This window comes from Indicator indicator, chromosome 3 (assembly GCF_027791375.1).
Source record: "Indicator indicator isolate 239-I01 chromosome 3, UM_Iind_1.1, whole genome shotgun sequence".
NCBI lineage: Eukaryota > Metazoa > Chordata > Aves > Piciformes > Indicatoridae > Indicator > Indicator indicator.
In genome coordinates this window covers 679,058-748,782 of record NC_072012.1, presented here as the reverse complement: position 1 = coordinate 748,782, position 69,725 = coordinate 679,058, and the positions used below count along the sequence as shown (strand labels likewise).

General features: G+C 46.7%; 5 protein-coding genes across 8 annotated transcripts in view; 3 read left to right on the top strand and 2 right to left on the bottom strand.

The window, feature by feature from the left end:
* The window catches only part of ACSS3 (acyl-CoA synthetase short chain family member 3), an 87,806-nt gene extending 85,737 nt beyond the window's left edge, over nucleotides 1-2,069 (top strand). The window contains exons 15-16 of the mRNA XM_054399711.1: nucleotides 887-1,062; nucleotides 1,995-2,069. Of these exons, the coding sequence (XP_054255686.1) occupies nucleotides 887-1,062; nucleotides 1,995-2,069 (251 nt within the window). The remainder of the gene's footprint in view (nucleotides 1-886; nucleotides 1,063-1,994) is intronic.
* Nucleotides 2,070-14,612: 12,543 nt separating this feature from the next.
* TTC38 (tetratricopeptide repeat domain 38) lies at nucleotides 14,613-29,730 on the bottom strand. Its single transcript, XM_054399652.1, has 14 exons — nucleotides 29,707-29,730; nucleotides 28,644-28,721; nucleotides 28,100-28,181; nucleotides 26,891-27,062; nucleotides 25,418-25,591; nucleotides 22,944-23,019; nucleotides 21,725-21,844; nucleotides 20,975-21,034; nucleotides 19,979-20,017; nucleotides 18,993-19,074; nucleotides 17,599-17,764; nucleotides 16,235-16,394; nucleotides 15,876-15,949; nucleotides 14,613-14,706 (listed from the first exon to the last, which is right to left on the bottom strand). The coding sequence occupies exons 1-14, from the start codon at nucleotides 29,728-29,730 to the stop codon at nucleotides 14,613-14,615; spliced, it is 1,401 nt and encodes a 466-aa protein (XP_054255627.1).
* A 451-nt stretch (nucleotides 29,731-30,181) lies between these two features.
* On the top strand, nucleotides 30,182-37,613 carry PKDREJ (polycystin family receptor for egg jelly). The gene is made up of 2 exons (XM_054399710.1): nucleotides 30,182-30,246; nucleotides 30,707-37,613. The coding sequence occupies exons 1-2, from the start codon at nucleotides 30,182-30,184 to the stop codon at nucleotides 37,611-37,613; spliced, it is 6,972 nt and encodes a 2,323-aa protein (XP_054255685.1).
* Nucleotides 37,614-41,269: 3,656 nt separating this feature from the next.
* On the top strand, nucleotides 41,270-60,583 carry CDPF1 (cysteine rich DPF motif domain containing 1). The gene is made up of 4 exons (XM_054399891.1): nucleotides 41,270-41,286; nucleotides 50,490-50,608; nucleotides 53,903-54,014; nucleotides 60,434-60,583. Exons 2-4 carry the CDS (start codon nucleotides 50,496-50,498, stop codon nucleotides 60,581-60,583), a joined length of 375 nt encoding a protein of 124 aa, XP_054255866.1. The 5' UTR covers nucleotides 41,270-41,286; nucleotides 50,490-50,495.
* An 8,621-nt stretch (nucleotides 60,584-69,204) lies between these two features.
* The window catches only part of PPARA (peroxisome proliferator activated receptor alpha), a 16,467-nt gene continuing 15,946 nt past the window's right edge, over nucleotides 69,205-69,725 (bottom strand). For all 4 annotated transcript variants that reach the window (XM_054399915.1, XM_054399914.1, XM_054399917.1 and 1 more), the window contains one exon: nucleotides 69,205-69,639. In XM_054399915.1, the coding sequence (XP_054255890.1) occupies nucleotides 69,392-69,639 (248 nt within the window). In that variant the 3' untranslated portion in view covers nucleotides 69,205-69,391. The remainder of the gene's footprint in view (nucleotides 69,640-69,725) is intronic.

Sequence of the window (69,725 nt, the reverse complement as noted above, 5' to 3'; positions counted from 1 at the left end):
GCTGAAGGGACTGGAGCCCTGCCTGGGGAGGAGAGGCTGAGAGCCCTGGGGCTGTTTAGTCTGGAGAGGAGAAGACTGAGAGGGGATTTCAGAAATGTTTATCCATATCTGAAGGCTGGGGGTCAAGAGGGAGGGGACAGGCTGTGCTCACTTTCACCCTGGGATAGGACAAGGGGCAGTGGATAGAAACTGCAGCACAGGAGGTTCCACCTCAACATGAGGAGGAACTTCTTCACTGGGAGGGTCCCAGAGCACTGGAGCAGGCTGCCCAGAGAGGTTGTGGAGTCTCCTTCTCTGGAGCCTTTCCAGCCCTATCTGGATGTGATCCTGTGTGATCTGTGCTGGATTCTCTGGTCCTGCTCTGGCAGGGGGTTGGACTTGATGATCTCTGGAGGTCCCTTCCAACCCCTAACATCCTGTGATGGTATCACCTTCTGACAACACAGGGAAGTTTGTCATCATCCTTTGACGAGACTGAGGAAAGGAGAAACAATTCCCATATTTGGTCCCCCTCAAACATTTGATCATTGGCAAGATCAACCAGAATGTTCTTTTGCAAGTTGTTGACAAAAAATAACTTGTTGATGCAAGAGTGGATTTAGAAAGAAATTCTTTACAATAGATTCAGATTGGATGTTAGAAAGAAATTTCTCACCATGAGGGTGCTGAGACACTGCAACAGGTTGTCCAGGGAGGTCATGATGCCACCTCCCTGGAGGTGTTCAGGTTGGATGAGGCCTTGAGCAACCTGGTTTAGCAGAAGGTGCCCTTGCCTAAGGCAGGGGGTTTGGAACTAGATGATCATTAAGGTCCCTTCCAATCCAAACCATTCTATGAAACTTGGAAAAGTCCCAGAACAGGTAAAGGAAATTAACTTCTTCACTAGGTGTAAAGACAGAAGAGAGGAAGATTCTGGCAGAGATTGTTGAGCAAGTTCGAGCTAACATTGGCCCAGTAGCAGCTTTGCAGAAGGGGATGGTTGTGAAGCAGCTCCCAAAGACACGCTCAGGCAAGGTCCCACGCTCAGCTCTCTCTGCCCTTGTCAGTGGGAAGCCTTACAAGGTAAGACTTGAATGAACTAGACACATCCAAGGATACCATATCATGGTTTTGATGCTCCAAACCATTCTGAAACTGTCCATGACTCCAGATAGCACACTGCAGTTTGACCAAAAGATGTTCATGTTCCAGAGACTTCCAGGGGATGCTGGGTCTTTTCTTGATTGGTTTTGAAAACTGAATGTAGAAGATTCTGTCAATGAAATTGGTGGATACCAAGTTCTGCATGGGACAGCAATGTGCCCTGGTGGCCAAGAAGGCCAGTGGGGTCCTGGGGGGCATTCAGAGGAGTGTGTCCAGCAGAGCCAGGGAGGTTCTCCTCCCCCTCTACTCTGAGACCCCATCTGGGATATTGCATCCAGTGCTGGGATGCCCAGTTCAGGAGGGACAGGGAATCTGCTGGAGAGAGTCCAAGGGAGGGCTAGGAGGATGCTGAAGGGACTGGAGCCCTGCCTGGTGAGGAGAGGCTGAGAGCCCTGGGGCTGTTTGGTCTGGAGAGAAGACTGAGAGGGGATCTGATCAATGTTTATCAATATCTGAGGGCTGGGGGTCAAGAGGGAGGGGACAGGCTCTGCTCAGTTGCACACTGGGATAGGCCAAGGGGCAATGGGTAGAAACTGCAGCACAGGAGGTTCCTCCTCAACATGAGGAGGAATTTCTTCACTGGGAGGGTGACAGAGCACTGGAACAGGCTGCCCAGAGAGGTTGTGGAGTCTCCTTCTCTGGAGCCTTTCCAGCCCCATCTGGATGTGTTCCTGTGTGACCTGTGCTGGATTCTATGATCTGCTCTGGCAGGGGGCTTGGACTGGATGATCTTTTTGGGTCCCTCCCAACCCCTAACATCCTGTGAGCCTGTGTGATCCTGTGTGATCCTGGATTCCTGTTGCAGGACTACATTCTGCTGCCACATGCTTCTGTCTCTTCTTCCTTTTCAGATCACACCAACCATTGAAGATGCCAGTGTCTTCAAACACATTGAAGAAGCATTAAAGAAAAATCAAATGGGATAATGCATTGGCAATAACAAAGGTGTCAGAGTTCCTTCAGTACACACAGAGACTTCCTGCTAGGAAATGCCACATTTTACAAAACTAGTGAATCTTTTTTTCTCTTTTTTTCTTTTCTTTTTTTTATTTACTTCTGGAATGTTCTTTATCACATTGTCACAGCATAATGAAACCTCTGCACATTGCCATTATGTGCTGGTTATTAGCACTGCTAAGAAGTGCAAATAGAATTCATACATTTCTGTGGCCTTAAAGGGAAGGAGTCCCTGGATGATCTCTCTCCCTGAGGTCTTTTAGCTGTACATTTCAGTCCGTTACTATGGAATGTGCTGCCCAGGGAGGTGGTTAGTTTGGAACAGAGGAGGCTGAGGGGAGACCTCATTGCTGTCTACAACTACCTGAAAGGACCTTGTGGAGAGGCTGCTGCTGGTCTCTTCTCACAGGGAATTAGTGACAGAACAAGAGGGAATGGCCTCAAGCTGTGACTGGGTAGGTTTAGACTGGACAGTAGGAAGAATTTTTTCCCATCAAGAGTGGTCAGGGATTGGAATGTGCCGCCCAGGGAGTCCCCAAACTTGGATGTGTTTCAAGGTGGTTTGGATGTGGTGCTTGGGGCTATGGTTTAGGGGTGACCCTTTGCTTAATTGGGGTTAAATTAACGAGGTGGGAATTACAAACATCTAGTTAGCTTTAGTTTCCTGAACCACCCTCCCCCCCCCCAAATTACCTACAAAAGTGGATTTAAATCATTCACAGGTTCTGTTTGGTCACAAATTCTACCAGGATGATCCTGAGCACTTTTAGTACAATTTGCAGCATTCAGAAAATGGAAAAGGCTAAGCCACAAATAGCTTCACCCCCACCTAGGAATCAAAGGCCAGCCAGGACTGCAGGGAGAGCTGATAATGCCGGTTTGATTCATGAGAGCAGGAGTTTGTAGGTGGCCCCTAGGTTCCTCTTGCTGGCAGACTCCAGACCTGCAGGTTTTGGGAATCCCAGGGCAGGCAGGAGCGGGGAGAGGCCAGGTCCAAGTGCCAGGTTCTCCAATTTCACCACGAATCCAGAGCAGTCAGCAGGGTCCAAAGTGAGTGCCCAAATGGGAGAGCCAAAACCAGCGGGCCCCAAGAAATGAGCGAGAGCCAAAATGAGAGCCCTGACTGCTTCCTGCTCGCTCTATTTAAGACATTCCTAGACAATGTGTCCAGGCCAGTAAGTGACCACCAGTAAGTTTCCAAACCCCAGCAGACTTCCCCCACAGTAAGCACCCGTGAGGGACCTCTGCCCGGCAGGGAGAACGGACCTGGCCCCAGGGCAGGGGAAGGCAACTTCGTACCTTTGTCTTCCCCCATTCAAACCTCCGCTGATGGAGGTGGGGGAAGGGGGGTTAGAACACCCTGTAACAACCTTGTAGAGTAGGGTTCTGGGTTGGACTTGGTAATCCTGAGGTCTTTTCCAACCTGAATGTTTCTGTGATTCTGAGATGTGAGCAGTGACGTCAGTCTGGGTGAAACAACCTACAGAAGGTAGGTTTTGAACCAAGAACAGCGATGGACAAGAATCATAATGTGAAAATGACTGCAGACACAAACTGCCCTTTTAAGTGATGACCTTTGGTGTCTTCAGTTTTTATAAATTTTCTTCTCAGTGATGCCCAAGGGGCAGTGGTAGAAGTTGAGGCATAGGAAGTTCCATGGAAACAGGAGGAAGAATTTTTTCCATAAGGGTGACAGAACACTGGCAGAGGCTGCCCAGGGGGTTGTGGAGTCTCCCTGTCTGGAGATACTCAAACCTGTCTGGATGTGTTCCTGCGTGATCTGCTCTAGGTGATCTTACTCTGGCAAGGGGGTTTGACTGGATGAGCTTTTGAGGTCCTTTCCAGTCCCTAACATTCTGTGATAAATTTTAAAATTCGTTTTCTTGATTCCACAAGCTTTTAATTTTTTCCTAAGTATTTTTGATACAAATTAGTTCCCTATAATTTTTTTCTTTTTACCTAATAGCTTTTTTTAAAGTCTCTTTTTCGTAGAATGGTAGATAATGGCTGGCTTTCAAAGGTGTGAAGATCTTGATTTGTCCATAGTGATGCTCAATAAAAACCATGTGTTTTAAATCAAGGCAGTTGTTTATCCTCTGCATTTTCTGATTATTTCGTTATTGTTTGTATCACTTATAATTTGAAAAAAAAGAATGCGCTTCAGGTGAGGTCTCCCTCTGCTCTGCCCACACCTGCAATCCTGTGTCCAGTGTGGGGCTCCCCAGGTCAAGAGAGACAGAGACCTGCTGGAGAGAGTCCAAGGGAGAGCCAGGAGGATGCTTAGGGGACTTGAGCATCTCCCCTGTGAAGAGAGACTGAGAGCCCTGGGGCTGTTTAGTCTGGAGAAGAGAAAGCTGAGAGGGATCTGATCAATGTCTCTCAGTATCTGAGGGGTGGGTGTCAAGTGGACGGGGCCAGGCTCTTTTGGATGGTGCACAGGAATAAGCCAAGGAACAATGGAGACAAACTTGAACAGAGAAGGTTTCAGCTCAACATGAGGAGAAACTTCTTTAGAGTGAGGGTGACAGAGCCCTGGAGCAGGCTGCCCAGAGCGGTTGTGGAGTCTCCTGCTCTGGACACATTCTAAATCCACCTGGATGCATTCCTGTGCAGACTCCCCTGGGTGATCCTGCTTTGGCAGAGTGGTTGGACCTGATGATCTCTGGAGGTCCCTTCCAACCTCTAATGTACTGTGATACTGTGATGCAGCTCATACGGAGGACACAGGGATGCGCTAGGAAGTTTTATATAGCCTTAGATCAAGACCTCGGTCAGAATAATACTCTTTGTAAAAAGATTTTTTTTTCCTGGTCTGTATTCTTCCACTGGGAAATAAATTGGGAGCAGGTACTCCTGGGGCAGGATGCTTGCAAAAGTTTTGCTTTTCCCCAACACACAACTCCATGCTGCTCCCCGAATCTGAGCATGAGCTGTGACAGTGAGGGCAGAAAAAGAAATCCTGTGAACTAGGAGCTGGCTTTTGACAAGGGAAGTGTATTCCAATGATACCGTAACCAATCAAAATACTGTTTGCATTTCTGAGCTAAAATAATCCACAAGGAGCCTGAGGAAGGAGGAGGAACATCAGTGACAATGTCAGTTCAGCCCCCGAGGAAGTGGAGATGAAAAAGTCACCACCACCACGTCTCTGGGGGGGTTGTGTGCTAACCCAAGCCATCACCTTGCCCACCAGCAAGTTCTGTGCTCCCTCTCGTGGCAGATCCTGACCAGAATAAATCCGTAGTAACTCACACCTGCTAGTGGCACAAACCTGCTCCTGCTAAGCTAGGAGAAGGATCTGGCATCCAAACGATCTCAGTGTTACTATGTACCAAGCTTAATAGACTTATAAACACAGATCTCAGTGTTACTATAGACCAAGCTTAATAGACTTATAAACACAGATCTCAGTGTTACTATGGACCAAGCTTAATAGAATTATAAACACAGATAGCACTGAATTCTTTCCTTTTTTTTTTTTTACTTGACGGGGAGGAAAAAAAATCACCAATTGACTGAAGTTTGCTGTTCTACCTGCTTTGGGGGTCATTGGGTGAGGAATGAAGGCGGGAACCCTGCTGCTGTATAGCAATGAGATTCCAGAAATGCACAGAGCAGAGAATCTCAGAAGGCCTCTCAGAAGTCCTTTACTGCTGCTGTGCTGGTTTGAGGCCAGCCAGAACATCTCTTGCCCCGAAAGGGACAAAAGAATGACACACGCAAACGGATTGGAGAGTGATGGAAAGTTTAAATGGAAAAGCAATTGGTGAAGCTACAGAAAAACTACACAGCATAGTGGCAAAGAATATCCCAAAGCATACACAGTCCCTTACATAGTACCCAGAGGCTTCCAATCCTTCCCTCCTCCCACCTGAGGGTCTACCCAAACCCTCAGGGCTCTTTCTTCCCCCTCCCACTGCTAGGCAAGTCTCAGGCTGGCCAGGTCTGAGACTGCCCCCCCTCCATTCTCCTCCTGGCATTAGGCCTAGTCAGGCCTAAGGGGCCTGAGATACTCCCCCACCATTACCTGATAAGAGAGGACATCTCCCATGGGAGCAGAGAGGGAAGAAAGAGGAAGAGAATGACTTTGCAGATGGACTTATAGGGCGCAGGATTTATGGGTAGAAATACGCCATGTTGTGTGTCCACCCCTATTGGGTGGGCAGCCAGGACACCAGAGGTGTATCTCATGCAGCAGTGGCAGGGGGCACCCAGCCCAAACTGCCACAGCTGCATTGTAGAATCCCCAACATGACAGAGTCTCAGAGTGTTCTTAACAGTCCTGAAAGTCCTGAACAGAGGAAGCAGCTAACAGAAGTCCTGAGCAGATCCCTAGCAGCATCCCTGCACCAAAGCCCTAGCCAGAAGTAGCTCACTGACAGAAGCAGAAGTCCCTAGCAGCCCTAACCCCCCAAGCTGTTCCTAACCTAAGTCCCTAACCAAAGGGTAACTCTTGCTCAGAGTGGCTGTTTCTATTCTCTTTGTTATCAATCCCTTAACCACATCTATAAGCTACAATCTTCCCAATGAGAGTTGCCAGCATGTCAAGGAGGTGGCTTCTGCAGCATGTTCCAATCCCAGGGTGCCAACCTGAGGCTGGTGCTCTTGGCACCCATGGAATGTGATTGTTTTGCTCTAGGCAGCTAAGGAATTGGTGAGCTGAGGAATTGGTCCAGCAGGAGTAGGGAAGTGATTGTCTCCTGGTACTCAGCTCTGGGGAGGCCACACCTCCAGTGTTGTGTCCAGTTTGGGGCACCTCAATCCAAGAGAGATGTGGAGGTGCTGGAGGCAGGGCAGAGGAGGGCAAGGAAGCTGGGAAGGGCCTGGAGAAGAAATCTGATGAAGAGCAACTGAAGGAGCTGGGGATGGTTAGTGTGAAACAGAGGAGGCTGAGGGAAGACCTCATTGCTGTTGTTACAGTGTGGGGAGCTGGAATCCCCTTCCCACACCGACAATAACCAGGCTAGCTCAGTCTGGAAGCAAATGAAGCTGTATTTACAGGCAAAGCTACAATCTATGATGGAATGCAATGAATGTGTACAAGTATACACTATTCACAACAGTTACAAATAGGTACAATCAACAGAAAAACACAACCAAGCTCCCTGGCCCCAGAGGGGACCTGCCCCCCCCCCCCCCCCCTGCTTCCCAGAGCTAGTATGCAAAGGGGAAGAAAGCCAAGAAGCAGAGGGGTTGTTAAATTTAGCTTGTCAATGTTCCTATGCAGGTGTGTGTGTTATCTCCCAAAGCCAGCAGACTGCCCAGCAGAGAAACCCCAGACAGAGACACACTGCCCCTACCTTATTTTGAGTACTTGCTCTTAAACATTTCTCTCTCTCCAATGGAAGTCTTTACAATAATCAATATTTTGCTTTCTTACACCCAGTTGAGACTTGTTTACATTCTTTCACCTTTCTGCTTGAACTCTGTGAGGAAAAATTAAAGACATAGTCTTAAAACCACCACAGCTGTCTTCAACTACCTGAAGACCTTGTGGAGAGGCTGCTGCTGGTCTCTTCTCACAGGGAATTAGTGAGTAATTAGGAATGGCCTCAAGCTGTGACTGGGTAGGTTTAGACTGGACATTAGGAAGAATTTTTTCCCAGCAAGAGTGGTCAGGGATTGGAATGTGCTGCCCAGGGAGGTGGTGGAGTCCCCAAGCTTGGATGTGTTTCAAGGTGGTTTGGATGTGGTGCTTGGGGCTATGGTTTAGGGGTGAGCCTTGCACAGCCACGGTCTGGAATGGACTTGGTGATCCTGAGGGTCTTTTCCAACCTGAACATTTCTGTGACTGTGTGAATCCTGCACTCTGCACACACCCAGCAGCTGCCCTCAGACACAGTGACTGCAACAGTTTGCCAAATGAAAAACAGACCAAACAAGTGTTGCTGTAGGTGCAAACATCACAGATCAAACTGCTGGAAAGAAAGAACTGAAAGACAGGCCTGGGGCTAAGATCAAGCAGCAGAAAAAATAGCAAGTAGGTAAAATGACTATTAAGTAGGTCTTACTTTGAAACTTCCCATTTCAATGAAGACCAAACCACACTACCACCACCAAATAAAGCCACAGCAGGTAGCAGTTGCTCCTCTAAACTTTATACACCACCATCTATATTAATCACTCTGTCTTTCAGCTCTTTCCTCTGATAAAACTGACTTCTGTGAAGTCTCAGCAAGGCCATCTTGGCTAAAAAGCATAACATGAGACAGCAGCCTGTTACAATGAAGAAAGGGAGGGGAAGGGGGTGTTTGCTTCTTTTTTTTCTGTGTTGAATACATCTGGAAATAAGGATCTGATTCTGTGCAAATATCACAGAATCACAGAACTGTCAGGGTTGGAAGGGACCTCAAAGATCATGCAGTTCCAACCCCCCTGCCATGGGCAGGGACACCTCACACTACAGCAGGTTGCTCACAGCCACATCCAGCCTGGCTGCAAAAACCTCCAGGGATGAGGCTTCCACCACCTCCCTGGGCAACCTGTGCCAGTGTCTCACCACCCTCAATACTGCTTCTCAGTGCAGCTCAGCATTGAGCCTTGCCTCAGCCTTGTGGAGCCCAGAGATCTCTGGACCTCAGTGCTCTGTGGCTCCCACAAAGGCAATTTGCTCTCTGAGGAGATCCAGGCCTTGCAGTTCCTCCCTAAAGCACCATCCTCAGCTGGAGTGTGGATGCAGCTGGAAAGGGAAATACTGAGCTCCCAGGAGCCTGAAACCCAGGGCTCAAGGCCTTGATGCCATGGGGGCTTTACTGGCCTCAACCATGGCAAAGCACCAAGAGCCCTTGAGGCCACACTTTAGTGTCACCCTCGGTCAGGGATCTTCCCTGAACTGCATCTTTCCAACCAGCCTCTGCTTCTGCTGCTCCTCCTCATTACCAGAAGCCTTCCACCAGACGTGGGCTACTACCCACTGCCATTGTGGGTGAGCAGAGTGCTGCAGGTGCACAGGCACAGGTAAGTCTCCTCCTTTGCCAAGGAGCTCCTGTCCAGCCTGATGTTCACACCCACGCTGTGGTGGGTTGAAAATTCTGCCCAACAGCAAATGGCCAGACCAGCTCAGTCGGAAGCAAATGAAGCTGTATTTACCAGCAAAACTACAATCTAGAGATGAAATGCAATGAATATGTACCAAATATACAATATTTGCAGGTACTCACAATTTATAAACAGCACAAGACACCCCACCCCCCCCAGACAAACAGGGGATTATTAATAGCTTCCTCTTGCCTGCTCCCTTCCATACCCCCTGTACACATGGGACAAGAGAAAGAGCAGAGAGTTGTTTGTTAATACTCAGCCACACCAAAGCAATGCAGCCAAGGTCAGCAAAGGCAGCAGAAGCCAGAGCTGGTATCTGCCAGAGCAAAGGAAGCAAAAAGAGAGCAAGTTAGTGTACAAATCTCATTTTTATGTTTGTTATCTGTCCAATGGGATTATTTAGAACTTATCCTTATTTTCCTTTTTACATCCAAGGGTAATTTATTTACATTCTACTACTTTATGTTCAAGATCTGTGGAAAATTTTCAAGGCACAGCCTAAAACTACCACAAGAGCTGTTCCACCAAGGCTGCTGTGAATGAATGCCTTCTCCTGGAATGAAGCAAAGGGGAGTCTTTGCTCATCTCACTTGCAAGATAGAGGAGTGTTTGGATCCTTTCTACAAACTCCAGACAACTTCCCCACTCACTGCAGGGCTGAAACATGATGGCAGCATCCAGAGAGGACATCAGGCTTCCCAGGAGCCAGGGTCAGGAACAGGGACAAACCAAAGCTCTGCTTCAGGCAGAGAAAACACACACCGAGGGCATCCATGAGAAAGGGTCCGCTTCAGCATCACATCTGCTGAACCAAGGCTGCCAGAAGCATTTGGAGGTCACACCTTTGCTCCCCACTTACTCCTCAAGGGACTGATGAGGCTGACACTTCTCCTGGGGCCTGATCTTGGCTTCTTATAGCCCAGGATAAATTTGACACCTATCCAAGGAGGCAGTGAGCACTTCCTGCCCAATCCCAAGAGCCTTTTAGTCCTGAAGCTGTGAGGTGTGGGATGGAGAGGGGGAGAGGACAATACAGAAACAAGGGTCTGAGGCAAGCCAAGGGATAAACAGAGCAGGGGACAAAGGAGTGCAAGAGACTGCAGGCACCGCAGAGTCTGCCAGAGCCCTGCCCTCCTCCTGTCACACCTCAGACACAGCACTGGCTGGGAACCAAACCTCCCCCACCATGGTGGGGAACTGAGATTCCTCCTGCCTCCACTCAGCGACTCCCAGCTAAACAGGATCCCAAAAATCTCCTTCCTATTGGAGGGAATCCACTTAAAGAGCCTCTGAATATCATCTGCCCTTCACTTTTCTTGGAGGGAAAGCTGGGGCAGAAGAGGTGCACCTGGAGAGGGCATTCGGGTGGTTGGGACAACTGGGAATGATGGGAGATGACCTTCACATCAGGGTGCCAGGTGGAGAACACCCTGCTGACACCAAGGTGCCCCGGGGACAGACTGGCACACAGCCACCCTGCACAGACGGAGCAGGGACAGACTCGGCCTTGGCCCCTCAGCTGCTCGCTTCTGAGCGCTGAAACACAGAGAGGCTTGGAAAGAAAAGGCTCAAGGAGCAGCAGCCAAGGCAGCTGAGGAGGATTCTGCTGTGAGGGACACAGAGCTGCAGCCAGGCAGTGCCCAGCACTGACCTGTGTCGCAGTGCAGGGTCAGGGACCTGCAGGGATCTCTGGTCTGAGGTGGCAGGAATTCCACAGTCACCTGCATGGCATCACTGACCCCCAGAGCTCCCACTGGAGACTCTCCAGTCCCTTCATTATCTTTGTGGCCCTGTACTGGGCTCCAGTATATCCAGGTCTCCCTTGTGCTGGAAAGTCCACTTTTGATACATTTTTTGGAACCTCTTTGTGCAGACCTTCTGTGACCTCCTTTGCTTGGCTTACTGCAAAGGGCCACCCTTGCTTGGAAAACATGATCTTTGAGAAGTCCTTCATGAAAGGAAGGAAAGGAATTCTGCTATGAAGCAGAATTTAGCTCAGCAGCTGTCCTGGTTTGCTGGGACAGGATCTGGCAGCTCTGGGTCAGCCAGCACAGCTGACTGCAGTTGGCTACAGGTGGTGCTCATTGGAGGAAGCTGGCTAGGGAGAGAGGAGTTTCTGCTAGAGCTGCCTGCTGGGGCTCCTGCTCCTGAGGACCACCTGCCCCGATGTTGTACCTCCTGCCCCTTGGCTGCTGTGAGTATTGCTTTCTAGACTTTGTACTGATGTGGGTCTTAATTTGGCTGGTTCATTAAATCCATTGGCACTTCACACTGTGGGTCTTCTCTGCTGGGAAGGAGTCATCAGTTGATAAAGCAGCTGCTCGAGTTTAGCCCCAGATGCAAGCTAAGGGCAGCCAGCAGTTATGAAAGTGCTCTTTTCCTCTGTGTTTTGAGGAACTATCTGCATACTTTGTTTGGTATGTTTCTAGAAACCCAAAGGAAGTGAGCATCCAACTGGCACTGTATTATGGGGACTGGGGCACCCTAAGATGCTCAGTGAAGTAATACTGCTCCTCTTCCCAAAGACAAAATGCACAGCCTGTTTGATTGTCTTAAAAGCATGGACTTAAGGGCTTGGCTCTGTGCTCTTGTTTCTGTCAGATATTGGATATCTTTTTCCCATCTTCAGCCTCTGTATTAAAACCTCTCTTTTTTGGGTGTTTGGGTCTTTGAGTGGCTTAATACAGGAGACAGAGTAAGGATGTCTCATGTGCTTGCTCTGGGTCCCAGCACAGAGTCAAAATGTACTCAGAGGTTGTATGAATAATGATTAATTACTTACCTTCTGCCCCCCTCATTGTGCTGCCTCCTACCTATTGAACTGTAAGTTTCTGTATGTTACAATTTCCCCAGTGAAAAGATGCCTTGATAGGTGCAGTCAAAGCCATCACACTTCAGCTGCAACTAGTTACCTCTCAAAGGTTTGTTTAGGAGAGCTTTATAAACCTGCCTGCCCTACTGTGACTTTTTCATTGCTAGATCCACTTCTCCCCATCAGAGAATGAGATCAAATGAGCAAAGCTTCCACAGAGCAAGCTGTGCTACGTGAGTGGAGCATAGATGAGTTTGGACTGGGAAAACTAGCTGTAGATTTATCCAAATTCAATAGAGCTGGGGGGAGAGACTCAAATGAAACCCAGGATGTAGTGCAAGGATTCAATGTGTTGAAGTGCATTGGAAGCTGAGGAATTTATGGGCACAGTTAAGTACTTCCCTGAATGGTGGCATTGGCCTCCTCAAGTCTGCAGCTGTCGTGATTTAAGCTTTCCCAGACTCCAAAAGCCCAAATGGGACATATTTAGATTGCCTTCCCTCTCCCTTTTTTCTCATCAGGGGAAAGCAAATTAGGCAAGAGGAGAAAAAAAGAGGTAAAATTATGAAACAAACAGTCTTGAATCAATTTGGCAGTAAAAAGGTGAGGTTAACAAAAGGCATCTGAGTAAAAGGAAGGTTACAAAGGGATAAGGAGAAGGGGTAAATAAAAATACAAACAAAACCAGGCACAGCTGGCAAAGGATTCTCTGGATGCAAATGTGGATTCTCTTTAGATGCAGTCCTTAGGAGTCTGGAGCAGCATGATACAGGCCCCCACCACGTGCTTGCAGCAAAGGGTCTGTCAGGCAGGTGAAGGGCAGGAGCAAGAGAGAGGGACAGCTCTGCCTGAGAGTCTTCTCTTCCCTAGGCCAAACACCTCCAGCTCCCTCAGCCTATCCTCATAGCAGAGGTGCTCCAGCCCTTGGATCATCTTTGTGGCCTTCTCTGGACTTGCTGCAACTGTTTGGTAATTTCAGATAAAAATAAGGGGAGATAAAGCAGAAAAGCTGAAGTTTCCATTTCTGGGCAAAATGAGTAGTACTAGTTGAATAAAAAAAAGCTTCCAGTCACATCCAGGGAAGCCAAGAGGCCACACACTGTCACACTTTTAGGGAAATTAAGCTGGGTAACTCATCTGAAAGCTTTATCCATACATGCCAGGAAGTCATATACTTGCTGCTCAGCTGAGCACAGCTTTCAATTTATTGGTGTAAAGCAGAGAAAGTTCTCACAGTCTATGAGAAGTACCACAAATATCATTCCTCAATTTTGGTAGCAGTGGATCACATCAACTACCAGCCAAGTTCTCAGGCTTCTGCTCCCTGAAAAGATTTGTTCTATTCCTTGAATAAAAATGCATCTGATTAGAGGCATTGCTTGAAATGCACTGATTGAAAAATAATAGTCAAAATCTAGTATGAGTTTAGCACAGGAGTGAGCCAATCCCAGCCATGGCTACACAGATGAAACAGGGAACCATGACTGCAGGATTCCAAAGGCTGCACTCAAGGATGCACTACTTGTCTGTGGTTCCCCAAATTATCACTGATTTAAAAATAAGCTCTTTTTCCCTCAGGTCAGGGCTGGGGTGAGAAGGGTGGCAGCAAAGTACTTCCAAGTCTTATTCCTCTATGCAGGAACACCAGGGACAATGCAGGATCAGGTCTGAAAGTCCAGAGGCAGCAGAACTTCAGAGGTGATGTGGTGCATGTGATGCCACATCTGAAGCATCACATGTGCAGAGACAAAGCTTTGTATCAACTCCCCTTAGCTCTCTTCCTATGGCAGAAGCTCCTGTCCAGTTTTTGCCTGCTCTGAGTTACCTTTAGAAAGTGTATGGTTTAACATTGGTTTTAAACTCTGCTTTGCTAATGTGTAGGGACACTGAGATGGCAGCAAAGCCTGACTTTCCCCATGCTCAGGTAAGCACAAAGGCACCAGTCCAAAGTACCAGAGATGGTACTGTTGGAGCTCTGAAATCCAGGCTTTTCCTTGTTTTCTGAAAGACTTCAAAGTGCTAAGGGAGTACCCACGTTAGAATAGCCAGAGTCAACTCTTATCCTTCTTGCCTAGCTTCACTCACATAGCAATTTCAAAAAGCTCTGAGGTGCTACACTGAAAGGAACAAGTTTAATGTTCTATGAGGGGGGTTAAATATATGCACCTGGGAAGAGATCCTGAATGCAGACCATCTGCATTGTCAGAGTCTGACTCATATGTGAGAGGGAATTCAGTTTATGCCTGTATTGGCTTTGACCCCATACTTGCCTGCTAGCTGTGTTTCAAAGGTCCATTTGAATTACCTGAGCACTTGACTGATTATTTAACATATTGACAAAGTAACTAACTGGGCCAATGAGTGACAGAAATTCTGACCCTGTAAGAGGGTCAGAAGGAACCTTCAGGAAATTATAACAGAAAAGCTATGTGCCAGGATGCTTCAGAAAACTGTCCATTATCAGCAGGTTATCTTCTTCTTTGCTCGTGCAATCACCTAAGATATAACCTCCTGAAACTCACCAGTTGTATTTTTTTTTTTTTAAGGCAACTGTCAGATCACTGACTCAGAGGGTACTCTTACCTTACCCCTCCACTCCCTGAACCCAGACTTTGACTGGTAACTTATTGCTAATTCAGCTGAAGCAGAGAGGAAAGCCTTATGCCCTGGAATGAACAGCTGCTGCCTTCCTAATAAGTCGCTCTGTCATGGGTGAATGTGGTCTCACCACATCACGTTCTCTCAGGAGGCACCTAAGAAAGGAGAAGAGATAGGAGAGAAATAGGAAGGTCACTTTTTCTGTAAGATCACCAGCAGTATCCTTGTAAGAGAAGGAAAAGAGTATATCAAAACCTGCTCTTGAGGTGCAGAGTTCCCATACTGGAAATATTTGATCTTGCCAGTAAGTTGTTGTTGTCAGCCCTGACAGACTGATAACAAGCACCCAGAGATCAAAGTGCACAGAAGAATCATTTTGATACTGTGTCTAATTTTTATATTTCAAAGAGATCTCAGGAGGAGAATGGGCAAGTCTTTATTTTATCCTGAGGATCCATTCCTTCAAATGCACAGGTGACCCAGACAACACATTCCACAGAACTCAACATGGGTGAACAAGCAACAGCTTCGATTTCTCAGCTCACAGAATCACAGATTTCTACCAAACAAGGCTCTTGTGATTTGTCCTAAGACAACCTGACAGATCAGGCTCTGCAAATCTCCTCTGCCAGTAAAGCAGATGTCATAATGAGGACAGATTTTCTTTTCACCAGCTCACAGAAGTTTAGCAGCCCATTAAGCACATTGATAAACAGGCAGGAGACCACATTTTCAGACAGAACTATTTGAAAATCAACTGCCCTTGAACATACAGTGATGAGCAGGATGAATTCTCATTATAATCATTATAATGGATTATCAATCATGTTTGTAAAGCAGTGCAGGGAGGATGGAGCCAGGCTCTGCTCAGGGATGTCCAGTGACAGGACAATGGGCAGTGGGGGCAAGCTGGAGCAGGGGAGATGTCACAGGAACAGAAGGAAAAAAAATTTCAGTGTGAGGGTGCCAGAGCCCTGGAACAGACTTCCCAGAGAGGTTGTAGAGCCTCCTTCTCTGGAGACGTTCAAAACCTACCAGGATGAGTTCCTGTGACCTGCTCTGGGTGCTCCTGCCCTGGCAGGGGGGTTGGACTGGGAGATCTTTTGAGGTCCCTTCCAACCCCTTACATTCTGTGATTCATCCAGCTCACAAGAGTGCAGTTTCAAAAGCCTACTCTACTTTTCATCTTAGTTAAATGTTGCTACATTTAACACAAACACTCACATACAATTTTAGCCTTAATTTATTGGTTAGAGGATACTCACTACTACCTACTTTTCATAACAGTATACTGCCTTAAATATTTACCAGGAAAAGTACTCACCTTGCAAGGTTTTGATTGGCTTGTGACTTAGAATTTAAAGCAGCATGAATCAATAACTGGCTGAACACATCTCTCTGAAAAACATCCAGAAAAATATGAAGAAATGAGTAACTTAAAGTACTGCTGGTTCCAATCTTGTCTTTACATCAGTAAAGCCATTGAGGAGGGAAACATCTTAACACCCAAATTAAGCAGCTAGCATTGCTAAGAAGTGTTTGCAAACAGGACTCAGTCACGAGCCAAGTTTAGCTTCACCCTTTCTACAAATGAAGTGTTGTTAATAATCTAAGTGCCTTATGTCAGAGGCTACTGAAAGATGATTAAGTGGCAATAAAATATCTTGTCCTGATCTTCTTTACCTGAGCATTGCTGCCTCCCAGCTGGATTAGTTGGTAACGGATTGGATACAGCAGGTCCACAGCCTTGTCACAATTTCCATTTTCAAACTCCACAAAAGCCTGGCAGAGTGGCAACCCCAGGCTAGGAGCCAGGGAGAGCTCATGGTCTTCACAAGGTGCTCTGTAGAACAAGTGATTAACTCAATTACATATTTCAGTGCCAATCTGTCTCTGCCTACAGTCAAATTCTTTGTACTGTACAAAGCCTGATGTTTCATGGATTTAATTGAGATCTTTTTGGGATGCCTGTGTTACTTTCACCTTTTTGTTACTCATCAGTCAGTTTTCATTCTTCTGAATGTATCTGCAAAAGGCACAAGCTGAACCCCTCCTGAATCACAGAATGTTAGGCGTTGGAGGGGACCTTGAAAGCTCATCCAGTCCAACCCCTGCTGCCAGAGCAGGATCACCCAGAGCAGGTCACACAGGAACACAGCCAGGCAGGTTTTGAGTTTCTCCAGAGGAGACTCCACAATCCCCCTGGGCAGTTTTGGCTAGAAAAGTGAAGAAATTGTAGTTCCAGTTTGCACCAGAACATCCTACTGCTAGTACTGACTGTCCTCATCTCTGTCAGAAGTGGCAATCGCTCCCTTGCAAAGCAGCTCACAGCACCTTGCCCTCTCTCTACCAAACTGTATTCCCAACAACAGCTCTCCAAGTTTGCTCTGTTACTCTAACCATGGCAGACTGCTTTTAGGCCCACTCCAGGCTTCACACTCACAGGCTCTCCTTATGTGGGGGAACTTCAACCACCTTGACAGCTGCTGGAAAAGTACCCCAGCGAGCTTTGGGCAATCAAGGAGACTCATGGAATCATAGAATGGTCCAGGCCAGAAGGGACCTCCAAAGTTCATCCAGTCTGATCTCCCTGCACTCAGCAGGGACATCCCCAACTGGATCAGACTGCCCAGGGCCTCCTCCAGCATCACCTTCAAACCAGCCTCAATCACCTCCCTGGGCAACCTCTTCCAGTGTTCCACCACCCTCATAGGAAAGAACTTGTTCCTCACATCCAATCTCAATCTGCTCTGCTCTAGTTTGAAGCCATTGTCCCTCATCCTGTCCCTGCAGCCCTTTGCAAACAGTCTCTCTGCAGCCTTCCTGTAGCCCCCTTCAGGTCCTGGCAGGCTGCTCTTAGGTCTCCCTGGAGCCTCCTCTTCTGCAGGCTGAACACTCCCAGCTCCCTCAGCCTGTCCTCATAGCAGAGCTGCTCTAACCCCCTGATCATTTTCATGGCCCTCCTCTGGACCCTCTCCATCAGCTCCATGTCCTTCCTATACTGAGGGCTCCAGACCTGTACTGAACACAATAATTCACTTGCTTACGTAGCAAGTTCCTGAAGAGTTGTTAAAAGTTCATTCGTTGTTCTGTGGTCTTTGGCTCCAAGTGAGGACATCAAGAAGTGTACATCATTGAACAGAAGAATGTGATCTTTGGTGTGCTTCTTTGTAAGCTCCAGAACATTGTTCCACCTTTCTCCAAGCTTTACACCTAAGAGTAAAAAAAAAGTTTTTCTCCATAAATATACCATGTGTAGAAGTGTGACTTAGCAATCTAACTTCAGTCACTCAGTTGGAACAGCATTCCTGCTGAACTCAAGTGAACATTCCCTGACATGCCAAAATTTATACACTTGTGCTCACCTGCAGCCTACCAGATTTGGGCAGAGTTTTTTGACTGTTAGTAACTCATCACCAATATTCCAGATTGCATTAGGTAAGGTTCTGGCTTTATGGAGATTGATCATGTCTCCTTCCTCAGGTCTAAATCTGAGGGAGAGCAGGGTTAGACTGGATCTTAGGAAGAAGTTCTTCAGTATGAGGGTAGAAAGACTCTGGAATAGGCTGTGTCTGCCTCCTCTCTGGGGGTGTTGAAGGCCAGGCTGGATGAGGCCTCAAGCAGCCAAGTCTAGCTGAGAGGTGTCCCTGCCCAGGGTGTGGAGGTTGGAATAGATGAGCTCTGAGGTCCCTTCCAGCCTAAGCCATTCTAGGATTCTTGGGAGATGATGCTCACAATGACCTGCCTGTATCAATCAAAGAACAGACTGCTAAGATGGATTTCATAAGCAAACCCAATGTACCATCAGTGTTTTAGCAGAATCCTATGAAAATAAGGTCTGTCCTCCATTCCCTCACCTTCATGAGCTCTTGTGTTTAAACAATAGCTTAAAGTTAAGGAGAAATGCCACTGGTTAGGAGAATACACAAAAGCCAGAGACTAATACATGTGCAGGAGCTATTTCACTCAGTATCAAAACAGAAAGTTAAGTACCTAAGTTGAAATTTACTTCAAGGAAGCTCTACACTTTTTAGATGCTTAAGTACTTGATTGTTCAGCCTTACATCTCCAGGGACAATAGAAGTGAATTTGTCAGGAAAGAAATACGTGACCTGTGCTAGCTTGAGCTGATGAAATCCCATACTGGCATGAGAAAAAACACAACAAAGCTCTTGGGAAGAATAAAGGTTATGGACATTACTCTGAATTGCACAATGAATAAAGGTTATGGACATTGTTATGAATTGCACATGGAGGCTTTTCTCAAGAGCAGAATTTTCTTTTGTGACAGAAGGTTTCTACTCTTACATTGGCCAAGCTTGCATTGCAAAGATACATAAATGCTTCTCCAACGTGCAAGCAGAGGAAGGGGGGGAGCAAAAAGAGAGCTGTTTCCCTTTCAAAGCACATTTCAAAGCAGAATGGCAGGTGGATATCCTACCTTCCAGGTGAAGCCTGTACAGCATTGAACAATTATCTACTACATCCAGCATGCTTCCACTTGACAGACAGCGGGGAGCAATCTGTAAGCACAAGGATTGATAAGCTGCCAACTGATTCACAAGTGGGATCAAAACTTATTCTCACAGTACAGAATTTATTTTACCTTTTAATTCATTCAAAAATGCCTGCTTTGCAATAGCCCTAATTGCATCTTTCCTGAAGGCAGTAATTTGCAGTGACAAACACTGCTTCACTTGTGTTGTTATTTTCCTGTTAGGAAGTTAAACTCAGTAAGAATGGAGAGAGTCAGCAACAGATTTTATTTTCACCAAAATGGTGCCATAAATATTACTTCACTTTGCCAAGGCTAATAGACAGGAGTTTTCCCTGCAGCTTTCTTAAAGCTTGCATTATTTTTATAATTCTTACAAAAATATCTCATCCTATCTGACTTGATATTGTTTATTTAAAAGACAGTTTTGAAATCCAGAGAGTAGAGCTATAATAAATTAACTAGGAATGCAAAGACCTGCTTCTGTTGACTTGGGGCCTAACATGCAAAATCAGTTCCTGTATGGGGATGTTGAATGCCAGGCTGGATGAGGCCTTGAGCAGCTGAGTTTAGTTGAGAGGTGTCCCTGTCCATGGTGGAGAAGTTGGAGGTGATGAGCTCTGAGGTCCCTTCCAACCTGAGCCATTGTAGCATTCTATGACTTTACAGGAAAATTATTTTACATCCTTTAAAAAGCATGAATAAGAAACATGGAAACCAGCAGCATGCCATTATAGCTCTCTGAAGCACAAATGCAAGAAACATTTGAACTTTGTAACATTTTACCCCAAACTGCTGAGAAGAAACTGTAAGCACAGATGTGAATTAGATCTATACCCATATGGCACACTGGAAAGGTTTCAATCTCATACAGGAGGAAGATAGAGTTAAGCATGCTCCCAGTGCAGAAAAAAAAAGGAGCCCCTACTCACATGATTGTCATAAATTGTCAAAGCAGCTTCATATTCACCCTGCAAAAGCAAAAGAAGTCTGCATGGTTAACGTTGTCACAGCAAACAAAAGCAACTGGTAGTAGCCAAAGACACTGCAGAGGGACTGTTTGCAAAGGCCTGCAGTGCCAGGATGAGAGGCAATGCTTTGAAATGAGACATTTAGATTGGAGGTGAGGAACAAGTTCTTTAGCATGAGGATGGTGGAACACTGCAACAGGTTGCCCAGAGAGGTAGTCGAGGTCCCATGCCTGAAGATAGTCCAGGTCAGGCTCAACACGGCTCTGAGCAACCTGCTCTAGTGGAGGATGTCCCTGCTGACTGCAGGGGGGTTGAACTAGATGACCTCTGGAGGTCCCTTCCAACCCAATCCATTCTATGAGTCTATTTATAGATGACATAATATTAATCCACAACTCCCTCAGGACTTGATCCAAACAAACCGAGTCAAAGAAATCTTCAAGTATTAAAGGAAATATAAAAGAAAGACATTGAGGTGCTGGAACATGTCCAGAGAATGGCAACAAAGATGGTGAAGGGTCTGGAGAAAGGTTTGGTGAGCAGCAACTGAGGGAACTGGGATTGTTTAGCCAGGAGAAGAGAAGACTCCAGGGGGACCTTAGAGCTGCCTTCCAGTATCTGAAGGGATCCTACAGGAAGGCTGCAGAGGGACTGTTCCTGAGGGTGTCCAGAGATAGGCCAAGGGGGAATGGTTTGAAGTTGAGGGAGAGCAGGGTTAGACTGGAGCTGAGGAAGAAGTTTTTCAGTACAAGGGTGGTGAGACTCTGGCACAGGCTGCCCAGGGAGGCTGTGGCTGCCTCCTGCCTGTGGGTGTTGAAGGCCAGGCTGGATGAGGCCTTGAGCAGCTGAGTCTGGTTGAGAGGTGTCCCTGCCCATGGTGGGGAGGTTGGATGGATGATCTCTGAGATCCCTTCCAACCTGAGTCATTCTAGGATTCTATATGAACATATCTCATACCTTTTCAATAAAGTATAAAGCCCAGTGCCAGTAATTATGGCAAGCAAGCATATCACTGCTCTGGAAAGAAAAGAAAACAAGAAAAAAAGAAAATATTACTTACAAAATCACTTCCCATTTAAACATATCCAGTCAGACTTCTTTCCTTCTTCAGCAAACTGAGTATTTCATGAGACAGAAAAGAACTTCAAATCAGCTAGACAGAGCAACTTCCCATTTGATTCATATGTCCTTGAAACTATTCAAGGAGACCTCTCAACCACAAGGTTTTCTCCCAGCAAAGAACTTCATTGGGATGCCTCAGAATTTACCCTTCTGCAGCACTTCTTTTTTCCCTTAGGAAAAAATACCTCACATCTATAACAAGAGTAAGATTTGCCTCATCTGAAATTTCAAAGACAGTGGACATTCCAGCTTATGAGGGCCATTCATTCCTCCTACCTAGACATCTACCTCAGACAGTGAGACTTCGTGTGCATCCTGGACTACTGATATCTTTGCCATTTGTGTAATCTCAGCTGTTGCAGTAACAACTTCAAGTGGTCAGTGGTGTGTCCTTTTTATTCTAGCTCTTGCTTCAAAAGCAGAACAGATAGTAACAGCACCTCAAAAGCCATAGTTTCTTCTCCTGTGTGAACTTTGCATTGCTTGTAACATGTCTGCAGATAGGAAGGGGCTGTACACAGAGCAATGGCTGGAGGAGATAAAGAACTAGCAGGAGCTGTTCCAGAGATACTACAAAATGTTTACCTTCCAGTTGGCCTCTGTTTCCTTCATAAAAGCTGAGCCTTTCTTCACCTCTGCTTTCATTTCATATATGTGAGCTATAGTGTGAACAGACCACGCATCTGTCGGGTTTATAGCCAGAGCCTGCAAGTGAAAACAGGGCAAACAACAACGTTTATCACTGCTGATGCAGTAACAGAGACTACTTCTTACTTGCTGCATGTTAAGTACATCCTTGTACCATTCCAACTAATCAGAGCTGGGAAGTTTGATTTGGACAGAAAAGGGAAAAAATATTTATTGGCTGACTTCACTTTCAGCTTCTACTGCATACAGATGAACACCTACAAAAGACTTCAAAATGCAGGCTTTGATTTTATTTCACAGACATGCATCATTATCAGCTATGAAAGAACTGCATGTATAGACCCAGTGTATTCCATGCCATAATGGCTTAAAGGTAGTAAGCTCTTCTTCAAGAATATGACCAGCTCTGAGTATTCAGCAATTTCCTCTTTCTTGCTCCAAAAACTCCCACTAGGTTCTAGGCATTTTGCAATCTTAGTCATGAAACTAGGAAATGCTAAATGTTAACATTTAGTCTTTATCACAGCAATCTGATCTAACAGAGGTATGGAAAAACATCCACTAGAGATTAATTACCTAACTGATTAACTGAGACTCCCAAAGGACAGGGAGAATCCTGAGGACTGGAGAAAGTCAAGTATAATAACTACCTTCAGACAAAGGAAATGGGCCAGCTAATATTGAGCCCCAGAAAGATTGTACAGTTAACTGTTCAATAATCCAGGAAGAAGCATCTAGGAAAAAAGGGAGGAGGAACCCAAACAGGATGGATTGCTAACAGCCATTACATCAAACCAATCTAACGTTCTTCAATAGAAGAAAACAGCCAATTATACAGGGGGATACAGCAGATGGGATACATGGATTTTATAGATGTGTTCTGACAAGGTATGCTCATAAGCAAGTGAGGAAATACAGTCAAGATGGAACTGCCATGGTATGCCACAGGTGTGGGAAGCTTTCTAGGGAATACTTACCTCTTATGAAACTCCACAAACATTTCTGTGTTGAGCTTTATCTGTTTGCTACTTCTGCTAACAACTGGGAGAATGGAGAGAGTGAGTTCCTGGCATTCACAGAATGCTAGGGGTTGGAAGGGACCTCCAGCACAAACTGTCACCCACAAGAATTCTAAAACCAACAGCAGGCAGCTTACCTCATGGGCAACCTCCTCAGCACGATCAAACAGGTTTGTTTCCATGAGTCCGAAAGAGTAGTAGCCCTTCACGTAGCTAAGCAAAAAGGGAATAAACAGAACATCACTCATTTACAACTAGACTTAATCTAGGACTGAAAAACGTATCAGCAATAGCATTGAACTCAAAACAGTCCCTGCAGTGCAAGTTACAAGGTGGGCTCAGGCCTGCAGAACACTCAACAACTTGCTAGTTCTCAGGGGAAACAAGAGGCTTGGAGACACCGGCACGGAAATCAGTAAGGAGATGCACATCAGCTCTGTTTAACAAAGATCTGACATTTACAGCTTTGGATAAACTGGAATTAAGAGTTGCACAATGCAGTCTGCTCATCTCCATCTCAAGATGCAGAATTAGAAGGCTGGAAGCCAGACAGTGATGTCACCAAAGTATGTGAGTGTCTCAAAGGCACCACACCATGAGTGTAGCCCTCTGCACTTTCTCCAGACCTCACAAAACTAGAGAGAGTACTTTTATGTGAAGTGGGCCTTTAAAACTGCTTGTAAAACATCCCCAATAAGCCAGACAGGCCCAGCATAAAGGAAAATTAGGGCTGTTTATATGCTTGCATGCACATAACCTGATACAGTCATTTAAAGAAATACTTAACTGCTTTTGTGTTTGCAAAATACCACAGGACATGTTTCTGCTTCTGTAAGTACCTGTTGAGATTTTGCTTTTAAAGTCTTAAGACAAAGGAACTATTAAAAGGAACTATTAAAACATGTAGGGTGTGTTGCAACTGATTTATTTAATGGATAAATAAATAGATGAATAAAGTAGGTTAATTTGCTTATGTATAATCAATGTATCAATTTACATGTAACTCTACATGCCTGTATGTTTGAGGACAAGGGGTGCTTGCTAGGTATTTATACTTCCAAAACTGCTTGGCATGTGGGTGTTTCCCATTATTACACCATTATGTGGACAACAATCTGCATTTCTGTAGCACTGTGTCTAGAAAATTAATAGTCAAAATTGCTAAGTTGTCTTACTTCTCCAACATATGAAACCAGCACGTTGTAGTTAAAAAGAACTAGATTTTCCTGAGTTAGATTTTCCTGAGTTAAGGGAACAAGCTGGAAAAAAAAAACAGAGCTGTTTGATCAAATCCAGATGAGGACCACAAAGATGATCCAAGGGCTGGAGCACCTCTGCTATGAGGACAGGCTCAGGGATCTGGGAGCATTCAGCCTGGAAAAGAGAATGCTCCAGGGGGACCTCAGAGCTGCCTTCCAATAGCTGAAGGGATCCTAAAGGAAGGCTGCAGAGGGACTTTTCCTAAGGGTGTCTAGAGACAGGACAAGGGGGAATGGGTTTGAAACTGAGGGAGAGCAGGGTTAGACTGGAGCTGAGGAAGAAATTCCTCAGTATGAGGTTGGTGAGACTCTGTTGTCGAACGCGAAGGAGACAGGCAGAAATCAATATGATTCACTGGTGAAACACGAGGGAAGACGAGCGGCAATCATTGCGATTGATAAGCAAGCTTCAACATTATTGTTCAAATACACAGCTTACATAGAATCTCAGCAAAAACACGCACAGATGTCATTATTTGATTGGTACAACTAAGGTAAGTATACACAAGTGTCATAAGATAATTGGTTTCAGGTAAAAGCCACATTATAATATCCAGCCTACTTGCAGATAGGCCTACGTGCTATTTCACAAACTTCTTTCTAACTAGTTCTTTGTTTTGTAACCTTACAAGACAGTTGCAAGCATAGTCACAAGGCCAAAGTGACCTTGCAGCTTCAGCATATCTACTAACTGTGAGCAGTAAACAACAAGATGGAGTGCGGCCTACACATTGCTCAAATAGTTGTTCCATAGACTCATGTCCCTGTGATTTAAGCCATTCCCCAACAAGACTCTGGCACAGGCTGCCCAGAGAAGTTGTGGTTGCCTCCTCCCTGTGGGTGTTGAAGGCCAGGTTGGATGAGGCTTTGAGCAGCTGCCGCTAGTTGAGAGGCATCCATGGTGTGGAGCTTGGAGTAGATGGTCTCTAAGATCTCTTCCAATCTAAGCCATTCTAGGATTCTGTATAAAAATACCTCAGACCTTTTCAATAAAGTGTAAAGCCCAGTGCCAGTATTTAACTCATCTCAAGTTAGTTTTTACTGATAATTCACGTGTCAATAGATTCCCATTATCCTCAGTTAACACTGGGAAACTGAAACTTTCAAGACTGAAGTAAAGCAATGTTTAAAGACTCTACCCTCCTGTCAGTCTTTGCTGCACCAGCTCTTATGGTACATCCCGAAGTTTAATTTATTTCAGCACTACACTCTGGTATGTTCATTTCTACGCCCTTGATTATTTTGTCTGCATGTGTTTCCATCAGATCCTGGTATTTAGATGTGTGTGAACTTAAAATCCATCCAGTATGTGCCCCAAGACAAAGAGCAATTTTCAAAAGGAACTGACCCACCTGCTCAGTGGAATATCAGGTGTCCAGAAAGGATAAACCCGGGCAATAGAATCTCGCATCTGTGTTTGGTAGCCCAAGTAGAAGTAAGTGTCCTGGGAAAATTTGAGGGCTAGCAGGTCAGTGGGGTGGCTCTGCAGAATCTCCTCCCATAGATCACAAGCTTTTGGAAGCTGCCTAGAAATAAAGATTTTGATTGCTGAGAGAAGGCACACATATCTGCCTCTACTGCTAGTTCAATATCAAATTACTTTTGGAAGGAATTTCTTGGTCTTTTTTTTTTTTTTTTTTTTTAAGTTCTAATGGCATTGTCTTCATTGAGCACCTTCTGGGAAATCAACTTGGGTTACACTGTAACCCAGCAGGAAGATTAAACAAACCATGAATCTAAAGATTTTCCTGCAGGGTTGAACAGTTCCTACAGAGCCCTATCATAACTAATCTAACTTCACATGCACAAAGACACTTCCCTCTCCTCCAGTGGGAACCAAACCTGTAGTAATAGGGCTTCAGTATCTTACTCCACCTTTACTAAGAAGTATATGAGGTAAATCCATGCTCACCTGCCTGACAAATAATGGAAGTGAATCACTAGTCCATACTTTCTGCAGTGCCCCTAAATCCATCATACTTAATGGAACAGGGAGCCTCTACAGCAACCTCTGACACTTCTTTTACATAGGAAATACTTTTTGACATAGAGACAAGGAACGTCTGTAGCTTTGCTCCTGTGGATTCAAACCTCTGTGTTATATTCAACTTTACTGATGCTGAAGAGAGTGGAACATCTTCCTTGTGAGGAAAGGCTGAGGGAGCTGGGTCTCTTTAGCCTGGAGATGAGGAGCCTGAGGAGTGCCCTCATTCATGTTTATAAAGCTGTACAGGGCAGTGTTGGGAGGGTGGAGCCAGGCTCTGCTCAGGGATGTCCAAAGACAGGACAAGGGGCAATGGGGGCAAACTGGAGCAGAGGAGGTACTATGGGAACAGGAGAAACTTTTTCCCTGTGAGGGTGCCAGGGCCCTAGAGAAGGCTGCCCAGAGAGGTTGTGGAGTCTCCTCTGGAGACATTCCAAACCCTCCTGGATGCATTCCTGTGTGACCTGCCCTAGGTGATCCTGCTTTGGCAGGGGGTTGGACTGGATGATCTCTGGAGGTCCCTTCCAGCCCCTAATATTCTGTAACTCTGTGGTGAAATACTTAGTTTCCCAGTTCTAAACCACGTATTCCAGTGATGGAACTATGACAGATTCAAAACTGATCTGAAGTGGTAGCAACAGAGCACTTCTCCTAAGGTGCTGCTCAGTAACTAGTCATGGTGCCTACAGTCTGGAGAGCTGTTCCAGAACCACCACTGACCTTGCACCCTGATCCTCCGCTAGATGGCTGCTAAAATCAGACCACACTACCACCAACCACCACTTCCACCTCTGGCAGCCAGGTCTTCACAGTCCTCTAAATGGGATGACAACAGACTTACCCCCTGGCAAACATGTCCAGCGCTGAGACATGAAGCTTCTCTCGCTCAGTCAGGGGCTGTGACTTTGAAAGCATCAGCATTGTTCTCATGGCACCATCCAGCTCCTTGCTGAGCCGCACTGAACTCCCAGTGCCAACCAACTCCAAACCATTGGCGATGACAAGTCCCATTGCTAAGGGAAACAGTACAGTACAAGCTGAGCTGCAAGGCATTGCACTCATCTCTGCATGAACAGGAGGGGTAGTTGTTTATTTTAAACAAGACTGACAGGTAGGCACAGGGCTCCAAAAACTCTCATAAAACTAAAGTTCATAGAGGATTTTCACAATACTAATTAAAAATTGGGCAGAGAGTAGCTCTGAAGAAAGAGACGTGGGTGTATTGATTGATGAGAAGCTCCCTAGGAGTCAGCAGTGCCCTCATGCAGCCCAGCAGGCAGCTGTGTGCTGGGCTGCAGCCAGAGGAGTGTGGACAGCAGAGCAAGAGAGGGGATTGTGCCCCTTGACTCTGCTCTGCTGAGACCACACCTCCAATCCAGCCTCCAGTTCTGGTGTCCCCAGCATCAGAAGGACACAGAGCTGGTGGAGAGAGTCCAGAGGAGACCACAAAGATGATCCAAGGGCTGGAGCAGCTCTGTTATGAGGACAAGCTGAGGGAGCTGGGGGTGTTCAGCCTGGAGAAGAGAAGACTCTGGGGACACCCTAGAGCTGCTTTCCAATAGCTGAAGGGATCCTAAAGAAAGACCAGAGAGGGACAGACTTTTCATGAGGGTATTTAGAGATAAAAGGGGGAATGTTTTGAAGCTGAGGGAGAGCAGGGTTAGACTGGAGATGAGGAAGAAGTTCTTCAGTATGAGGGTGGGGTGACTCTGGAATAAGTTGGCCAGGGAGGTTGTGGCTCCTTCCTCCATAGGATGTTGAAGGCCAGGTTGGGTGAGGCCTTGAGCAGCTGAGTCTAGCTGAGAGGTGTCCCTGCCCAGGGTGGGGAGGTTGGACTAGATGAGCTCTGAGGCTCCTTCCAGCCTAAACCATTCTAAGATTCCATGAAAAGAAAATAAAATCATACAAAACCATGCCAGCTTACTCTGCATTCTGAAGATGTTTTCCAGAATTCTATAAGCCATGACCTTTCCTTTGTGTAAACAAAGCAACACCAGACACCAGGTATTCTCCACCATTCTCTGTGCTAAGAATTAAAAGTTATACTCACTAAAGTTTGGCTCTGCTGCTTTTAACTTGGAGAGACATCCCTCAATACCTCCAAGGCTCTGATCATTGGTCCAGGTTGCATACTGCAAGAAAGACAGTGAAGGAGGACTGAGGAATCCCCAGTGATCTTTGGTTTCTTTTTGTTCTCACAGGCATTTAAAATTCACAAGCAAGCAAGGTAAATGACTAAAAGCCAAACACTGCATTCCAATAGGCTTAGCATAGTAGAAACACAGCAAAAAATGTTTAAGATAGTTTGGCCACCAGCAGAACTTATAACCCTACATTTCTATTTCTGTGTGGTTTATGCCAATTGGTTGATTCTCCAGTGTCTTGTAGGATAAGCACACTGGTTGAGGTATTCTCCACAGCTGCAGCATCTGGCATAACCCTCTGCTACCAGGGTTTTATGCTGCCTGTTAATGGCTGGGCTCCTGATCACGAGGCTCTCTCAGCTGATAAGAAATGTGAACATTAACTAGAGCAAAGACTGTTTCACGCATGAGTCCCTTCAAATCACATTTTCTTACACTTCTCAGGCATACCTGCGTCAGCACAGCATCAAATAGCTTACAGGCTTCATTGTTAGTGGTGGACAGGGCAAGTCCAGCATCCTGCCAGGCCTGCATGACAAACAAATAAAACCCCACTCATTTTAGACACTCATTTTCCAGACTATGCCATCAGATTTTCAGCAGGCAAAAATCAGCCTGAAGAGTCTGTCAAACAACTATCACCTCCCCCTCCCACACAGGCTTCCTTTCAGCTCTGTCACACTGATTTCCCACAAGATTCCTTTCTAGCTCCAGAAGAGACTCTTCTCTGTGATACCTCTGGGAGTACAGTGCCATGGTCTTGGCTCTTCTCAGTGCTTCTTGGTGGGACCAAATCTTTGCCCTTTCTCCTGCTTTAAGCTGAGAGTTTAGTCATGAGATCTGTTGACTGCTTACTTACTTGCATTTTTTCCCTGCTAGAGTCCCTGCTTGCTCTGTGAATTTGCTGTTAGCACATCCTCGTTTTGAGTGGCGGCCCTCCAGAGCCCTGGCACTCACGAACCAATTACACTCTCAGAAGACCTTCAAGACTCCTTTTTTCACCTCCTCCTGCCTAATTAACTAGAAATGGAGTGACAGGGAGATTAAGTTCTTTGGGAAGAAAGCAAGCAGACGACTAATCAGTAACTAATTCCTGCACATGAACCCTTGGACCTCAAGCTAGCGTAGAGTTCAATGAAGGCCTGACCCACTCCCAGGCCCAGAGAAAGGGCACTCACCTGCCGATGGGACCGCTCTGCACTACGAACAAGACCCAGAGATGCTCAGAGGCGGGTTTGCTTGCCCAGGGAAGTGTGCAGCTACGCCTCTCCATTTGCAGGTCTCAGCACCAGCTTCACCCCACCTGAAGCTCACCCTGAGCGGAACGTCACCGCCGTGTTGAGGGAGATAAGCTCCAGGCCTGGGTCCCAGGCAGGCCCGGGGCCTCCCGAGAACTCCCCCGGGAGCGCACGGCTCGCCCACCCGCGCAAAGGGCGCACGCTAAGGGCTGCCGGTCGGGTCAGGGGCCACGCGGGGTACTCACCGTCCCGCTCCACCTCCGACCCCTCCTCACCTTACAGTCCCTCAGAGACGCCATGACCCCCCTCCACAACTCCGCTGTCTCCGCTCCTCCAGACGCTGCGGCAGAGAGGGCCGGACTGGGGCCGGAGGCGGGGCGGGAGCAGGGCCGGGCCAGCGGCGGGCGGGGCCGCTGGCGGCGGTTGGCGGGCGGGGAGCCAGCCGTGGGGAGCTGGCGGTTGGCAGCGGCCGCCGGCCGCGGTCCCGCGGTACGGAGAAGGAGCTGCCGAGGTACGTGAGTCCAGCGGATGACTGGTCTCGGAGCACTTGTTTCTTGTGGCATCGGGTACATCCACACGCCAGCTGCTGCTCCTAAAGTACCTTTCCGATCAACAGCGCCGGGGAGCACGGGGAGCAGGCTTCGGTCTCCCCGGAGCCCTGTTCCAGCAGAACTCCCGAGCTGTCAGCCTCTGTCAGATTGCAACCCAACGGCCGTGTTCCCGTCCTCTCCATCGCCTCATGCCAGAGCAATGGCAGTGCTCTGTCTTCTCCTCCTTCAGCTGCTCGGGTACTGCCTCCAAGGCTTGTGGGCATCCTCTGCACTGGTGAGGCTGCACTTCAAATACTGGGTTCAGTTTTGTGGCCCTCACTACAAGAAGGAGATTGAGGGGCTGGAGCAGGTCCATAGAAGGGCAACAAAGCTGGTGAGGAGTGGCTGAGGGAACTGGGCTTGTTTAGCCTGGAGAAAAGTCTTCTCCATCTCTACAACTACCTGAAAGGAGGTTGCAGTTAGGTGGGGGTTGGTCTCTTGTCCCAAGTAATTAGTGAGAGGGCAAGAGGAAATGGCTTCAAGTTGTTCCTGGGGAGGTTTAAATTGGATATTAGGAAAAATGTTAAGCATTGAAACAGGCTGGTGGAGTCACCATCCCTGGAGGTGTTCAAAAAACTTGTAGACATGGCACTTTGGGACATGGTGTAGTGGCCACGGTCATGTTGGGTTATGGGTTAGACTTGATGATCTTAGAGGTCTTTTCAAACCTTAATGATCTATGCTTCTCTCCCCACCTCCAGCCACCACATCCACTGGTCACCTGTTGGGGCCCTCACAGCCAAGTCTCTCGATGGCAGGACAATGAGCACTGGGCCTCATGCCAGTGGAACAGCACAGTGAACCTGTGTTACCAGCCCACCCCAGGAGCAAGACTGGAGGCAGAGAGGAAAGAGGCGCAGTCACCACCTCCACCTTGCTGCTTCTGGTACCTGAGCTCAACTTGGATAAAGAACACCTTGGGCTGGTCAGGCCAGATCACACTGCAGACAAGCCTCCTGCCACGCAGCACTCCTTCACCTGTGGCCTCCAGCCTCCTTACAGTGAAAAGCTCATCTGCTTCATGTGTGGACTTGGAAGTCCACGTTTTCAGCAGCAGCCATCCTCAGAGCTTTACTTATTTAGTGCAGTTTATACCTGCACAAGATCCAGCACTACAGTGTGAGTGGACCTTCCATCTGCAGCTTTTTGGAACACAGAAAGCCCTCCTTCTCCAGAACAGCACATACACATACAACAATCGTGTAAGAAAGACTACTACGCGTTTTGTCCGTCACTCTGCTTTGCCCTTTGATCCAAACAAATCCGCCAGGTTTATGGCAAAAGTGAAATGTACCAGAAGCAGCCTTACACCAGACCTTTTGAGAGTCAGAGTCAACAACAATGCTGCAACAGCCATCGAAGCACCAACATCTTGCCAGAAAGAATATTGTCAGATACACGATCTGTATATTCAGAAACCTTACAACACCACTATCCTGCACCAGAAAAGGGGGACATCTTTTTACCTCTTTGTCAGATTGCTACTGCAGTGCAACGTTGCTATTTCTGTCAAGCCCTTGTGGCGAATCTATGCTGTTCACAACAAGACAACCGATCCCGACTGGTCAAAACCCATCAACTCTGATTCGATGTATGGAGTTGAAATGATAGTCTTAACTGTTCCCAGTTACACTTTAGATTTCGGCTTGTATCTCTTTTATTTCACTGTTGAGGTAAAGCCGATCAGGATGTCGACAGTCCTCAAGGGCTCAGATAAAGTCTACATTCTGATCGAGGGCACCGAGCTAGTGGCAAATATTGCAGGGGGGGCATTCCGCACAGTGGGGTTTTCTAATAAGTGGTCTCTTGATGGCTCTGCATCCTATGATCCTGATTCTCAGGAAAGACTAAAGGGAATGACATTTACTTGGTACTGCACTAAAGAGGTAGCAGACTATGAAACCATGACACTCAGCCCAGGAAAGAAATGCCACCCAGACCAGAAGGATTTGAAATGGGTAACACCCTCAGGACCAGTTCAAACAGTGCCTCCAGAATTCCTCCCAGGAAAAGCCATCTATCATTTTCGTCTAGTGATTGAAAAGGGCAGAAGGAGTAGTTATGCTGATCAAACTGTAAGTGTGAAGCCTGGCTCTCCACTCCTCCTGGATGTGACATGCATTGAAAACTGTGGTAGAACTCTAATTCCAACAGAGAGATTTATCTTGTCTGGAAAATGCCTGAACTGTAGATCGTCCAACCAGCCAATCTACTACTGGTCCCTCTTTTCTCGAAGCTCTAAAGAAATAAGCTTTGATTGGTCTTCCAGAACCACGACGGGGAGGTTTGGGGCTTACCTGTCTATACATGCTCAGACTTTTACAAAGGCTGTACAGCGACCCTACCTACTCCTGTTAAATGTAACGACCCAGGATGGTAGGGCCTCTACGTATAGCCATGCGTTTAAGATCAATTCTCCTCCAAAGGCTGGCAAGTGTACTGTCAGCCCACGCTCGGGTACAGCCTTGCAGACAAAATTTGTTGTTGAATGCAGTGGATTTTCTGACAGACATTTGCCTCTGACATATAAAGTGATAATAGCTTCTGATGTGCCCAGAACTACCAAAATAACTTCTGTGGAGGAAAACACATTTGGCACAATTCTGTACTTTGGTTATCGACCTAAAACTCCTCCATCTCTTCTCCCAGTTGGAATGCCCTCTCAGAACTACCATTTGACACTTTACGTTCAAGTCAGTGATTCCCTCGGGGCGTTTACTCAAGTGAATTTAGATGTCCACGTGCAGAAGCCTGTTAGCAGTCAACCACTAGCTGGTATGTTTCAAGAATTGACGGCTTCAGTGAGCAGATTAAGCAAGAAGATTACATCCTATCTCCAGACTGGTGATTATTTTAGTGCAGGTTACTTGAATTACCTGGCAGCCTCACTCTTAAACTACATTAAAGCCACACCAAATCTCCAGCTCCCTAAGGCTCAGCTTCGAGAAGACCTGATTAAAACAGCCCTGAACATTTCAGCTGAGAGCACAATGGAAGTCAACCAAGTAGTTGCTTCTATTTGTCAGGTCACAGAGGAAGCTGACGAAGTGAACCGTAGATCACAAGACCTCGCCATTAAGAAATTGGCAGAAGTAACAGGAGTGCTGAATATACGGAGGCATGAGAGTAAGTGGTCTGAGCAAGCAGAAATTCAGACCAGTGGAATACTAAGTTGCTTGTCCAATGTCCTGAGAGCTGCTCTCCTGCATCACAGCGGTGTCAACGTAGATGGAGTTAAACAAGTAGTGTCCATCACGGAAAATTTAACAAAGATAGTTTTCCAGGGCAAAGTCCCTGGAGATACAGACACTCTAATGGGAACAAAAAAGTGGAATATCACTCTGAAAAAGGAGGAAGCCTGGAATATGACAAGTGCTTTCTCTGCCAGAGACAACTGCAGGAATTGTTTTTATCCATTATTGAAAAAAGGCAATTATTCAGGGTTGTCCCCCGATGCTGTGATTTCCACTGCTCTTTATGAGTTTGATGAGAACCCCTTCCCTTGGTTAGGTTACACATCGGAAATCACAACAATGGTCCTGGGGTTTAAAATGGCAGAGACCAAGGCTAACGGGCGTCTGCTAGGGGTCATGCCTGAAAAACCAGAAATCATTATTGCTAGGAAAGATAAGGAATCTTCAACTTTTCAGTTAGCAATAGGACCTGGTAAAACACAAGCTCACACAACCGGAGGATTTAGTTTGGAAGTCAACAAAAATACCACAACTATATACTTCCAGATCCTGACCAATTTAAAAGTTACTTTCAAGGTGCTAGTATTTACAGGCACTGATGTCACTCGTACTCAGCCCATAGCCACATTTGATGCTTTTCACAACAAGGCAACAGTGGCAAGCAAAACTGAGACAGCTAGCACTGACTGTAACATTAAGACTCCCTATATTATCTGTCTCCCAGAGTCATTGCTGAGAGCCACAGCCCAAGGAAGCAGTGGAGAGGCTCATAACATCTCCATTGTCTTGCAGACACCCTATGTTGTGAACTCTAAAACCCAGAGCCTGGTGAGCATTCACATCTTTAGTGATCAGTGCTTATTTCTGGATAATGTTCAAAGTCAGTGGAGACAAGACACATGCACACTTGGTCCCTCGACCAACTGGCAGAGGGTGCACTGCATCTGCAATCTGAAGCAGAGGCGCAGAAGTCGGACAGTCATATCCACATCTAGCATCAGGTTCCTGGCAGCCAAAGTAATAGTTGCCCCCAACACAGTAGATCTGGAGAAAGCTCTGATAGCAGACATACATAACAACCTAGTGACCCTCTTAACGGTGCTCTTAATTTTTGCCATCTACATTCCTTTGGCCATCTGGGCCATGAGAAAAGACAGGGCTGACAGGGTCGCCAAAGGCAAGGTTATAGTCCTGCCAGACAATGACCCTTTTGACAAAGTCAGGTATTTGGTCACTTTGTACACGGGCAGTCGCTGTGGAGCTGGAACCACAGCAGATGTCTTTCTTCAGCTCTATGGCCAGAAAGGCAAGAGCGATGTCCATTGTTTACGGTACCCGTATTTCCCATCTTTCCAACAAGGAAGCATTGATTGCTTCCTATTAACCGTTAAGAAAGACTTGGGAGACATTTCCATCCTCAGGATGTGGCACAACAACAAGGGCTCATCTCCAGGCTGGTTCTTAAGCAGAGCTCAAGTTGAGAATATGTCCACCAGGAAGATTTGGTTCTTCGTGTGCCGGAAATGGTTTTCTCTTGACAAGGGTGATCACTTACTAGAAAGGACATTTTCTGTCACAGATCCCAAGGCACCTCTGCACAGAACTGACTATTTTTTAATTAATCTTGTCAGAAGCCTGACAGAGGGTCATCTGTGGCTCTCAGTTTTTGCTCGTGCTCCCACTGGCACTTTCAGCAGGCTCCAAAGGTTGTCTTGCTGTTTAGCCATACTATTATTAAACTTGTTTGTAAACATTATGTTCTTTAATGCTCACAAGAATGAAGAGTATTCAACACACATGAATTTTCTTAGGTCAATAATAGTAGGAATTGAGTGTGCTTTGATTACTCTACCTGTGGAAATCCTTATAATCGCCTTATTTAATTATTCCAAGAAGGATCCTCCTCCTCATGGTGTGAATCAGACAGACCTAAAGCCAAGTTCACTCCCCCTGTCTGGAAATCTTAAGAACCAGAAGGAACAACCACAAAAAATGCACCTTTCAGTAACTTCAGCACAATCGAGGAATATGAATCCCTCGGAGAACTTTCCCAGTCTGAGCAACTCACAGAGCCCTCCAGATTCCAGAAAGACAAGAAGCAAGTTAGCTCCCCCATACTGGAATAATTGTACCATTTCTGAAAGAGACGTTAATGTAATTGTATCAGAGGAGCAGATGACAACCACAAATTCCCTTCCAATAGCTAAAGCTTCCCAGAGAAGGCCAGCGACAGGTTCCAACTTTAGTAGTAATGATGCAGAAGAAGGGGACAATTTTCAGAAAGAAAGGAAACCACCAAGCTCTACTTCCATGCCCTTTCTCCAGAGACTGTGCCTAGTTCTCCGTCGGTGGCGCACCTGTCTCTCATGGGCACTGGTTATAGCTGTCAGTGGGCTGTGCTCCTTTTTCATTGTGTTGTATGGTTTGTCTTATGGCTATCAGACTTCCTTAGAGTGGCTTTTAGCGTCTGTAATCTCCTTTATTGAGAATGTGTTCTTCCTTTCATTTCTAAAAATCATTTTTTTATCGGCTATAAGTGCGATCTCTCGGAAGCACTGTGAAAATATCGCGTGGGTAAGTCAGGAGAAGTATTCTGAGCTTAAGGTGGCTACAGAAATGATGAGCGCTGATGAGATGAGAGTGATGCACTTGAAGCTTGCTGAAATCAGGTGCAGAAAGTACTATAAGCCTTTAGAAGCTGATGAAATGACAAACATGCTGAAAAGGGCACAAATTAAAGCTAAGGCATTTCTTTTCATAAAAGGCTTGATCAGTCACCTTGTCTTTCTAACACTGCTCTTCTATTTTGTTTATTCCAATGAGAACATCAATAATTTCCGCTACAATCGATTCATCCACAACCAATTCTCCCCAGGACTCTCCAGTGTGGATAAGCTGGAAGATATCTACAGCTGGGTGAAAGACTCGTTCTTGCCTTTGATCCACAGTGACTCTCAGCCAACCTTTCTTTCTGACAGCTGGTCTAAAATCCTTGGTTTGCCTAGGATGAGGCAAGTGCGGGCCAAAGATACCAAGAAGAAATGTTTCCATCGTCACAGCTCTGTGAATAACTTGGTGATCAGTAAGAGCCACTGTCTTCACGTATACGGCAGTGACAGCCCAGAGACAGGCCACTACGCCAGCACTTGGACAAAGGCTGCCAACCAGTCTGTTTCCAAGGACGCCAGCAGTTATGATGGGTTCACGTACCAGCAAAACAGGACTCAGTGGATGTATCATTCATATGGAGATCTGCACACATATGGACCAGCAGGGTACACATTTTACTTTTTCCCCAAAGAAAGAAGTCCTAATTCAACAACCAGGCTGAATGCTCTAGAAGAGAGCTACTGGCTTGATGACAAGACATGGGCTGTGATCATTGAATTAACTACATTTAACTCAGATGCAGAACTCTTCTGCACCATCTCAGTCATATTTGAAATGTCTGGGTTTGGGATCATAAAGCCAAGTTTGGCAGTACACTCTTTTGCACTCCCCATTCTCCAACAGCAAACTAAAGCTCAAGTAGCTTTGTTTGCAATTGTTCTTGCCTTTCTATTCATTTACATTGCAGATGAGCTTTACACCATATACCAAGAGAAAAAAGATTATATTAAAAACATTTCCAACATAATCAACCTTGGCTTAAAATCAGCATTCCTCCTTTTTGTCCTTTTAAAGGCCATCAAGTTTAAGATGGGAGAAGATATAGTGAATTTTTACTTACTTCACCCAAATGATTTCATTCATTTTCATGCAGTTTCTCATTTGGATCAGATTTTAAGGATTTCTATGGGCTTCTTAGGATTTCTTGCCATTTTGAAAACTCTAAAATGTTTTCAGTTGTTTTATGACGTGCGCCTGGTACAAAGATCCATCTTGGTAGCCTTGCCTGGAATCTCCTCAATGGCACTCATGATGCTGGTGTACTTCTTTGCTTTTATGGTGTTTGGCTACCTTGTGTTCGGGCAGCATGAACAGAGGTACAATACCATGATTCATTCAGCTCAGACCATATTCTCTTACTGTGTCTCAGCTTTCAGAGATACTCCATTTTCATCCAACAGGCTGCTGGGTGCTATTTTCCTAGCCTCTTTCACGTTAGTGATGATCTGTGCTTTGATTCGTCTCTTTCAAGCTGTCATTATGTCTGCCTATGGAGATATGAAACAACAGGGACACAGAGAACCATCTGATGAAGCACAAGTGGCCACTTTTCTATTGCAAAGGCTCAAAAAAATGTTTTATTTTCTGAAATGTAAAAGATCCAAAACCAGCAAGCCTGGTCTTTTCCACAACATACTCTATGGGAAGCCTAAGAGAAGACATCAGCAAGATTTTGGGTTCAAGCGCAGAAAAAGAAATGGGGGAAAATTTGATTATTCTGTCATATGAGCAAAGCAAGATCTTGTATTCAAGACCGTCTTTACTCTGTAATATTTGCATTTCAAATAAATGATTATAAATATTTGACTTCTAAGATTTTTTTTTTTAACATTCAACTCGTTATTAATGATTGTAAGATTTTCTCCAGAGTATTTGCATCAGTTTCCGTGGTAGTTGGCTGTCAGGCTGTTGGGGATTGACCCTGACTGGTAAGTAAGCCCCCACCCAGCTGCTCACTCACTCCCCTCCCAGGAGCAAAGGAAGAGAACTGAAGGGCAAAAATGAGAAAGAAAAAAACCTTGTGGGTCAAGATAACAACTACTTAAGAAGTACAGAGGGAAAAACCCCAAAACCACAAGTGATACCCAATCAGTCACTCATCACCTGCAAATGGATGCCCAGCCAGTCTCCAAGTTAAAGTTACTGTCAAAAAACTTCCCTTGCTTCAGTTTCCTTGCTAAGCATGATCCCACATCTCATGGCATTACTAATTCCATGCCAGCCAAAGCCCACACACACAGGAACTGATGCCTGTTTCACAGAGGCAATACATAAGGAATTAGCTCAGAAGTCTGAGCAGAACTCTCACCTTTGGCTGAGCACACGCTAGTGTAAGAGCAAAAATGGCCTGAGATCTGGAAACATCCTTCCTAGTTCCTTCTGGTGTCTGCCTGGACTTTAGTAAGGCCTTTGACATTGTCTCCCACAGCATACTGCTGGAGAAGCTGGTGGCTCATGGCTTAGACTGGTAGACTCTTTGCTGGGTTAAAAACTGATTGGATGGCCAAGCCCAGAGAGTTGTGGTGAATGGAGTTAAACCCAGTTGGAAGCCAGTCACAAGTAGGGTTCCCTAGAGCTCAGTTTGTTCACAGAATCACAGAATATTTTTGTTTGGAAGAGATCTTCATGATCATCCAGTCTAACCTTCACCCTAGCACCAAAAGGTGAACACTAAACCACATCCCTAAGCAGCAGGTCCACACCCTGCTTGAACACCCCAGAGATGGTGACTCCAGCACTGCCCTGGGCAGACCATTCCAGTGTTTGAGAACCCTTTCAGTGAAGAAATATTTCCTAGCATCCAGCATGAACCTCCCCTGGTACAGCTTGGAACCATCTCCTCTGCTCCTGTCACTTGACACCAAGAAGCAGAGGTACCCCCTCCTCACTCCAAGCTCCCTTCAGGAAGCTGTAGAGAGCAATGAGGTCTCCCTCAGCCTCCTCTTCTCCAGACTGAACACCCCCAGCTCCCTCAGCCCCACCTCATAGCCCAGGTGCTCCAGGCCCTTCTCCAGCCTTGCTTGCCCTTCTCTGGACATGTTCCAGCACTTCAATGTCCTTCTTGTAATGAGGGGCCCAGAACTGAACACAGTAGTCAAGATGTGGCCTCACCAGAGCTGAGCACATGGGGGTGATCACCTCTGCCTGCTGGCCACAGTGTTTCCAATACAAGTCAGGATGCCATTGACCTTGTCCACCTGGGCACACTGCTGGCTTGTATTTAGTTGACTGTCAACCAATACCCTCAGGACCCCTTCCAAGTTGCAGCCTTCCAACCACACATCCCCAAGTCTGCAGCTTATGATAGCTTTGTTGTACCCAAGTGCAGGACCTGGCGCTTGGGCTTGTTGAACTTCATACAATTAATCTTGGCCCATCAGTCTAATCTGTCCAGATCCTGCTGTAAAGCTTCCCTGCCCTCCAGCAGATCGATCCACCCAGCTTGGTGTCACCTGCAGACTTACTGAGGGTGCAGTCAATCCCCTCAATCAGATCATTAATAAAGATATTAAAGAGGACAGCCCCCAGTACTGAACCTTGGGGAAGACTGCTTGTTGTACAACCCTGCTGAGGGTCTTTATCAATGATATGGATGAGGGGACTGAGTGCCCCCTCGGTAAGTTTGCAGATGATACCAAACTGATCTGCTTGAGGGCAGGAAGGCTCTGCAGAGGGATCTGGACAGGCTGGATTGATGGACTGAGGTCAGTTGTATGGGTGTAACAAGGCCAAGTGCTGGGTCCTGCATGTGGGTCACAACGACCCCAAGCAATGCTACAGGCTTGGCCAGAGTGGCTGCTGCAAAGTTGCCTGGCAGAAAAGGATCTGGAGGTGCTGCTGGATAACTGGCTGAGCATGAACTAGCAGTGCGCCCAGATGGCCAAGAAGGCCAATGGCATCCTGGCCATTGGCAAAAACAGTGTGTCCAGCAGGAGCAGGGCAGTGATTGTGCTCCTGTACGTGGTACGGGTGAGGCTGCAGCTTGAGTACTGGGTTCAGTGTTGGGCACTACAGTGTGAGAGAGACATTGAGGTGCTGGTGTGGGTGCAGAGAAGGGCAGCAAAGCTGATGAAGGGTCTGGAGAACCGACATTGTGAGGAGTGGCTGAGGGAAGTGTTTAGTCTAGAGAAAAGAAGGTTGAGGAGACACCTTCTCCTTCTCTACAGCTGCCTGAGAGGAGTTTGCAGTTAGATGGGGGTAGATCTGTTCTCCTAACTATTGATAGGGCAAGAGGAAATGGCTTCAAGTCATGCCTGAGGAGGTTTATAATACATCATAATGTGAAAACCCACACCTCCTAGCTCCAGAAGTCCCCTACCCCTATAAGCCCCTTACCCTCTGAGCATTCACAGTGAACTTAGTGGTAGCTGTATCTTTAACACGAAGCAAGTGGCTGGTTGGCAGCCGTTGGCTTGAGGCACAGCGAATATATTTGCCTGTATAAATGTCTGGTATGAATTTCAGCCGGTGTGCTAGCTTTGTGGAATTATCACCTAGCATCCCACCCTGTGCAGACCCGGGATAAACCACAAGTCTCGCCTCTGTGTGTCGATTGGCTTCTGCACGCCCGCTGAAGAGCTCAGACTTGGGACGACGCTCGCAGTGCAGTGAGTTTCTGGGCACCGTTGCGGCTGACGAGAGGTGGTCGCCCCCCGATCCTCAGTCCCTCGCTCCCGGCGGCTCAGGGCGCGCCCAGGCGCGGCCGCCGCTTTCCCCGCCCAAACGCCTTCCCCTCCAGCTCCAGGCACTCTGGAGAGGCTCGTCTCGCATCGCGGTGCCAGCCCAGCGGCGCCAGTGACCCACAGCTCCCAAGACAGGCCTGGGCCCCGCCACCCCGGCCCCTCACCTCAGCGGGCAGGAGCCGACGAGCTGAGGGAGGCGGCGGGCGGCAGCTCGGCACTCTGTGGCGCTGTCCCTTTAAGGAGGAGCGGCGCTGGGACTTGAGGCTGTGGCGTCAGAGCAGGGAGCCCGGAAGTGGTCGGTGGCCACCCATCAGTCTCCACGCGTGGGGGGTGGCCGTCGCTTTGGTGGGTGTCGCGCAGTGCTGGGTGGTCGGACATTAGGGACTCTGCTCCGCGGCCGTGGCAGAAGCTGGCCGCGGCCTACTGCCCCCGGGGAAAGGGGCTGGGGCCGGGCCCTGTGAACAGCCAGGCCTCACGGTACAGGCTGCGCGGGAAACTCGAGCTGCCTGGGAACCGTTGCCGCTAAAATAATGAAAGGAATTAATCTTTGGTCTCCCTTCAGCAGAATGCGTGTCTGGGACCTCAAAAAGGTGTTTCTTTTCTCCTTGCCAGCTGGGATCCCTCTGAAGATGGGTGGCCGTAGCCCTCCTTAGGACAGGGCCCGGGCTGGCGGTGCTGCTGCCGAGGCAGAGTGCAGGGCTTCTCCATCACGGAAGACAGTGAGTAGACGAAGCCTTTCTGGAGAGGTGGGAGAGCAGAGTTCAAACCCCTGCTTTTCTTGGAGTGGGAAAAGTTTAAAATATACTGTAGTATTACCACTATACTACCGTGGAGGGACAACTAGAAGTATCCCAGCGCAAAGATACCATATGCTGATTAATTTCCATTAGTTAGTCTAGTTTAGAAGTGGTAATGATATAAACCTCTTTCTAGTAACATAACTAATGGTAACATAAAAATATTAGTCCTCTTGGCTATACCCTTGCAATTGAAATGGTGTCTTTTATGTAAACAAAATTTAAGACCTTCACGCCTCTGGACTCTATGCAGACAATGTTTTCCTCATGCCTTTATTTCCCATGTAAAGGGAGAAGTTTGCCAGGCAAAGTAACTGTTATAACCAGAGCATTATTTTATATCTTGTCACACTTTATGCCTTGCCTCAAAGAGAGTCAAGATGTACAGCTACGATCTCTACAAAATATAAGAAGGTTACACCAAGAACGGTGGAGGATCCCCTCAAAGTTTGACTCTGCACAGACACAGCAATCTCTAGCAGCCTCAAACTGCACCAGGGTAGGTTTAGGCTGGACATTAGGTTAAATGTTCTCATTGGAAGAGGCTGCCCAAAGAGGAGGTGGAGTCACCATCCCTGGATGTGTTTAAAGGTTGTTTAGATGTGGCACTTAGCACTATGGTTTAGTGGTAACCTTGGTAGGGTAGGGTTAATAGTTGGACCTGATGATCTCAAGGGTCTTTTCCAACCTGAATGATTCTAACATTATTCTTGGGTGTTCTGGAAGCTGACTCTCTTTACCTGACAGTTCCCACCCTTCTGGTGGATTTGTGTTTGATTTTCACCTGGAAGGTTTTGCTCTATTCATTGTGCAGTCCTTGAGCTCAAGCCTAACAAACTGAGAGCCTCAGTCACGTTTTGCTGGGAAGAAATCTCTTTCCCCGGTGCATGAAAACTCAGTGGCTTGCTGGTCACAGTGGGAAGCAGGCAGGGGCTGTCACATCAAGGACATTGTAAGATGCAATCCCACATAGTGTGGGCTGAGTATTTTCTTACTGTACTAACCTTTCTCCAGGGAGATAAATCACTGAAGCTATATTTATTTATTTCAGGATTTTGTCAAATTGCAGTGTTGTACTTCCTGAAACACGCTGTTAGCCTCTCTTCCTGTATTTCCACCAAATCTTGGTGTTCCTATTTTTAGGCTCTGTTGGAAAGTGTTTCACTAAGTTTAGATTGTGCTTGACCAAGCTGATACTTCAAGTGGTACATGTATAGCCCTCCATAACTTTTCCTAAGGGACAACTTTGAAGGAATCGTCATCACTTACATGTTCATAGAGTCTTACTAACTTATTCTTCCCTGCCACAGATACTAACAAAGCTACAATAAGGAAGTAACAGTTTGGAAGGAAGACAAAATTCACTTCAGGGTGGGGGGTAACCTATGGCCACAGCAAGCTTATTTATTGTGGCTGTACTAGTGGGGAGATTTAATTAAATGGGACCTCAGGTCTGGTTTCTTCATTTTGGCAAGGAATAACCATAATACAAAACTGATGTTTGCTTCCAGTTTGGATCTCCTGTGTCACCTCCTCTCCAGTAAGACCCTAAAACTGCTGGGAGAGGAGCGACAAGGCTCCATTGCCTTTCTTTAATTTCTAGGCCATTTTACATATAGAATGTTAGAATGACATCCTGGATGATGATGTGATAATTTTTGTACTCTTCTTAGGAAAGCCTGCTGGAAGAGAAGGGGGGGGGTGGGGTGGGAAATGCAATGAGGGAGATTGAGCAGAAAACCAGATATGAACATAGATGAATTCTGTGGGAGAAGGAAAGGCAGAACTAATGACACTGTACTTCTCCCTTCTGTGTCAGGATTGTTCGTTCTGTTACACAGCAAGGAGATCCAGCATTTGCTATGCCTCTGCAGCCAGGCATAGAATCCTAGAATGGCTCAGGTTGGAATGGACCTCAGAGATCATCTGCTCCAACCTCCCTCCCATGGGCAGGGACACCTCTCAACTAAATGCTGCTCAAGGCCTCATCCAACCTGGCCTTCAATGCCCCCAGGCAGGAGGCAGCCATAACCTCCCTCTCCTGCTCCCTGGGCAACCTATTCCAGAGCCTCACCACCCTAGTACTGAAGAACTTCTTCCTAAAATCCAAGCGTGCATGAGCGGCTTGCTATGATTTTGTTCCATCACTCTTACTGTGTGACACACTTAGCTGGGCCTTTCTAAGTGAGTCACTCCAACCAGCTGCGGTGCTGAAAGGAGAATTCCCTGCAACCCGGGGCTGCACAGGTGCCGTGTGTCCGCTAGAGGGCAGCGCTCTATGCCGGGTCCTGCCTTGCAGCAGCGTTCCCGTGTGAAGCTGTTAAATCCTTACCTCGTTTGAGATTCTTCCTTACCAAATTCACAGCTGGCTATCAGCCATGTTCGAGTAAGGAGTGCTTGGGCTAGATTTTTGTGAAGTGTTGGTTTCTCAGCTTTGTTAAATCAGCTATCATATTAATAGATGCCTTTTTGAGATTCATCTTGTGTTCATAAAACTTTTTGCCCAAGGAAGGGTTTTACTTTGGTTCTCTGTATTCCTTCTTTCTTCTGACATTCCTGTATTCCTTCTGTCTTTCCTACAACGGCTAACAAAACATACTCACTTTCACATCTGTGACCACCTAGGCCATTTATCCTACTGCCACAGGCAATTCCTTAACAAACAGACTGTGTGGTCTGCCATATGCCCCATGGCTGCAGTGATGTCAGTTCCCTCAGAGCAAAGTGAGCCTAGCAATACTAAAACAGTCCTCTCCAGCCTGAAGGAAGAGGTTGCTGCAGACAGTAAGGGTTTAATTCAATCAAGTGATCTTTGGGAGAAGTGATAAGGGTAAAAGTTCCAAATGACTGTGCTTGGTGAAATTGCATTCCTGACTGAGGACACAGCTCTAAGGAAGAGCAGGGAGGCAGCCAGCAGCTGGCCTAAATGTGCCTTCAGGGCAATAGCATGAAGGAACTGGAGGGAGGGAGTTGTTCACTTGGGGATTAACTAGCAAGTATGAAGGTTGTGCTGTTCTCTTACCTGAATTGGGCAACAGATCATTATTTCTGAAGGGGGTGACTGCATTGCTGGTGCTGAAGTGTGTTTAAACGTACATCACACCAAATGCTGCAAAATAACTTGGCCCGTGCCAGGCTATGAGCTCAGGGGCTCCTCCCCATTGTATTAGAGAGCATTCCTTCCCAGAGAGAATCAGGCTCTCGTTATTTTCATAGGTCATTGTCATCAACAGTAGGTGCTGCAGGGAAATATTGACAGTTAAAAGAAATAAGGGTTTAATTAGAGAAGAGTAAAGGTGTGTTGGTGTTGATTTTATCCAACAGCCTTGCACATCAAAGTCTAAGTGTGTTTGTAGACACTTGGTTTCCTATACAGTTTCTCTAGTTTCTCAGTGACTCAGGAATACCTGAGTCCCCTCTGGAGTATTAAGAGGGGCTTAACCAAGGCATTGTAAAGACTTGTGCTAATGAGATTTGAAGCAAAGAAAATCAGATTGCTTATCTATGCCACTGCTTGGTCACTGACCCTGGCAATTTAGTGGTGATTTATTATTTCTGGCATACCTTCCAGGCCTGTTAGCAGAATGCTCTGAGAGGAGCTGCCCTGAGGTTTTTAGGAGTCCCTCGGAAACTGCATTGAGAGCCATGGTAGGGGTTGGAAGGGACCTCTGAAGATCAGCTAGCCATTTCCCCACATCCATATCATTTGTGAGTCATAGGTCATATGGAGCAGCACTCTCATAGCAGCTTCTAACATGCATCTTTCTTTTCCTGCAATTATTTCCTTTGTATGGCATTCAAATCTCTGTGCCTTGCTTTTTGCCGTGGCACATGGGCCAACCTCACACACGTCCTGCAGCATTCTGGGCTTGACTTGGCAGGTTTCTGCTGAGTGTGCTGGTTCAGTGTTGGCTTCATAATGCAGCACGTGTGGGTAGCTGTGTTCTTGTCAGAAGAGCAGTGCACGTGCTTAGAGCAAGTATGTGTTTGTAGTACCTTGCAGCTTCCAGCCAAAATGGCAAAGGCTCAGGCAGAATTCAGTTCTGGACAAGCTGTTCTAAAAGACTTCTTCAGTACGTGGCAGCCAGCCATCTGTCTGACATGTTACTGGGACATGGGGCTGCTTCAGAAATTGTCAAGGAAAAGAAAAGGCAGTGGTAGCACTGGTGATGATTGGAGGCACTTGAGGTCACAAATTTGCCTGTCAGTATTCAGAAGGGATTTGGTGCCCTAGACTTGTCAAGAGATCTTTCATCCTGTTGTTGATACACTAAAGAGAAACAAGTTCTCCCTTATGCTGCTGGCAGTGGAGGCAAACACCTTGTCATGGTTGTCACATCAGGGTTCTTGCTAAGACGGTGTGTAGGGCCAAACCAGTGAGCTGACCAGGAGGGTAGTGGGGCACTGGAACAGGTTGCCCAGGGAGGTGGTTGAGGCCCCATCCCTGGAGATACTCAAAGTGAGGCTCAACAGGGCTCTGGGCAACCTGATCTAGTGGAGGATGTCCCTGATGACTGCAGAGGGACTGGATGACCTTTGGAGGTCCCTTCCAACCCAGACCATTCTGTTATTCTTTGTGATCAAAGCTAAGCCTGCCTCAACTATCTCAGCACTGATGATGTTGCATTTCCTACCTGCCATAAAGATAGAGTATTTTTAGTTGCATAGAAACTTTTTGGAAGCATTAGGTGGTTTGTGAGCCCTTGTCTGCTTGGTGGTTTAGACTAAAGGTGTGAAGCACATGCATAAACTAAAAAGCTTATTGCATTGCCATTAAATGTCTTTGTAAAGAAAATGACTTTGTTCTACAACAAACTTTACTTCTGAATGGGAGGATTGACTCTGAAATCCTACTTTTGTTAACTTTGCACCTCAACTATCCCAAGTGCTGTGTAGATAAGAAAAACAATGTCCCCAGTGAAATAAAATTTGGTACAGCCAATAGTAGTGACTTGTAAGCTGGGAGTAAAATGGAAAGCATCCTAAATTCATCTGTGCCTTGCTGGTAGGATCATATGCTTTTGAACTGCCACAGCCAACGCTGTTTGTACATAGATATCATTCCTTCCCAGTGGTAGTCACTGAGCAGAATCTGTTCTACATGCCAATGGTCTATAAGAGAGCAGGTGTTTCTCTACCTAACATATGTCAGCTCTGAACCCAGGGCTGCTCCTTTGACTTTGGATCAGGCCACATTCATTCCAAAGTCTGTGATCCTGCCATAAATACTCCTTTTTTTTGTCGTTGTTGCTGTTATTAGTGTTCTGCATTATTTTAAAGAAATGATCACCATGATAGACATCTTTATTTGAGTCAAATGACTTTTCATACTCTATTTCTGGGGTTAATTATTTCCCATTTTTAAGAAAATACTGGTTACAAAATACTGCATACAGTGTTCTGGACAGTCTCATTCAGGCAGGGTGTCTTGGTATTGCTGCTGACTACCTACAGAAAAGGTAAAATCAGTTTTGTTTGGAGAGGCTTATCTGGTAATCTTAAGATGCAGGTTTCAAGAAGCAGACTTAGTTGAGTTTGTATAGTCTGAAGAATCCCAGTTCTAATATACAGGGAGAAATAGGCAACATACACCTTCTATCTAACTGGGAAATCTGAAAGTAATTTAGTTAATTAGATTCTCAAGCATCCCTGGGAGGCAGGGAAAATCCATTATCTGTAAGGATTACATGGCTCCTGAAAAAAACATAGTTCCCTCAGGTGTTCTCAAGTTGGATTTATTTACCAAACCAGCATCCAGCCCCCTGTGTGTTCCATCTGAAGAACTCCCTGTATGACTGAAATGCCAGGAATGGCAGTGAAAAGGCTGGTGGAGAAGGAATGATGGGTTAAGGGAGATGATCCCCAAAATTCAAGGTCAGGATTTAACAGATCAGGGCTTTCTGAACTGGGTGGCTGTTAGGAAGCATCTGTAACCTCTGAGGATCTTGGGGCTCCCCAGTCTTTTGGAACATTAGGTCACAAGCCGTCACAACTCTGTTTCACCTTGCCCCTAATTCACCTTTGCAGCATATGTCTCTGAGGATCCAGTTTCACCACATAGGCTGAGCAGAAATAGCAGCTTACTGTCATTAAGGAGGGAAATACAGGTGCCTCATCTTAGCCCTGCCTTTCTCCTGGCTCTGCAGTTCTGCCTCGAGCTTCTCTAACCTTGTACTACCGTTAGCAGTTAGGGGATTCTTCTGCAAGACAGAAACAATAGGAAAAAAGACATGGAAGAAAAAAAAGTAGTTTTTTCTCAGTGTTACTACATTAGTAACTAGTGTGATGCAGTAAGAGTGAAACCATTGAGCATGGTGTTTAATGTTGGATGCCTGCTGCTCACTCTTGTGTTTCAGCATATTTCAGATTACCTCTGGGCCTGGCCTGTAGACTGTGTGGCCATTAGTTGGGCATCCAGGTTGGAGTGTACTAGGTGTACTTCTGAAGCACCTCTTTCAGTTTAGTTTCATCTAAAACTGCCTGGTTTGTGTGCTGTTGGACTGCTCCAAGATGAAAGCTAAGTGTGGTAAGTGGGGACAGTAAGGACAGTTTGTTCCCAAAGAAAACATGTGATCTGAGCTAAAACACAGAGACACAGCCTTAAGTGAACTGAATCATCTCTGCAGGGCAATCAGAGAATCCTCATAGAATCCTAGAATGGTTAGGTTGGAAGGGACCTCAGAGATCATCTCCAACCTCCTCACCATGGGACACCTCTCAGCTAGATTCAGCTCAAGGCCTCATCCAGCCTGGCCTTCAACACCTCCAGGGAGGAGGCAGCCACAATTTCCCTGGGGAAGCCTATTCCTGGGCAGCCTTCCTATAGGATCCTTGCAGGTATTGGAGGCAGCTCTAAGGTCCCCCCAGAGTCTTCTCTTCTCCAGGCTGAACACCCCCAGCTCCCTCAGCCTATCCTCCCAGCAGAGGTGCTCCAGCCCTTGGATAATCTCTGTGGCCCTCCCCTGGACTGGCTCCAACAGGCAGGCTATGGCTGCAAAGCTAAAGAGTGGGAACAACCTGCTGTGCTTTGGCAGGCTGTATCTCTGCTCAGCTGTGAGCAGACAGACCATGACTGCTGAGGTACTGCCCATATCCTAGTCCCTAGCACTCACCTTCCTAACAGCTTGATGTGAGCTCTGCATCACTTTAAAAAAAAAAAAAAAGGTTTGCAGCAGAATCTGATTGTCCACATACAGCAAAATCACTCCTAAAAGCATCCTTGCCCCACCATCCTTTCTGAAAAACTCTGGGGGTGACTCCCAGTGTTAGTAAAGGGTAAACTCTCAAATCTAAGTCAATGGCCAAGATCTCAGAAGCCCCAAAGTTTACGAAGCATCAAAACACTGCAGCAGGCTGCCCAGAGAGGTTGTGGAGTCTCCTTCTCTGCAGACTTTCCAAACCTGCCTGGATGTGTTCCTTTGTGACCTGCCCTGGGTGATCCTGTTCTGGCAGGGGGGTTGGACTGGATGATCTCTGGAGGTCCCTTCCAACCCCTAATGTTCTATGATGGCTTTCCTGCCTTTTTTATCTTGTCACTCATAGCTACATCTCTGTAATGGGTGACTGAATTTGTCAGACAGCTGGACAGTGGCTTTTTTATGTGCAGAAATATATAGGAATCCTCCATGAGGATAAAGCAGACTTTTCCTCTTTCACCTGTTTTAGGACCTAAACACTTTTTTTTTCCAGTATAGCTTCTGCTCTGTCCTGTGCATCTGGAATAGGCCAACACTGTCTAGGCACAGGGTGATCACATCAGCCTCGTTTCTGTAGGAAGCCAGATAAGAGCAGGGAGCTGAGGTTAAGGTTCCAAAACACTGTTTGAAGGTAAACCAGAAGCAAAAAAAAAAAAAAAAAAAAAAAAAAAAAAAAAAAAAAAAATAGACAGAGTAAGTCATTGCAACACCTACCTTTTTGGTATCTGTCTCCTGAGCAGGGTCCCAGACCTTTGAGGACTCCATTTGCAGTTTGTGGAAGGCACTGCAGAGCTAGATTAGGATTCTGCACAGCAGAGAGGGAGCAGGGTGTTGGGAAGCACTCGGAGCACAGGCTTCAGCTGAGCAAAGGGTTATCTGGATCACAGACACCTGTTTTGTTACCCAAATAATAGGTGAACTTCATAGTTAGGCTCCCAGGCTGCAACCTCTAAATCTAAGGAATTTGGAAATTTAAGTGGGACATGGGAAACCAACTTGATTTGGGAGAGAAGGTTTGCAGAAGTCAGTTTGCCATTGGTTTTTAATTTGCATCACCAGATGCCCCACATCAGTTCAGTCTTCTGCAGACATGTTCCCAGTGTTGGTGGCCAGGCACCAGTGGTGTCCTCAGGGCTCAGTGTTGGGACCACTGCTGTTCAACATCTTTATTGATGACCTTGATGAAGACACAGAGTGTGTCAGAAGTAAATTCACAGATGACACCAAGTTGGGTGTCAGTGTTGATCTGCACCAGGGTAGGGAGGCTCTGCAGAGGGACTTGCATAGATTGGATCCATGGCCAACGTTAACAGGAGGAGCTGCAACAAGGCCAATGGCATCCTGGCAGGAGTAGGGAAGTGTAGACAGCTTGAGGCCACACCTTGAGTATTGTGTCCAGTTTGGGGCACCTCAATCCAAGAGAGATGTGGAGGTGCTGGAGCCAGGGCAGAGGAGGGCAAGGAAGCTGGGAAGGGCCTGGAGAAGAAATCTGATGAAGAGCAACTGAAGGAGCTGGGGATGGTTAGTGTGAAACAGAGGAGGCTGAGGGGAGACCTCATTGCTGTCTACAACTACCTGAAAGGACCTTGTGGAGAGGCTGCTGCTGGTCTCTTCTCACAGGGAATTAGTGATAGAACAAGAGGGAATGGCCTCAAGCTGCCACTGGGTAGGTTTAGACTCGACAGTAGGTAAAATATTTTCTCAGCAAAAGTGGTCAGGCATTAGAATGAGCTGCCCAAGAAGGTGGTTGAGTCCCCAAGCCTGGCTGTCTTTCAAGGTGGTTTGGATGTGGTGCTTGGGGCTATGGTTTGGGGATGAGCCTTGTAGAGTAGGGTTCTGGGTTGGACTTGGTGATCCTGAGGGTCTTTTCCAACTGAATGTTTCTGTGATTCTGGAGCTAAAAGATTTTTTTGTGTGCATTTCTTGCAGGTACAGATGGATGCCTCCAAAGAAATTGAGCCTGCAGGAGAGTTCACTTGCCAGCTGTGTGGCTTAGCAGCTCCATACACATACTATGGGCAGAAGCCACCAAACACACACTCCCTTGTGTGAGTAAAGTCTTGCATGTTACAGATTCAGTTTGTGCTGTGAGTATTGGTAGGCTTGTACTGTGGAGTCACCTGCACTGCCTGAGCCTACTAACACTCCCTTCTTTTTCCAAAGGGAAGAAAGGGGGAGAATTGTCAGCATTGACAGGAAAGACAAAAAAAGGATCTCTCCCATCCTGCTTCAATAGCCTGCAAAGATTTTAACCTGTTTCCTAGCTCCTACTATTTGCACATACCCTTATTTTCTGGCCAGAATAGTGTTGACTGTCAGCCTGGCGTTTCTGGGAATAGCCCTTTCCTCACAGCTGTGTCAGCTGCCCAACATGTAAACACAGCATGAATTCAATCCAAAAATTTTTCAGAGCTGTTAGCCAGGGAGTTTGGAACAGCAATGCTTTTTTGCATGAATTAGACAGTTGGTTGGCAGGTTGTAGGAGATGACAGTATGTGGAAATTTAGTACATATTTACATTTTAGAAGACAAAGCCTTTTCCATCTCTGCTAAGTAAGGGTAGTTTGATCAGAAAGTAGGCAGTTAGGACTGTGCAGACATTAAACTCCCCATAACACAAACATTTACCTTTAAATATATGGGTAGCTCCATTGAGTCCATCCTGGTTAACAAACCCATCAGGCAGACATGCTCAGGAACTCATCAGAACTGGAAGCCAGGCATGTACTTAAGGGTTCACCCCAATAACACTGCTTGGCTTCTAATAAAATGGTAAAAGCTGTTGATCACCACCTGCCTGGGCTGTTTTCCTTGGGCAGCTATATTTTTATCATTCCAAATCACAGAGTCATAAAATGGCTCAGGTTGGAAGGGAGCTCAGAGATCACCTACTCCAACCTCCCCACCACGGGCAGGGACACCTCTCAACCAGACTCAGCTGCTCAAGGCCTCATCCAGCCTGGCCTTCAACACCCCCAGGCAGGAGGCAGCCACAGCCTCCCTGGGCAGCCTGTGCCGGAGTCTCACCACCCTCACACGGAAGAACTTCTTCCTCAGCTGCAGTCTAACCCTGCTCTGCCTCAGCTTCCAACCATTTCCCCTTGTCCTGTCTCTGACACCCTCAGGAAAAGTCCCTCTGCAGCCTTCCGGAGGATGCCTTCAGCTATTGGAAGGCAGCAATAAGGTTCCTTCACAGTCTTCTCCAACACCCCCAGCTCCCTCAGCCTATTCTTGTAGCAGAGCTGCTCCAGCCCTTGGATCACCTTTGTGACCCTCCTCTGGACTCACTCCAGCAGCTCTGTGTCCTTCTTATGCTGGGGGCACCAGCGTGCCACTGGTTTTCCCTCTTCTCAGCAGAGCAGTAGCCTGCCTTTGATCAAATCCATTCTGTCTAGAGTCTGAATCAAAGCTGAACATGCACCTTACCCTCAGGCTATCCAAGATCAGCTGTTAACACATCAGCTTTTTTTTGATTGCTGAGATTCCAAAACAAAAGAATAATGCTGAAGCCTAGCACTTCTGTATGTGCATACAAGAGGTAGCTTTGCACACTCTCTTTATTGGCTTGCTTTCTGGCTTGCTCACGTGTCCTCAAGGCACTGTGCCAGGCATGAAGACTTATACAATGCCCAGGTCTCTGCACTGATGATCACTGCATTGAGACTGTGACTCTTGCAAGGGGAGCTTTACAAAGGTGATCCAGTCTGTGTCACTAGGAGATTGGTTGACAAGGTGACCTGCCATGTTGAGATGCCTGATCTTTCCCAACAGTGGAATGCTCAAGCCATGCTAATGTTTTTTGATTGAGTATTGTGATGGTTTTAAGACTGTCTTTTTAATTTTTCTTCACAAAGCTCAAGCAGAGAAAGTGAAAGGATGTAAATAAATCACTATTGGGTGTAAGGCAGCAAAACAATGATTGTTCTAAACACTTCCATTGGGGAGGTAGAAATGTTTAAGAATCTCTACTCAAAACAAGGTTGGGGAGTTGGGGAGTTGGGCAGTCTCAGTTTGCTTGCTGGGCTTTTGTCTGTTTCTTCCTTTCTGGCTGAAGATAAGACACTGACCTTGACAAGCTAAGTCTAACAGGCTCTCTGCTTCTTGACTCTCTGCCTTCTGCCAGGGGTGTCTGGGGGGAGTCCTTCTGGTCTGGGGGGGAGGCCCCTTGGGGGAAGCAAAGGAGGTTTGGTTGTGCTTTTCTGTTGATTGTACCTATTTGTAACTGTTGTGAATAGTGTCTGTTTGTACACATTCATTGCATTTCATCATAGATTGTAGTTTTTCTTGTAAATACAGCTTGCATTTGCTTCCAGACTGAGCTAGCCTGCTCATTGTCTGTGTGGGATGGGGATTTCAGCTCTCACACTGTTACAAGTGGAGAGAAAAAGGAAATACTAGGAAAAATGTGTTTACTGAAAGAGTGGTCAAGCACTGGAACAGGTTACGCAGGGAAGTGGTGGGGTCAGCATCCCTGGAGGTGTTCAAAACTGAACAGACATGGCACTTTGGGACATGCTTTAGTGGGCATGGTGGTGTTGGGTTGAGGGTTGGACTTGATTATCTTGGAGGTCTTTTCCAACCTTAATGATTCTACAATTCTATGAAAAAGGAATACACTCAGAGACACACACATCTGTGTGTGTGTGAAGGCAAGGAGCAGGCAGTATGTGCTAACAGAGTATCTTTTAAATATATATTGTATTCCATATTACTACAGGATCCAAGTTTAAGTCCAAGAATAAGCCAGCCTTGCAGGGTGCTCTGTGCAGACAGACACCCAGCTGACTTCTGTAACATTTTGCCTGCAGCTCCCAGGAAGAATAAGGCCTTAGTCTTTCCCAAGCAGATTGCCACATTATTAATAAAAGCACTCCCTTAATGCCCTGGAGCAAGTCTATGACATAAACCAAGCATATTTCAGGTCATTGCAATGCTCTGTGCCAGTTGTTCACACTTCGAAGAGGTGAAAATCTTAGTTATGACAGTGCTGTGAAGCTAAGAGCAGCAAATCCTTTGGAATTTATCCTCACGTGCACACAGCTTTGGAAGAGAACTTGTAATTAAGAGCAGTGCAATAGAAATGATAACTTGACAAGGTACTGAAGGCATGCCATAAAAGTGGAAGTCAAGAAAATACTTTAAGGTAGAGCTCTGAGAAAAAGAGAGTAAGGTGCCATTGAGAGGACCACCAGCTGCCCTAATCTTGGAAGATGGATACAAAGTGCAGGCCAAGCAGTTCAAGGTGAATGAGTTGATACCTTTTCAGCCTCCACATTTTCCCCATTTTAGCTCTCCCCTACTGTGATATCTGTCCTTTAAAAGCTGAAATTCCTTTCTTACAGGATTTTGGAAGAAAGCTATGTGATGAAAGATCCTTTCACTCCTGACAAGAGCAAGTTCCTCATCCTTGGGTCTCACTGCAGTTTGTGTGGCAGACCAGTGTGTGTTGGTGCAGTAAGTAACAAGCAAAACAAGCTTCTTCAGTCATCTATCTTTGTTCCTGGTGACCTGTTAAAGAAGGACCAAACAGCAAAAACACAAACAGCCTATTTTTAAGTCAAGCTAATTGCATGCTCTTGTAGATTCCCCAAGAGAAAGCTCTCTGTACTAAATGCTTAGCATCTTGAAGTGTTCTATTTACAGATGAGCACAGCCCAGCCTCAGTGAGTGCTCTTTTCCACTAGCACAAGGAAATGCAAGGGAGATCACGTATCACTTCAAGACCTTTAAGGTTCAGTAGACCATACTATACCAACAGTAGACTTGTTTTTTTTCTGTAAAGGGAACACAAACACCCCTGGATCCTGCACACACAGCACAGGGCTGTCAGCCTGTTTGCAAAAGCTGGTGTAGAAAGTGAGCAGGGAGTAGTTATGCAGTGCCATGATAGCTTTCCAAAGAAGAATGGATTTGAGTAGCAGCTAGTAGGCAATCTTAAAACTATGACATCTGAGTGCAGTCCAGAAAGGTGGTGTAAAATTACAGCTGTCTTGATTCCTCCTCACTGCAGAACTGGCCCCTTTCTTTATTGTGAGTTCAAAGCAAAAATGAAGACAAATTATGACACAATGATCAGTGTCTGGAGGCTGTACTGTGCTTCTTTGAGGCAACACAATGAATTGAGAAAATTTAGGTCCCATTCCTTTCCCTTGGCAAACCAGTTCTGTGGCTGCAAGAGAATCAGGACTCGTGCAGTACCCAGGATTCGTGCAGGATCCAACCCAGGATGAGATGTCGCCAGCTGGGTTACACAGACAGCAGCCTCCATTTGTGGGACCAGACATCACTGCTCTAACAGCAGCCAGATCCTGGCATTCTCTTTCAAAGGGGTTGTTTGCTATCCTAGAGTAGTGTGCTTGAATCTCAAGTGCAGCTATTAGCAAGAGCACGCCTTGGGTTTAGGCAGCAGCTTTAGCAGTGGTCACATTCAACCCTTTCAGCCAGTTCTGTCATGGCAGTGGTTAGGAGCCAGCTCCACAGACATAATCCTTACTGCAAGTAACTACTAGTGGGAGTTAGGCTTACTAAACACTTTGTGAAAATGTAGAGGTTTTTTTCATGTTTGTTGCTGGTTATAATTCTGAGGGGACAAAGGGGCACCTCTGGCCTCCTCAGACCATGAGGTGAGATAATCTGGGCAACTGAGACAGCTCCTATGCAGATGCCAGATGGTTTCTGCGTGGGGACTTGAGGAAATCCTAAGGAGAATCAAGGGTGGAGTTACACTGACAACGTTAGTAGGGTTGGACCAAACACAGCCAAGAGGAAATTGGTGCACTTGGACAGCTTAGCAGTTTTCTGACTTCCACCAGGTTTGGTCCACTGTCCTAAGAAAATCACCAAAAGCTCAGACTAGAAATGGCAGATGAGTTGGGTTTTTTCCTTTATGAAGTGACCTGAGGACTGCAATGAAGTCAGGTGACGCATCACTGCTTTCCGATTGCATCTCTGATAGTTGGGCTGAAGTTTCCAGAGCCAAGTGCATGTTTCCTAATGAAGGTGGGGCTTTGTGTTTTAAAAGATTGATAAATTGTTTCAGTTCATCTAGGGCATGGCAATCATAGCATCCTAGAATGGCTCAGGCTGGAAGGGACCTCAGAGCTCATCTGCTCCCCACCATGAGCAGGGATGCCTCTCAACTAATCTCAGCTGCTGAAGGCCTCATCCAGCCTAGCCTTCAACACCCCCAGGCAGGAGGCAGCTAGAGCCTTCCTAGGCAGCCTGTTCCAGAGTCTCAGCACCACCACCAATGTATAGAAGATATCAGCAGAACTAGCAGAAGCCTCTTCTGCTTTTGACATTCATTCCTGTTGTGGAAACATGTCAGTCATTTGCTTCTTGTTATCTGAGTCTTCAAGGTCCCCATGATGGTATCACTCAAAGCAAAACCCTGATTGTAAATGATTGAGAATAAATTTCTTACCAAACTGGCCAGGCCACGTAGTGAATCACACAAGTGGCTGTGGTTTCAAAATGTCTTTAGCAATACTGCTTAGGTAACATTGAGAGAGATCTGCAGAAATTGTAATTAAAAAAACACCCACACCACACAGCAGGTAAACACAGGCTGTTGTCTTTCATGTAGGGAGAATTTAGAGTTCAGAGATGTAAAAACTTATCCAAGGCAGAAGAGAGAGCCAAAGGCTGGATAGTATCTCTGTGGATTGGTTTTGGTGCTTGCTTGTGCTTGACCCAAGGAGATCAACTCAGCCCTGTGCTGAGTGTTTCCATAATGTTCACAGAATCCTAGAATGGCTCAGGTTGGAAGGAACCTCAAAGATCATCTGCTCCAACCTCCCCGCCATGGGCAGGGACACCTCTCAACCAGACTCAGCTGCTCAAGGCCTCATCCAACCTGGCCTTCAACACCCCCAGGCAGAAGGCAGCCACAGCCTCCCTGGGCAGCCTGTGCCAGAGTCTCACCACCCTCACACTGAAGAACTTCTTCCTCAGCTGCAGTCTAACCCTGCTCTCCCTCAGCTTCAAACCATTTCCCCTTGTTCTGTCTTTAGATACCCTCAGGAAAAGTCTCTCTGCAGCCTTCCTGCAGGATCCCTTCAGGTACTGGAAGGCAGCTCTAAGGAACCCCCAGAGTCTTCTCTTCTCCATGCTGAACACCCCCAGCTCCCTCAGCCTATCCTCACAGCAGAGCTGCTCCAGCCCTTGGATCATCTTTGTGGCCTCCTCTGGACTCTCTCCAACAGCTCTGTGTCCTTCTTCTGCTGGGGACACCAGCACTGGATACTACTTTCTGTTCAAGATCTGTGGAAAAAAATTTAAAGGCATAGCCTAAAATTACCTCAGAATTGAAGGTGAAGGAAAGAAAGCTTTCTTGGACCTTTTTGGTAAAGAAGCTGGGCCAAGTTGATGGAATATTTTCAGTGACAGGTTTCTTTCATCTTTATGTTCCTTCAGAATATAACTGGACTAACCTGTGGCAAAATGAAGACTTTTCTGACCTTGGCTTTGGCAACAGGGTTTGGTTTAATTTGCTGGCTTTGATATCAAAAGATTCCAGGCTTTCATGAGACAGCTTCTGCTAGCTGACAATTCTTTCCTTACAGTTGCTGTGCCAAGGAAGATCAAGACTGGGGAACTAACTCTTCTGATTAATGCTCATAAAGTCACTTCTCCAAAGTGAGCATTTTTACAAGGCCTTCTGGTTGTAGGATGAGGGGAAATGGCTCCAAGCTGGAAGAGGTGAGACTTAGACTGGATGTTAGGAAAAAATCCTTTCCAGTGAGGGTGGTGAGTTACTGGAACAGGCTGCCCAAAGAGGTTGTGGAGTCTCCCTCTCTGGAGACATTCAGAACTTGCCTAGATGCATTCCTGTGTGACCTACTGTAGGTGATCCTGCTCTGGCAGTGGGGGATTGGACTAGGTGATCTTTTGAGATCCCTTCCAACCCCTAACATTTTGTGATTCTGTTGTGGATGTCCCCTCCCTGAAGGTGTTCAAGGCCAGGTTGGACAGGACATTGAGCAACCTGGTCTGGTAGGAGGTGTCCCTGCCCATGGCAGGGGGGTTGGAACTGGATGATCTTTGGAGTCCCTTCCAAAGCAAACCATTCAATGATTCTATGCACAGTCTCTTGAGTCTCAGTTACTTTACTGCAGTCAGCTTGGGCAAAATCCCACAAAAAAGGAAGCTAATAAAAGTGCTTTTCAAAGTCCTAAGGAAGGTCAAGTCCCCTTCTTCCTGTTTCAAAAAATGGGAAAGGAAATGGTAAAACCTGACCATCTGAGTCATTTAACACAGTTAGTTGCTAAACTACTGTCTATCAGATTTGAAAAGCCATGGCAATCTGGTGAAGTCCCCCTCCTGCCTTAGTCATGGAAGTGGTGAAACATACTAACCTCTGAGCATGAGGGAAATCTTTGAGCACTGGAACTGGCTGTCCTGAAAGGTTGTGGAATCTCTGGAGATGAACAAAACCTGTCTGGATGAGTTCCTATTCAACCTCCCTTAGGTGGAGGGTTGGACTAGATGGCCTCTGGAGGTCTCTTCTAACCTCTACCATTCTGTGATTTTTAATTATCCAGTTAAACACAGCAGCCTATCAGGATAATGGTCAAAGGGCTGGACTGTACCCAGTAAGTGCAATCCACATGTTGTGCAAAACAACATCTAGGCTGAACAATCCCACAGCTGAAGGAGGCTGACCAAGCCTGTGTGGCCCCAGCACCCAGGTGTGCAATGGTTCATATTGTGTAAGCCCCATTGGCCAAAGTCAGCCAGAGCTGGGCATTCAGTTCAGCTCCAAGAATGTAGGCTGAGCACCAGCATGGCTGTGAGGAGCTGCATTTTACCAGCAGGGGCCCCACTGGCAGAACATGAAAAACCTCTTCCCTCCTTTGCTGCTGTCCAGTGGTGCAGAGTCCATCACTGTGGGCCAGGAACTTCACCTGGAGACAGGGGCAGCTGTGTGCCATTTTGCAATGCAAACAGGAATAGCAAGGCCAACTTCAACCCTAATCGTCCCTTTTTAATTGGCAGCTTAAAGAATTAAGGCTACCAAGAGACAAAAAACAATAGGCTCTGGAGGTTGTGCAACTGAAATCCAGATTGAAGGCTTTTCATAGACCAAGGCCTCACAGTAGCTCTGAATATGAAGGTGCCTGGCAGTCAGAGCAGAAAGGGACAATAGATGGAATTGTTCTGGTTGGAAAAGACTTTAAAGAGCATTGAGTCCAACCATTATCTAACACTACTGAGTCTGGTGCTAAACCATGTCCCACAGCACCACATCCATGCATCTCTTAACCATGTCCAGGGAAGGACTCAGTCACCTCCCTGGGGAGCCTGTTGCAATGTTTGAGAACCCTTTCAGTCAAGAAGTTTCTTCCAATATCCAACCTAAACCTCCCTGGGTGTCATTCCCTCTCATCCTGTCACTTGTTACTAGGAAGAAGAACCTGAAGCTCACCTGGCTCCAATGTCCTTTCAGGTAGCTGTAGAGAGTCAGAAGGTTTCCTCTTCAGACTGAACAACCCCAGCTCTCCCAGCCGCTCCTCAGCAGACCTGTTCTGCAGACCCTTCACGATGAAGAGCTGCTGTTCCTCACATTTGGAAGTCACACAGAAGCAGGCTGATTGTGGGTTTTGATGTCATCATCTGCTGAATCTGCTGCTGAAGTCCAGATAGTGACATGGGAAACAAAAGCAAGAAGAGGAGCCCAGAAATATCCAAGCCAAGCCTCAGGAGAAAGGCCAGTTGCAAATGACCATGGCAAGAGGAAAACTTTTCCATTTGGGGTAAACCCCATTACTCCCCAAAAGATGTCCTGATCCATCTGAGCTGATGTATTTATTCATGTTTAAATCCCCAAGAATAATGCATCAGCAACACCAGCTCCAGCTTACCTGCTATATCCTGTTTGGAATTTAGTGATCAGTGCACTGGGAGAACCATGGACTTTGGTCTGGCCACAGGGCAGAGGGATAAGACATAAGTTAGCTGCATGTCCAGTTGTCCAAACTCTGTACTGCAAGGAGATTAAAATACGCCATCAGTTTTTAATTCCTGTTAGTCAGTCACTGACTGTCAGCCTCCAGTTCTGGTGTCCTCAGCAGAAGAAGGACACAGAGCTGCTGGAGAGAGTCCAGAGGAGGACACAAAGGTGATCCAAGGGCTGGAGCAGCTCTGCTGTGAGGATAGGCTGAGGGAGCTGGGGGTGTTCAGCCTGGAGAAGAGGAGACTCCAGAGGCACCTTAAAGCTGCCTGCCAGTACCTGAAGGGATTCTCTAGGAAGGCTGCAGAGACTTTTCCTGAGGCTGTCTAGAGACAGGCCAAGGGGGAATGGTTGGAAGCTGAGAGAGAACAGGGTTAGACTGGAGATGAGGAAGAAGTTCTTCAGTGTGAGGGTGGTGAGACTCTGGCACAGGCTGCCCAGGGAGGCTGTGGCTGCCTCCTGCCTGGGGGTGTTGAAGGCCAGGCTGGATGAGGCCTTGAGCAGCTGAGTCTGGTTGAGAGGTGTCCCTGCCCATGGTGGGTAGGTTGCAGCAGAAGATCTCAGGTCCCTTCCAACCTGAGCCATTCTGTGATTCGATGAAACGATTCTTGAAGGACAAGCCTGATTGAAGGATTTGTTACTGTGCTTCGTAGCAGTGAGCTGATGAAGGTCACTCTTTAAGAGGAGCAATATGACAGCAACTGTTATGGACCCAGCTTTTATTTGTCACCCAGTTAGCTCAAAGCAGATGTTAGAATTATTGAACAGGAAGAAGTAAAATTGCTGGAATAGTTTAACCTAGCAGAATAATTTAATTTAATTTAGAAGAATTGTAAATATAGATGTGGTTTAATGAGGCTAGAATTTAAGCAGTTCCAGTTTGTGCATCCTGCTAACACTATTCTGTTTTGTTTTTTCACAGGAATGTAGCCTGTTCTACTCCAAAAGGTTCTGCCTTCCTTGTGTGAAGAAAAACCTAAGGGCCTTTCCTTTGGAAATACAAGAAGATATGGAGAAAAGGAAGTCCCAGCAAAAATCCTTGCCCAGTGGAAAAATGGATACAAGAACATAAATCCTGAAGGACCAAGAGAGGGAGTTCTCTGGCTGGGGTTTCTCCTCTCCTTTTGGAGACTATCATGTTGCTCCTTTGGAAGAGGTGACCTTCATCAGCTGGCTACTGCACAGTAGCACATTTCCTTACAGCTGGCTGGGCTCCAGGCATTATCAGGCAGCAAGTGCAGGGCCAGCAGCACAGCCTCAAGGTGCTGAAGAGCCATAAGAAAGGCAGCCAGGCCTGCTGTCAGCACACACAGCACAGGCCCAGCCAGCACAGGAGCCATGGCTGAGCAGTCACATTGGGTACTTTGCTCTTGACACGCTGCTGCAGCATGAGGAAGGTCTGCTACAGATTGATCTGGCTGAATTCAGTGCACATTGAAGCAAATCCAACAAGAACAGTCTAGGGTCTCCTGTCTGGGAAAGAACAACCCCATGGACTAGTAGAGCTTGGGGACTGGTCTGTTGGAGATCAGCTCTGGGGAAAAGGACCTGTGGGTCCTGTTGGACAGCAGGGTGCCCATGAGCCAGCAATGTGCTCTTGTGGCCAAGAAGGCCAAGGGCATCCTGGAGTGCATTAGAAGGGCTGTTAGGTTAGTAGGACAAGACAGGTTCTCCTGCCCCTCTACTCTGCCCTGCTGAGGCCACATCTGGAATAGTGTCCAGTTCTGGGCCCCTCAGGTCCAGAAGGACCTCAGTGGACTGCTTGAAAGAGTCCAGCACAGAGCCACAGAGGTGCTCCAGGCAATGGAACATCTCCCTGTGAGCACAGGCTGAGGGAGCTGAGGCTTGGAGCTTGGAGCAGAGGAGTCTTAGGGCTGCCCTCATGGCTGGGGATAAAGATGGAGCCAGGCTCTGCTCAAGGATGTCCAAGGACAGCACAAGGGGCACTGGGGGCAAGCTGGAGCAGAGGAGGTGCCATAGGAACAGAAGGGAAAACTTTTTCCCTCTGGGGGTGTTGGAGCCCTGGAGCAGGCTGGCCAGAGAAGTTGTGGAATGTCTTCTCTGCAGACATTCCAAACCCACCTGCATGTGTTCCTGTGTGGCCTGCCCTGGGTGCTCCTGCTGTGGCAGGGGGCTTGGACTGGATGATCTTTAAGCAGCTTGTTTCATAGGAGCCTAGAAAGGCTCAGATTGGAAGGGACCTAAGAGACCATCTACTCCAACCTCTTAGCTAGAGGGGCAGGGACACCACTCAACTAGACTCAGCTGCTCCATTCCCAGGTTCACCACCACCCTGCATGCCCCAGGTCCTGGTTCTGCAAATACTGACACAAGCTCTCAGTGGAGATGGTTGAGTGCTTGTACAAGAGTGCAGAACAGAACCACTTGTGTGCACAGAAAAGCTGCTTGTGTGTGCACAGCCTCTGAGCAAGGGACTCACCTGAGACCTGCAGCTGCTCTGGGTATGGTACAAGGGAGAGCAAAGGGTAACACATAGCATGGAAGGGCTCAGGTTGGAAGGGAGCTCAAAGATCATCCACTCCAACCTCCCCACCATGGGCAGGGACACCTCTCAACTAAATGCTGCTCAAGGCCTCATCCGACCTGGCTTAACACCCCCAGGCAGGAGGCAGCCACAGCCTCCCTGGGCAGCCTGTGCCAGAGTCTCACCACCCTGGTACTGAAGAACTTCTTCCTCAGCTCCAGTCTAACCTTGCTCTGCCTCAGCTTCAAAGCATTGCCCCTTGGCCTAGACACTCCTAGGGTCCTCCAGATGCCTCCCTCTGCAGCTTTCCTGTAAGTTCCCTTCAGCTATTGGAAGGCAGCTCTAAGGTACCCCTGGAGCCTTCCCTTCTCCAGGCTGAACACCCCCAGCTCCCTCAGCCTATCCTCACAGCAGAGCTGCTCCAGCCCTTGGATCATCTTTGTCGCCTCCTCTGGACTCTCTCCAGCAGCTCTGTGTCCTTCTCATGCTGGGGACGGACACCAGAACTAGAGGCAGGATTGAAAGTGAGGTCTCAGCAGAGCAGAGTCAAAGGGCAGAATCCCCTCTCCTGCCCTGCTGCCCACACTCCTCTGGCTGCAGCCCAGCACACAGCTGCCTGCTGGGCTGCATGAGGGCACTGCTGGCTCCTGGGGAGCTTCTCAGCAACCAATACCCTCTCTTTCTTCAGAGCTGCTCTCATCGCACTCTGCACCCATCAGATTTGTGCCTCCAATCCGTGACATTACTCTGAATTACTTTGCTGGAAAGAAAAGATTATCACCAGTCATTAAATTCACTTTGAAAAATACTTTTATTTTTTTTTTTAAACCATTAAGGCAAAACCATGTTTCAGTTGAACTCTTTACATTCGATCTTAAAGGATGACTTGCACTGTTTGGTTTTAAAGCACATGGGTTCCTGCCTATCTCTCTACAAACACTATGAATTCAACCTCTTAGTTTTAAAAGGAGACTGAAAAACAGAATGTGGAAAGGAAGAAAAAGAAAAGTTTAGTTCAAGTTTGTTTGTGGGTTTTTTTCATCCTAGATGTGTGGGCTGCTAACATTGGAGAGTGCATCAACATCCTGATCTACATTCACAAGTGCAAGTCACTTTGTCTTTTCCACAGACCCCTGTGAGATGAGGGCTTCCATTCTCTCTTGAAAATATAATTTGCATTGCTCTGGCTTGAATTGGTTATTTTACTGGGAAACCTGTCCCAGCACAATTAGCTTTGCCTACTGCTCCCTGCTCTCTCTAGCTTCTGGATTTACTGTAGTAAAACATAGCCAAAACCTCCTGGAAACATAGATGACTGAAAACAGGGACCTGGGGTTCTTTGTGTTCCTCTTTACTATTAATTAAACACTTGTTAGTGATTAGGGTTTGGCAACATTAACAAAAATGTGCTTTTTGTCTGTGTGTTGTATCAGATAACAGCCAATTGAAGAGGTGATAAAGGGTTCTAAGAGCCTGGTGAGATTAACCTCTTGTGTTCCACCGCCAAAGGAAATCCAGAGCAGTTGTCTGTAAAGGCTGTGAAATAGCAGCAGTGTGGCAGGCAGCTCACCCGAGCAGCTGCCAGGGCCTGGTCGGACAGTTCCGAGGGGCACTCCTCTTAAAATCCATTCGTTAGATTTGTTCTGAGTAAAGGAAGAACTGACACTGTCCTTTCCACTGCAGAAAGCAGAGGGAAGGCGTTGTGGCTCCTGAGGAGCCGTGGCTTCATGTACACACCTGTCCCCTAGGATTCGTTTCCCAGGGGAGAGGGAGGAAGGATTTACTGTCTCACAGAGAAGCTGTCTGCTCCTCAGTGCCCACAGACACGGGGACGTCCGTGGCACAGCCAACAGCTCTCTTACTCCCAGGAGGGCAGAGGCACTGTGTCTGCACGAAGGCCAAACATCCCTGGAGGGTGTGAATGTGCCGGAGGTACCGAGGCGCAGGTTTGTACAGCGCTCGCGGTGGTTCTCTGCGTTCCGGATCGCCCCCTGAAGATTTGCCAACCTGCTCCCAGCTCCTGTGGCGCTCACCAGCGGCTCTGGCACGGCAGCGCAGTGCAGAGCCTGCATCTTGCCAAGCTGTTGCCTACTTTGTACTTTCCCCTACCACTGAGTATATTTGTCTGGGTTTCCTTTCAGTTGTAAAGAATGCCAAGAAACTTCCTGCATGGATCACAAGGCTGCTATCTTCTCCACACCAGAGATTCCTGTACCTGCATATCCTACACAAGCAAACAGCCCAAAACACTTTACAACAGCTTGAAGTACTTTATCCTTGGTCTTGCAGCCCTTAGTTAAGGCCCAGCCTGCAATCAGATTAATCTGTTTGGTGCGTGCAGCCTATCATGCCCCGGGCAGAGACTTGAGGTCCTTGCGGTAGGAATTCTGTTTTGCAGCATCCTTGCCATGGAGTCTCACAGGATCGACTAACACAAGGAGAAAAAGAACCCCAAATAGTTTCAGAAAGCAGAAAAGGTTTTACAAGTTTGTAAGGACGTTGGAGAAAACAGGACACAGCCTTGCCTGAGGGCGAGTTAGCAACGAGTTTGTATCGCCTACATAGAGCTTTAAGTGCCTCGTCTGTAGTACCTTTCACAGGTTTTTTTCATTGCTGCCCATGGGGAGTGACGAAGGAGCTGGAGGTTACCAAAAGACAGCCCAGCAGAGCTGTTACAAATGGTTGCAGGCAGCACACCTGTGTGGGACCACAGAGCAAATGCAGATTTCAAGTTGCAGCCAGTTGGGATAATGAAATTTTCTCCTCTTGCAAACAAAATGCAGAATGCAATCAGTGGGAAATCATCACTGCAGCATCCGGTACAGGCTGTGCTTGTAGCAGCTGCCACGTTGTGCCTACAGCTAAATTCAGGTGCAGCTTTTAAAGGTGACTCTGTTCCTGCAGGAAGCTTTGGTTAGCAAGAATAGTGCAGGCACAGACTGGCACACCTGGGAGCACAGCAATAGTGCAGGCACAGACTGGCACACCTGGGAGCACAGCAGTAGTTCAGGCACAGACTGGCACACCTGGGAGCACAGCAGTAGTTCAGGCACAGACTGGCACACCTGGGAGCACAGTAGTAGTTCAGGCACAGACTGGCACACCTGGGAGCACAGTAGTAGTGCAGGCACTGAGTGGCACACCTGGGAGCACAGCAATAGTGCAGGCACAGACTGGCACACCTGGGAGCACAGTAGTAGTTCAGGCACAGACTGGCACACCTGGGAGCAGCTTGTGAATTAATCTCTGCTTCCCATCATGAAGGGGACAACCCTACAGAAAGGCCATCCAGGGCATCTCCACAGCAGGCAGTGCCAACTGAGGCAGCTAGGAAATTCTGATCGAGCTCAGTGCAGGCAGCAGGGATCAGCCCTGCACAGGTTGTTATTTCCAGCCAGTTACTCAGTTCTCCATTATTAACATTTTCTCATAAAATTTTGCTCTTTTTAGCTCTCTTTGCAGCCTTTTGAGGAAAATTAACTCCTGTGCTGTACAGCAAAGATGAAGACAGTGGTGGAAACTGAATTTTCATATTGGTGAACTGGAGTTTTTTTTTAAATTTCCCTAGATTTTTTTTTTAATTTTTTATTTCCCTAGATTTAATTTTAAATAAGGAAGTCAATGCTCTAGGTGAGATTGTGAAGAGTTGCCAATACCAAACACTGCTAAGATGCAGAACTTGTGATGCTTCCTCCCAAATAATAAAGCCCAGAAAGGAATAAATAACAATTTGACTTCAAGCCCCATCCTTACCCCATCAAAGGGTACAAAAGGGTTCACAAGATAAACCATGAAGTAAATATTTAAATTAAATAATTTACATCTTAAAGCACCTCTGTAATTTAATTTAGTGCAAGGTTATCCCTTGCAATGGCATTCTTGTATTTTACAAATTAAAATATGAAGAAAGGACAATATATTAAATTAAACAACCCCCTCCCACCACCACCACACATAACAGTACCAAGAACCTCAGATCAGCTCCACAGATCATTTAAAAGAGCAGCAAAAAAAAAAAAAAGAGAATAAAGCTGATTAAACCTAGATTAAACAAATTAGATGCAAAGGATGGGCAAGAAAGCACTTGAGGTACAAGCAAGGAGCAGATCCCCCCTACACCTTACACCTGGACACTTCCCCAAGGATTAGGCTTTGCAGGGAGGGACCACTGTTTGTAAGGCCTTTTGCTGAAGCAGTACCACAACAAAATGCATTTGTTAAATGTGGCTGCAGCTTTCCAGCTACTGGGGATGCTTTAAAGGAGAGGCAGAGCTGAAACTGTTCCTCATCAGACACAGGGCAACCTCTGACTGCTTTGTCCGAGGTGGTGCCCAAAGTCACACAGCCTTTCAGGCAGAATAAGGAGGAAATTCAAACCTAATAGGATGTGACCCAGCTCTCCTGATGAATAAATCTCTCCAAGTTTTAGCTGTTTGAATAAACAAACAAATGTTTAGATGCTTATTATAAGCTCTTTGAGTTGCACACTTGTGGTAGCTCTCTCATGAGAACGGACTTAGTGCAACTTCCTCAGTCTGTGGGGGCCAGGAATAACACAGAGATATCCTCTCTGGCAGCACGTCAGCTTGCTAGCACTTGACTAGAAGCAAGGCATCAAGGCACGTGGAAATGGCAATTAAATAAATTAAAACGTTGGAATCTTTAAACGGGAAGAAAGATTCCATTTCCATTCCTATCTATTGCCCATCACCGGGCCTTGGAAAAAGAAGTGGGATTCTGCAGCTCAACAAGGTCCAGAGTCACTGATTTGGGTTTCAGAGGCAGTTGTGTGCTGTTACACTGCAGACAGGACACTCTTCAAGAAAATAGTTAAGAAGGTGATAAAAATGAACCTCAGATTTCCTAACACTTGACCAAAAATCTTCCTCCCCCAACCCAAGGGATCTGGGGCATTCCATTAAATAAATTTTAAAGACCCAAATAACTCTCAAACTGAGTAAGCTGTAGGGTTGGGGAGAACTTCTGGGATTTCCCTCTATCCATCTGTTCTCTCCTCTTCTAAGCTGTTTTAAGGCTAACCAGAGTTCTTTGGTGCCATGATAGCAAAGTAAGTTCTGTTGGTAAGAGCAGGTTAGGCTTTAATCATCTGGGCTGCAGCAAAAGCAGCAGGGGGGATCCTGACACTTGACTCTGCTCTGGTGAGACCTCACCTGCAGTGCTGTGTCCAGCTCTGGGGCCCTCAACACAGGAAGGATATGGACCTGATGGAGCAGGGCCAGAGGAGGGACAGGAAGATGATCAGGGGGTTGGAGCAGCTCTGCTACAAGGACAGGCTGAGGGAGCTGGGGGTGTTCAGCATGGAGAAGAGAAGGCTGCAGGGAGACCTAAGAGCAGCCTGCCAGGACCTGAAGGGGGCTACAAGAAAGCCATGAAGGGAGTTTTGACAAGGGCTTGTAGTGACAGCACAAGGTGTAATGGCTTTGAGCTTGAGGAGGGCAGATTTAGACCAGAGATTAGGAAGAAATTCTTTCCAGTGAGGGTGGAAACTGGAACAGGTTGCCCAGGGAGGTTGTGGCTGTCTCCTTCCTGGAGGTGCTCAAGGCCAGGCTGGATGAGGCCTTGAGCAACCTGGGCTGGTGGGAGGTGTCCCTGCCCATGGCAGGGGTTGGAACTGGATGAGCTTTAAGGTCCCTTCCAACCTAAACTATTTTATGAATCTATGCTCTCACTTTACTCATCTTACTAAAATCTTGCATTGAAGGTTTTAAGATTCTGAAGTCTTCAACAGAAGCTGTGCCAAGTGTCCTCTTCTATCCCTGAAAGCTTAACTGTTGTGGAAATGCTAAGGCTGACTCCTGAGTGCTGTGTTATGAAACAAACACTACAGGAAGGAAATCATCCTGTGAAAAGAACCCCCACAAGCAAGCCACAAAACCAAACAGCAGTGTCCTGTGTGCCACTAGCACTGCTGTGCACTGCACTGACAGCACATCCTGGGAAGTGGCCAAGTCCAGCACTTCCCTTATGGCTTATTTTGCACTAGGAACAAGTCCTGTTGTAAACCCAGAGTCTGATCTCAGGAACATGATTGACTTTCTCTCAGCTGTGCTCTCTTCCATGCTATGACACAACTGACACCTGCAAATGCTCTTCTTGGTAATGCTGGCACCTCACACCCACTGTGGCTCTATGGACAAGGATGAAATCTGGTGAGAAATCTAGCTCATACTTCTAGGAACAAGGAGGAGAAGGCAACTTATCCAAGTGGATAATTGGGAAAAATGAAGCAGGGTATTCATCAGAAAAGTAAACAGGTCCAAACAACTCTGTCCCACCAAGATACTCATCAAGAAACCTATGCAGCTGAAATCACAGATCCCAGAGTGTTAGGGGTTGGAAGGGACCTCAGGAGATTGTGGAGTCCAACCCCCTGCCAGAGTAGGACCAGAGAATCCAGCACAGGTCACACAGGAATGCATCCAGATGGGGCTGGAAAGGCTCCAGAGAAGGAGACTCCACAACCTCTCTGGGTAGCCTGTTCCAGTGCTCTGGGACCCTCAGAGTGAAGAAGTTCCTCCTCATGTTGAGGTGGAACCTCCTGTGCTGCAGTTTCTATACACACTTTTTTGTCTGGGCTAGGATCAGATTTTTTAGGTTCCCCTAAATTCTTGCCAAATCCAACCAGCAATTTTTAACTCAAACCACATCTTGAGATATTCCAACCCTCCAAAACACACCAGGACACTTCCCATTTCCTTTGGAAGAAAGGGACCCACTGCTTTACCACAGTTACCCTTCTCTGCTGGATGTTAGGCACCTCCTCAGCTTTTATTTAATTTCATTTCATCAAAGAACCATCTTCTAACCCACCTCCTCCCAAGGTAACACTACCAGAAGCTGTGCTGCATTTCACAGGATTAAAGCTGCAGCAGATCAAAGCTCTTTTGTTAGAGTATGGACAGCAAGATCCAACCATTTGATACAGCCTGACTGCTGCCAGAAGAAACAGTGTTAGCTGCTTCTCAGTGATTGCCATCAGCCCAAAGTGCATCACCTTCATGATTGTGCATTCACCTGGAGAGAAATTGCTCCTTCTGCTAGAGTCTAAAAAGGACTAAACCAAGAGGAAATAAAATTTTGTTCACTTCTGGTACTTATCATTCTGATTTATTCTCCAAATGTGCATTCCTTACCAGTCTTCAATGTGCCAAATCAAAGAACCATTGTAAGATACTCCATGAGCACTATCATCAGTATTTTTCTGCAGAGTTCCTTCAAAAGCAGACAAAAGATCCCAAACCAGAAGTGGTGCAACACTTCAGTGACTTCTGCTCTGTGCTGAGTCAACAGCACATAACTGCCAGTAGTTTTGCTCCCATGATTAGTATTGCTCTTGTCCTTAAATAGTGTGGAAAAAAAGAAGACTAACAATCCTTAATACATATCCCTGTAGATTTCCTGTAGCAAAGGGTGCAAGTGTGCATCAGACTCAGTCTTCTTGATGATCTGCACCAGCTGAGCGTGCTCTGTCACAAGCTGTCGGAGGTCAGCCATTTTCTGGAGGAGTTTGGGGAAGAGGAAGATGTCATCAGGGTGGTTGCTTTGCAGGTGCAGTTTCAGGACATGCACAATGCTCTCCTGCATTTTCTCTATGTGGCCAACATTGACGAGTCCAGGCCGATCTGTGCCCAACAGACAAAAAGAACCAGATGGTAAAGCACCCTGGAATGGCTCAGGTTGGAAGGGACCTCAGAGATCATCCATCCAA

Bases quoted from the DNA above. Each gene is read 5' to 3' on its own strand.
- TTC38 (XM_054399652.1), bottom strand. From the start codon at position 29,730: ATGGCGTCTCTGAGGGACTGTAAG. The intron at 21,035-21,724 runs GTAAACATTTTG...TTTTCTTTCCAG, and splicing joins AAACAGAGGCCAACTGGAAG to AGCAGTGATATGCTTGCTTG. The intron at 20,018-20,974 runs GTATGAGATATG...TTGCTTTTGCAG, and splicing joins CTTTATACTTTATTGAAAAG to GGTGAATATGAAGCTGCTTT.
- PKDREJ (XM_054399710.1), top strand. From the start codon at position 30,182: ATGGCAGTGCTCTGTCTTCTCCTCCTTCAGCTGCTCGGGTACTGCCTC. The intron at 30,247-30,706 runs CTCTGCACTGGT...TGATCTATGCTT, and splicing joins CTCCAAGGCTTGTGGGCATC to CTCTCCCCACCTCCAGCCAC.
- CDPF1 (XM_054399891.1), top strand. From the start codon at position 50,496: ATGGATGCCTCCAAAGAAATTGAGCCTGCAGGAGAGTTCACTTGCCAG. The intron at 50,609-53,902 runs GTGAGTAAAGTC...CCTTTCTTACAG, and splicing joins CCAAACACACACTCCCTTGT to GATTTTGGAAGAAAGCTATG. The intron at 54,015-60,433 runs GTAAGTAACAAG...GTTTTTTCACAG, and splicing joins GACCAGTGTGTGTTGGTGCA to GAATGTAGCCTGTTCTACTC.